Source organism: Balaenoptera borealis (genome assembly GCF_965194805.1).
Source record: "Balaenoptera borealis genome assembly, chromosome: 1".
Classification (NCBI taxonomy): domain Eukaryota; kingdom Metazoa; phylum Chordata; class Mammalia; order Artiodactyla; family Balaenopteridae; genus Balaenoptera; species Balaenoptera borealis.
The window spans coordinates 20,543,940-20,616,028 of record NC_138860.1 but is presented as its reverse complement, the minus strand read 5'-3'; the positions used below and the strand labels follow the sequence as shown (position 1 = coordinate 20,616,028).

Below are 72,089 nucleotides of genomic sequence, written 5' to 3'. Positions count from 1 at the left end.
GTGTATGTGTGTGTGTATGTGTGTGTGTATGTGTGTGTATGTGTGTGTGCGTATGTGTGTGTGTATGTGTGTGTGTGTGTGTGTGTGTGTGTGTGTGTGTGTGTGTGTGAAGTACATCTCTCAGAGAGCGCCTCTCCTCCTCCACCCATTCACTGTCACAGTGATGGTGACATTTGTGCTCTCTGGGGTTGTGTTACATACAGAGGGTAAAAAACCTCCAGGTGAGGTAGGGGGGCAGGTGTAGGAACCAAAGAGGTCACGGGTGTTTAGAATAGGATTAAGGACCAGCTCTTCCGTTACCAAGACAAGAGCAAGACCTCCAAAACGGTTTTGGTTTCTCCTTCCCTCTCTCTCTGTCTCTCTCACTTCTGTGCTAATGGGTAGAATCAGAATGATACAGAAAATTATTAAAGGCAGACCTTCTAGCTAACAGCTCCTGAGTGTACAAGACTATGTGATAGGAACTATGCCAAGCGCTTTATGTGCATTCTTTCATTAAAACTTTTCTTTGACAACCACCTGAGTTAGAGGCTATTATGATCCCATTGTAAAGAGGAGAAAACTGAAGCTACATATATTGGTTGCCCAAAGCCAAGTTGTAAAGCTGAAATTTGAACCCAGCTTGGACCTAAAGAGAGCACAGCTGCTTTTGACTAGGATGATATAATGACAGAGTTCATAATTTTCAGAGGATTTTCTAATGCATGTCTTTTTGGGTTTTGTAGCAGAAAGAATAGGTTTTACTCTTATTGATGAAAGGAAGATGATGGGAAGAAGGAAAAGAAGCCAGTACTTACTTAGCCTGGTGTCAGAGACTTTCACTTATGTCCAGTCATTTAATTAATGCAGTGATCCTCTAACTTGGGTAGTATTATCTCTACTTTTACAAAAGATGATATAGAATCTCAGGGGAGACAGACTTAGGCTAAGTTTTCAGGACATACCTGTGCCTGAGTTGACACTGAAACCCTGATCTGTTTCATGCCAATACCCCACAGCAGTTCAGTTTCGTGTATAAGTGATTTTTATGTAAGAACCTGACATTCGTCATTTATGGCTTTGATGTGACATCTCCTGTGGTGTCAGAGGATCCCAGCTGCTTCTATGGGATTCTATATGACATTAATTCCAAGGCCAGGGGAACTGAAATATACGCCCTTGTCAAAGTGAATGAAGTAGTATATTTTATTCTTGTTTTAAAGTGTAAGGAATCAGCCATATAGCCACCTGAAATACTACCTTCGACCTCAGCAGAGGACCAGAGGATGGCTTAGGAGTCAGATTTTACTAATAGCTCTTTTCTATAAAGATAGGAAGGAAAGCCAAATCTGAGCATTCAGCCTCATTTGATGTGTTTTTTTCATCTCCAACGATTTTAAATTAAAGAGTGTCAAATTCCTTAATTTAGAATGATATGACAATGAGCATGTACATGCACACACACACACACACACACACACACCCTACACACAGGGACCTATAAAGCAAGGTCAGCCTCAGTGCAAATCCACAGCAGCTTCCGAGACCCAGTGTGACAGATGTCACGGGTGATTCATAGCCATGAATCACTTAGCTCTTTGAGGAATGGCATGACGCAGCCCACATGGCAGAACACATTTGTCCTTTTTGGTAAATCCCTAAAATTCCGAGCAGCTGTTTGTTCCTTACACGTTCCATCTTGATAACGGGGGAAGAAAGGGTGGCTGGTGTGTATTTTGGCTGTGGTTGAATAGTACAATGGAGTTTCCTTCACGGTACAGGGTGGTCCTATTTGCCCTCAGCCCATGACGAGAACTTGACTTGCTTTGTTGGGTTCAGTGCTTGTTCCTTCTCAGTGCCTGTCTTTCCCTGGGCAACATCAATGTCCGTGCATATAACCCATCCAAGACTGGCCTTCACAGTGATTTAATTCCTCAGCTCCAAAGTTCTTCCGCTCTGCTTAAGCCAGATGAGCAAACCCATGGCCACACTCTAACAGTTGTCATGGTACAGAATGGCTTCCCTTCTGAAGGCTTAAAGTCTCTGATGATATTCTGTCCATACAGCTCTTGTATCCCCTGATTCCCTATAATTATTTTTTGATTGTATTGAAATGTCCCCCTTCTCACAGTCTACCAGCCCTTTTCTGGTTTCTCCCTCCATGTTAGATGCTATGCCCTATTATTCCACAAAAACTGCTCTTGTCAAGGCATCTATGACCCCCATGTAACGAAGTCAGTTCTCAGTCATGACCTTACTGGAACTTTTACCATTTGTCACCATGATCACTCTTTTTTTAAAATAATTTATTTATTTATTTATTTATTTATTTTTGGCTGTGTTGGGTCTTCGTTTCTGTGCGAGGGCTTTCTCCAATTGCGGCGAGTGGGGACCACTCTTCATCGCGGTGCGCGGGCCTCTCACTGTTGCGGCCTCTCCCGTTGCGGAGCACAGGCTCCAGACGCGCAGGCTCAGTAGTTGTGGCTCACGGGCTTAGTTGCTCCGCGGCATGTGGGATCTTCCCAGACCAGGGCTCGAACCCGTGTCCCCTGCATTGGCAGGCAGATTCTCAACCACTGTGCCACCAGGGAAGCCCCGATCACTCTTTTGTGGAAATATTTTCTGTATCTCACTTTTAAGACACCACACTTTCTTGATTTTTGTCTTAGTGTCACTTATTCTCAGTCTTCAGTCTCCTTTGCTGGATTTTCTTCTCCTGACCTCTTAATATTGGAGTGTTCTAGAGCTCAGAGCTGGTCCTTCTTGTCATTAACTATACCCACTCCCTAGGTAACAGCATCTAATCTGACGGCTTTAGATGCAAACTATTATGTATAGAATGGATAAACAACAAGGTCCTACTGTATAGCACAGGGAACTATATTCAATATCTTGTGATAAACCATAATGGAAAAGAATATGAAAAAGAATATCTATATATCTATATATCTATATCTGACTCACTTTGCTGTACACCAGAAATTAATACAATGTTGTAAAACAGCTATACTTGAATAAAATAAATTAAAAAAATAATAATCTCATGGCTTTAATCATCATCCACATTCTGAGAAACCCTCATGCATAGCTCTAGCCTGGATCTCAGTACTGAACTCCAGGCTGTTAACACACAACTGCCTATTCCACATTTCCAGTTGGGTGTCTAATAAACACCTCTAACGTAATACATCCAGAATCTAACTCTTGATTCCTTTCCACCTCCACCCACCAATCTTTCTCAGCACAATTAAATAGCAATTTATCCTTCCAGTTGCTGCACAGGTCAGAAAATTGTCATCATTTTTGATTCTTCTCTTTCTCTCATACCCGCATCCTGTATGTCATCAGGAATCTTATCTTTCAAACTATAGCCCAGATTCAACCACTTTTCACCAAATCTCCCACTAACAATAAATTTGTTGGTCAAAGCCAACAAATTTCTCACCTGGATGATTGCAGGAATCTTGTAACTGATCACTCTGCTGCTATCATTGCCCCTTACAGCATGCAAGCAACTTGTTGAGTGTTTCTTTTAAAATGCAAATCAGTTCATGTCACTTTCTTACTTAAAAGTCTCCAATACATAGACCTGAACACTGAACGTTAAAACTAAAACAACATTGCCTCTAGAATAAAATATAGGAAAATATCTTTATGACGTTGGTATAGGCAAACATTATTTAGAGACAACACCAAAGGCACTAACCAACAAAGAGAAAATAATTATAAATAGTATTTTATCAAAATTAAAAACTTCTGCTCATCAAAACACTTAAAAAATAGGCAAGCTACAGAATTAGAAAATATATTCATAACACATGTATCTGACAAAGGATGTGAATTCAGAATATATAAAGAATTCTTACAGCTCAGTAACAAAAAGACAAAGAATCCAATTAAAAAACTTGAACAGACACTCGCAGAAGGAAAAATATAAATGATTCATAAGTACATGGGCAGTAAGCTACATCTTCAACAATCACGGAAATTCAAATATTTCCCGCAGTGGGTGGGTTGTCTCTTCATTCTTTCAATAGGTTCTTAAACAGAGAAAAAGTTTTGAATTTTGATGAAGTCATGTTTATTTACTTATTTACTTAATTATTTACTTTCCTACTTATTTATTTTGGTTAGTACTTTTTGTGTCCACTATTATAACCAAGAACCCACTTGTAGACTTTTTGCTTCTCGTCCTGACAACCTTGCGTTCTGCTGGTTTGGAGGTCTCAGTGCTCGGAGAAGAAATGCTTCCACCAGGGGGTAAAACAGGAGCTCCACTGAACTGAAGGTGAGGCTGTCACCTGGCTGTTTGGATCTCTTTATACCACTGAACCAACAGGCAGAGAGAGGGGTTACTTTATGGGCTGGAGTGAACGATCCTGATTCCAAGAGGGAAACTGGGTTACTGCTCACAATGGGGGCAAGAAGGTTTAGGTCTGGAACCCAGGGGCTTCCCTTGGGCATCTCTTAGTACTATTTCCAATAGTAAAGTTTAATGGAAAGCTACAGGATCTTTAAAAAAAAAAAGCAGGGTAGAGGGGCAGGACAATTGAAGACTCAGACTTTTGAGAATGAAGATTTGGGTCCCTCTTGCAGGTAAATCATCCTAAACAGCTGAAGTTCTGGCTGGCTGAAGGAAGGGGAAACATGGAAAGGATTGTGGAAGAAGAAAGTCATAGATATCAATCATTTATGGATGGTATTGTGACCAATTATAGAAATGAGGACTGTGGTAACTTTACATATTTCTCTTGTTGTACATATATTTATATAAGCTAATCATTTTCTTTTCATTTTTGTTTTATATACAAGTTGTTAGAAGTTAATTTTATAATTTTAACTTGAGGTAGAGACTATGACAGAATTTGAGAAATTTGTAATGTAGCCGGTGACGGATACAATGACAATTGGAATTATGCATCTCCTCCTTGTGGGGAGAAGTTGGGAACTTTACTTGTTAGGATAGCTGCATCTTATTTGATGAAATATGTAGGTTTTTTCCCAGCTTTATTGAGATATAATCGACATATAGCATTGTGTAAGTTTAAAATTACAGGGTATTGATTTGATACACTTGTATATTGTGAAATGATTACCAGTATGGGGTTAGTTAACACCCCCAGCACTTCACATAATTATCATTTCTTCTGTGGTGAGAACATTGAAGATCTACTCTCTCAGCAAATTTCAAGTAAATAATACAGTCATGTTAACTATAATCACATTAGACCCCTAGACGTACTCAGCTTATATCAAAGTTTGTATTCTCTGACCAACATCTCCCCATGTACCCCACCCTTCAGCCCCTGGAAACCACCATTCTACTCTCTTTTCTATGAGTTTGGCTCTTTTAGATTCCATGTAAAAGTGAGATGATACAGTATTTATCTTTTTCTGACTTATTTCACTTAGCATAATGCCCTAAATGTTCATCCACATTGTCACAAATGGCAGGATTTCCTTCTTTCTCATGGCCGAATAATATTTTGTTATGAGGAAGAAGATTATTCTGCATATATAATCTCATATATATTATATATGTATATATATTATATAGTACATAGATAATGCACACACACACACATACACACACATATATACATCACATCTTCTTTATTCATTCATCGGTTGACAGCCACTTAGATTGTTAGATTGTTTCTATATCTTAGCTAATAAGAATAATGCTGCATTAAGCATGGGAATGCAGATATCTCCTCCATATCTTGTTTTCATTTCCTTTGGATATATACCTGGAAGTGACATTACTGGATCATCTGGTAGTTCCATATAGTAGTTCTATTTTTAATTTTTTGAAGAACCTCCATACTGTTTTCCACAGTGGCTGCACCAATTTACATTCCCACCAACAGGGCACAAGTGTTCCCTTTTCTCCACATCCTTTCTAGCACTTGATATCCCTTGTCCTTTGACATTAGCCATTCTAACAGGTGTGAGATTATAGCTAGCGTGGTTCTGTTTTGCATTTCCCTGATGATTAGTGCTATTGAGCACTTTTTCATGTACTAGTTGGCCATTTGTATGTCTTCTTTAGAAAAATGTTTATTTAGTTTCTCTGCTCACTTTTAATTGAATTATCTGGGCTTTGTTATTATTGAGTTGTATGGGCTCCTTATATTTTTTGATATTAATCTCTTGTCAGGTATATGATTTGCAAATATTTTCTCCCATTTAGTAGGTTGCCTTTTCATTGTGTTAGTTGTTTCTTTGCCTGTGCAGAAGCTTGTTAGTTTTGCTTGTGTTGCTTATGCTTTTGGTGTTGTATGCAAAAAAGTAGTATTGCCAAGACCAGTATCAAGGAAGTTTTCCCCTATGTTTTCTTCTAGGAGTTTTATGGTTTCAGGTATTAGGTCTAAGTCTTTAGTCAATTTTGAGTTAATTGTTGTGGGTAGTGTAAGATAGGGGCCTGATTTCATTCTTTTGCATGTGATTATCCAGTTTTCTCAGCACCATTTATTGAAGATACTATCCTTTCCCTACTGTGTGTTCTTGACTCCTTTGTCATAAGTTAATTTACCATATATGTGTAGGTTTATTTCTGGGCCTATGATTCTGTTCTATTGGTCTATGTGTCTGTTTATATGCTAGTAGCATTCTGTTTTGATTACTATAGCCTTGTAATAGAGTTTGAAATCAGAAGGTGTGATGTCTCTGGCTTTGTTTTTCTTTCTCATTATTTCTTTGGCTATTTAGAGTCTTTTGTGGTCCATACACATTTTAGGACTGCTTTTTCTACTTTTGTGAAAAAATGTCATTGGAATTTTTATAGAGGTTATTTCAAATCTGTAGATGATTCTCTGTAGTATAGACATTTTAACAATATTAATTCTTCTGATTCACGAACAAGGAATCTTCCAATTTGTATCTTCTTTAATTTCTTTCATCAATGTCTTCCAGTTTTTAGTACACAGTTTTTCACTTTCTTGATTAAATTTAATCCTAAGTGCTGCTGTTGCATGGAATGTTGTGTATATGTCTGTTAGGTTCAAGTCAAATATTTCATTATTGATTTTCTGTCTGAATGATCCATCCATTGTTGAAAGTGGAGTATGAATCCCACACTATTATTACATTGTTGCCTATTTCTCTCTTCAAATCTTCTAGTACTTCCTTAATATATTTAGGTGTTCTGATGTTGGGTGCATATATATTTATGATTGTTAGATTCTCTTGATTATTTGACCCCTTTATCATTATATAATGACATTCCTTGTCTCCTGTTACAGTTTTTGGCTTTAAGTATGTTTTTTCTGATATAAGTGTAGTTTACCTCTGCTCTATTTTCATTTCCACTTGCATGAAGTATCTTTTTCCATCCCTTCACTTTGAGGTTCTATGTGTCATTAAAGCTGAAATGAGTCTTTTGTAGGCAACTTATTATTGGGTCTTTTTTAAAATCCATTCAGCCACTCTGTGCCTTTTGTTTGGAGAATTAAATCCATTTATCGTTAGGTTAATTACTGATGGGTAAGGACTTACTCATGCCATCTTATTAATGTTTTATGGCTATTTTGTAGTTCCCTTGATCCTTTCTCCCTTCTTTGCTACTTTCCTTTGTGAATTGATGATTTTCCATAGTGGTAGGCTTTGATTCCTTCTCTTTATCTTTTGTGAATCTACTGTAGGTTTTTGCCTTGTGGTTGCCATGAAGCTTACATAAAATATCTTATAGATATAACAGTCTATTTTACACTGATAAAAACTCAACTCTGATCTCATACAGAAACTCTACCCTTTTATTCCTGCTTCTATGTTTTTGATGTCACAGTTTACCTCTTTCTATATTGTGTATTTATTAAACAATTATTGTGGCTATAGTTATTTTTAATATTCTTGTGTCCTTTAACATTTTATACTGGAGTTAAGTGGTTACCACACCACCATATTACAGAGTTAGAATATTCTGAATTCGACTATATACTTACTTTTACCACGGTGTTTTATGTTTCAACATGCTTTTGTTACTAATTGGTGTCCTTTCATTTCAGCTTGAAAAACCTCTTTTAACATTTCTTGTAAGGCAGCTCTAATGGTAATGAACCCCCTCAGCTTTTGTTTGTTTAGGAAAGTCTTTATTTTTCCTTTATTTCTGAAGGATGGCTTTGCTGGATAGAGTATTCTCGGCTGGTATTTTTTCTCCAGAACTTTGAATATATCAATCCACTCTCTCCTGGTCCATAAGATATCTGCTGAGAAACCCTATCCTGATAGCCTTATTGGGGTTCCCTTGTGACTTACAAGCTTTGTTTCTCTTGCTGCTTCTAAGATTCTCTTTTTGCCTTTGATTTTTAACAGTTTTATTTTTATGTGTCTTAGAGAGAATCTCTTTAAGTTGAGTTTGTTGGCTGACCTACAAACTTTGTGAACTTGAAAATCTAAATCTCTCCCAGATTTGGGAAGTTCTCCACCATCATTTCTTCAATAAGCTTTCTGCCTTCTGGAAATCTTTTGATAGTATCCCATAGATCATGTAGTCTTTCTTCACTCCTTATCATTCTTTTTGCTTTGTTGTCCTCTGACTGGATAATTTCAAAGTTTCTGTCCTCTAACTCACTGATTCTTTCTTCTGCGTTATCCATGTTACTGTTGATGTTCTATATTGTGCTTTTCATTTCATATTTTATTCATAGTATTCTTCAGTCCAGAATTTTTGTTTGCTTCCTTTTTATGATTTATGATTTCTCTTTGTTAAAATTTTCATTTTGTTCATGTATCATTTTCCTGATCTTATTTTTCCTGTTTTTCCACCACCCAGTCATGCAGCTCATGATTCTGTGTTTTCTTGTAGGTCATTGAACTTCCTTAAAACAGTCATTTTGAATTCTTTATCAGGAAAAACACAGACCTCCATGTCTTTGGTATTGGTTACTGGAGGATTATTGTGATACTTTGGTGGTGTCATGTTTTCTTGGATTTTCATATTTCTTGGAATTTTGCATTGCTGTCTTTGCATTTGAAATCATCTTCACCAGTCTTCACTAACTGCCTTCAGGAGAGAAATACCTTCCATCAACCCTGCTAGGAATTCTGAGACCTTTTATGAATACACCTGCTCCGTGCTTTTGCTCCCTCTTGTGGTAGAATTCTTAAGCTTACATGTTTTCTCTCAGTTCTGCAATGCACCTGGTTGGTTGCTGACAGCCTCCCTGTTACTTTATGAAGAGTGGTGCTAAAATTCAAGTTTGTTGTCCTTCCCTGGCCCACAGATTCTGGCTGGCTTTCTGTGTGTGCTTGCTAGCTGTCTGTCAAAGTTCACTCTCACTTCTGCTTTCAGGAACATACACAGGGAGCTGGGTGGGGGTGTGTTGGGGTGACATGGGTCATTTGGCAGGATACATGGGCAGTGCATCCCCCGTGGCTTGTGGGTGAGCTTCTTGACCGAGTTTGTGATACAGTTAGTAGGGTCTGCATCCCTTTAATGCCCTCTGGGAGTTCTAGCTGCCACTCTCTCAGGTTTTTTCCACCATCCGGTCATGCAGTTCATGATTCAGTAATCTGGGTAGAGTGAGAGAAATATGCTTCTTTTGCAGTGCCTCACACAGCTGGAGAAGCTGGGTGCTCATTCACCTGCTCTCCGTTTCTCCTATGAGAGAAATGATGTGCTGAGAAGACCTTTCTTATCCCTGAGCTGTGCCTCCTTGGTAGGGGATGTGGTGTGGGTAAAGTCAAACTGTTCCTCTTACCCTCTCCATTGTACCCAAACATATTTTTTGCTCCAGTGGTGTGCTGGTACATCTCCACTGGAAACTTGATTTCCACAAAGGCTTTCTCTTCCATGGGTGGTTGTCTAAGATGGTGTTTTTCAGGGACCCCTAGACTACAGCCATGAAGGGCTGGGACTGGTTCACAAACCCTTGCAGGGTTCATAGGCACGACTATGGTCTTTCTGGGTTCCTTTGTGTATGGTGCTAGATCCCACAGCTCCCACAAAGGCAGTTTTGTCTGTGGATGGATGCCAAGTTTTTGTTGGGGGGGAGGGGAATGATGAGGGTTGTCTTATTCACGAGGGTGTGTCTTATTCAGCCATGTTGCTGACTTCTCTCTCTTCCTCTTTCTCTGTCTAGCTATCTTGTTGTTTTCTTGCTGTACAGAAGTTCAAATGTGTATAGAAAGGTGCATGTAGAAACTGTGCAGCCAAAGGAGTTAACTATGCCAATTCTCAACTTATTGCCTCTCAGCACCAAGTCTGTCCTTCATTCCCTGCTCTGCAATAATGAAGATGAGCCCTGTAACTATTTTTTCTCCTGTGTCAACTGACATGATGTTAAGCTTTGTCAGTAGAAGGAACTGGAAAAATACTTCAGGAAGAAGGGGTTTCTCCTTCTGTTTCCAGTGTGTTTGTTTCATCAGCCTCCTTCAGCACACATGTTTTCTCTAGTGCCCAGCTCTTGCAGCCCAGGAAGGTTTCCTAGCAGCTAGCTTCCATTGCACATGGTGACCCACGATAATTAGCAGCCAGCAGTTTTTCCTGGTACCTCCTTAGGCCGCTTTGCAGTAGAGTACCACCAGTGAGATACCTCTCTATAAACAGTTTCCCGTGTTTAGAATTCCCTATTCTTTACTTCCAGAAATACAAATTCTTGAAGTCCCAATGCAAAAGTTGCCTCCACAAAGTCTTCCCTCATCCTTCTAGTCAAAATGGATTATCTTTTTTTTTTTTTTCCAAATGGTCACTTTATGGCACTTTTATGTATGTTCCCTTTCTATTTTATGTTGTACTTATTTGTGTATTTATCTACCAGAGTACAATATAAACCGAGAGCTTAGGAGAAGGATTTGAAAATGGCAGGCACCCAGGAAATATGAATGAATCAATTAATATGGCATAATGCTATATTATACAATAATGAAATAGTCCTAGATACAGTGGGATTTTGTGGAATATTGAGATGTATGTAGACTGTAATAATCCAAGAAGCTTTCATGGGGAAGAAATAGCTGTTTCTTGAAAGATGTGTGGGACTAAAGAGAGGCAGAAGGGTGGAAGGTAGGACTGGGAGAGACTCCATGGTGTGGAAAGCAGCATGATCAAGTGCTCTGTGTTATCATTTGTCTGAAGGACAAGGAGAAGACTGACCTACCTGGAGTGGAGGACCTTTGTTGGGAACAGTGAAAGCTTGCATATGGAGGCAAGTATGGGCCTTGGAAGGTGTTACAAAATGTTCTATAAGCTGAATCATACAAACCTTTCCTACACACTCACATATTTTAAATGAATTGTGCATTTTTTACATCATTCACAAATAAGGGGAAAGGAAAAATAAGGGGCTAGCACTACTTTGCCCACCATTCTCCCACTGTTGCAGAGTAGGAAAATCTCATTAAATAGATAATCCAGATTTTTCCAGATAGATGTGGTTGAAGGTGGATGCTGTGTTTATGGCTCCCCCTGGACCATGATGTAAATGCTTCGGACCCTTTCACAAAGATCTTTATTCGGGGAGAAAAATGAAGTAGATTGATTGAGGTCTTCATGCAAACAATGTGACTGGAAGGCCATCCAAAGAAGTGACCAAGGTTACTCCATCCTTAGTGGGCATCACATCTTCTCCTGTGCACCCATCCAGAGCTGAATTGAGACTAACCCACCTCCTTTAAGGTTGTGACATCGGGAGAATGGGGTCAGCAGTTACCTAATTTACCCCATGATCAGCAGATGAATGAGACATGGGATGTGATAACTATTGTCTAAACTGCTTTATCTTATTTGCAATACAAATTCACTAAATCAGTACAGACTTCTCCCAGGATCTTGCTAGCCAAAATCTCTTCTAATTCTTTATACATCTTTTAGAAAATCATATTCAATATATAATCCTGAACATAAAGTCTGCGACTTTGGAGGGGGGGGGGTCTAAGTTAAGTTTCTGTACCAAGAAGATAGAAAGTTACAATAATTTTAATACAACAGAATTTTGTTCCTGTCCCACTTAATAGTCCAAAGGGGGGTTGTCCTGAGCTGGTATGATATTTCTTTGCCACAAAGTTATTGAAAGACTCAGTATGAAATGTAGTTCTGGGTCCAAATTGGCTGCTACATGTGTTATCATTTCTATACCAGCAAGAAAGGTGAAAAAGGAAAGGATAAGAATTTATCCTTTTAAAGACAGTCTAGAAGTTGTAAACATCATTTCCACTTATATTCAACTGACCAGAATGGTATCATGTGACCACTCCTAGTTGCAAGGGAAGCTAGGAAACATAGTATCTATTTGGACAGACTTGTACCCTGCTAAAATTCAGGTGGTTCTATTAAGAGGAAGAAACTTTGAACAGATCCTGGGAGATAATTAGCAATTTTTTGTACCTAATGCCTTTTATTTTTGTTTTTTATTTGTATTTATTTTTATTGAGGTATAATTGACACACAACATATTAGTTTCAGGTATATAATACAATGATTTGTATATATTGCAAAATGATCACCACAATAAGTCTAGTTAACATCTGTTACCATGCATAGTTACAGAATTTTTTTTCCTGTAATGAAGACTTTTAAGATTAATCTCTTAGCAACGTTCAAATATGCAATACAGTATTATTAACTGTAGTTGCCATGCTATACATTGTATCCCCATAACATTTATTTTGTAACTGTAAGTTTGTTCCTTTTGGCTACCTTCACCCATTTTGCCCACCACAGCCCCGCCTCTGGTAACCACCAATCTGTTCTTCTCTGTATCTGTGAGTTTGCTTTTCTTTTCTTTCGAGATTTAATGTACAAGCGAGATCACATGATATTTGTCTTTCTCTGTCTGACTTATTTAACACAATACCCTCAAGGTCCATCCATGTTGCTGCAAATGGCAAGATTTCATTCTTTTTTATGACTGAATAATATTTCATTATCTATGTATTCACATCTACTTTATCTATTCATTCATCCACAGACATATATTGTTTCCATATTTTGGCTATTATAAATAATGTTGCAATGAACATGAGGGTGCATATATCTTTTCCAGTTAATGTTTTTGTTTTTCTTCAAATAAATTCCCAGAAGTGGAATTGATGGGTCATATGGTAGTTCTATTTTTAACTTTTTGATGAACATAAATTCTGTTTTCCATAGTGGCTGCACCAGTTTACATCCTTGCCAACAGTGCACAAAAGTTTCCTTTTCTCCACATCCTTGCCAACACTTAGTATTTCTTGTCTTTTTGATACTAGTCATTCTAACAGGTGTGAGGTGATGACTCATTATGGTTTTGATCTGCATTTCTCTGATGACGAGTGATATTGAGCATCTTTTCACATACCTGTTGGCCATCTGTATACCTTTGTTGGAAAAATGTCTGTTCAGGCTCTCTGCCCATCTTTTAAGTAGAAGTGTTTGTTTTTTTGCTATTGAGTTGAATGAGTTCTTATGTATTTTGGATATTAATCCTTTATCAGATATATTTTTAAATGTATTTTTCTATTTAGTAAATCTTTTAATTTTGTTGATGGCTTCTTTTGCTGTACAGTAGCTTTCTAGTTTGATGTAATGCCACTTGCTTATTTTTGCTTTTGTTGCCTCTGCTTTTGGTGTCAAATCCAAAAAATCATCACCAAGACTGATGTTAAGGAGCTTACCACCTATGTTTTATGTTAGGAGTCTTATGGTTCAGGTCTTACGTTCAAGTTTTTAATCCATCTTGAGATAATTTTTGTGTGTGGTGTAAGATAGTGTTCCAATTTCTGTCCAGTTTTCCCAACATCATCTATTAAAGAGCCTGTCTATTAAATATCCCCACTGTATGTTTTTTTGCTGCCTTTTCATAAATTAATTGGCCATATATGCATGGGTTTATTTCTGGGCTGTCTATTCTGTTCTATTGATCTATGTGTTTGTTTTTTTGCCAATACCATACAGTTTTGATTCAACTATTCCTTATTTCCCAAAGGAAGATCCTTAAAGGAAAATTCTGTGGAAAATTCTCTCCCAGCAGGAGCTAACACCTGCTTCCCCTTTCCCTCAACCTCCCACAGTGAGATAATTATAAACGTCTTTAGGCATCTCTTTAAAGAGGCTCTTTTTATGAGTTGAGGTGTCCAGAATCAATTATTGGGTCATTGATTTTCAAATTTGTCAGGTGACAGTGTTGGGGCTCAGGGAAAGCCACCCCAAAATATGCCACAATGGAATATTGATTATTTTGCAGTGAAGTTACTTGAGAAACAGCCAGTGCAAGAAGGGTACTCTGAGTTTCCCCTCTGTCTCCCTAAAAACAGGAAATAAATCTATGTGAAAGCTACCCTTCTAGTACAAGGAGGAAGGGGGACATCCTTAAACCACCAGAGATAGGAAACTCAGAGCCCAAAAGGCTGTATGAACAACTCTTTACCCTTTTTACTTCTTTACTAAATTACTACCCTAAGCCCAAACTCTGTTTAGAGTCTTCACTAATTAAGCACCCAAGCCTAAGTTTCTTTGTCTTGTCAGTTCTTCACAGATTTATTATTTCTTTGTCTAAAAAGTATAAGAGCTTCCTGCCTTGGCCACCTCTTAGGTCCTACTTCTATGAGACTTTGGTACATACAAATTAATTTTTTTCTCCTGTTAATATGTCTTGAGTTAATTTAATTATTAGACCAGCCAAAAGAACTCAAGAGGGTAGGAAGGAAATTTCCTCCCCCTCAACAACAGAGAAATGGAAAATCATGTAAGTGATGGAAATTACAAATGTAGATGCATTTAACTCCCCTATAAAGTGTAAGAATTTTATCAGTCCCCAAAATGGTTATACTATGACTATACCATGTTTTTCTAGTAGGAAACTACACACGTATACTTATTAATAAAACAAGTAGCTACATTGAAAATGATGAAAAACCTGAGCTGCCCAAATAAGTATGGTTCATGATTTCTGAGCTTTTCTATTAATTTTAATTGTGTATTATTTTTTCATTGTTCGGTCATCTGTCAGGACCTGCCACCAGTCAAACAGTGGCAAGTGTAGAAGACTATATAATACAAATAGGAGAAAAGTCTAAAATTGCAAAGAAAGTCTTAGTTATCAACTTAACTTTTCTGTGATTTGAAAAAAGACCGGCATTATTTAATTTTATCAACAAAGTACTTCTGCCAAATGGGGAAAAAACACATTCCATGGGAGACAAATTCCAAGAACCTCTGGAGTGAGCGGTAGACAGTAATTACTAATACTTGATCAAATTAATTATAAAATAAATGTGATGTTTTAAAGGTGGATTAATATGGCAACAATGCTGAAGATGGATAGGAGTAGATGAAGAAAAATAAGGCATGGTGTGCAGAAACTGCTGCATTGCCTCAGGGTGGCAGGTTCCTGATGAGGGGAGTGATGGAAGAAGTGGACGGAGATGTGTGAGAGTAAGAGTCATCACAAAGAAAGGAATGTGAGGACTTGAAGAGTCATTCACGATAGTAAATGATAAAGATGACACTTCTAGTTTCGGTAAATGAGAAATTCACTAAAAATAGGAAATTTGGAAAAGAAAGTTTGAGGAATAAAAATGAATGTGTTTTTATACATTTTATTGGAAATGATGGTATAAAACTTAATAGAAATGAGAATATAAAAAAAGATGGTAATGGCCGACAACCATATGAAATGATGCTCAACATCACTAATCATTAGGGGAATCACAAATCAAAACCACAGTGAGATATCACCTCACACCAATTAGGATGGCTACTCTCCAAAAAACAGAAACTAACAAGAACTGGTGAGGATGTGGACAAATCGGAACCCTGGCACGCAATTGGTGAGAATGGAAAGGGTGCAGCCACTATGGAAAACAGTATGACAGTTCCTCGAAAAATTAAAAATAAAATTACCATAGAATTTAGCAATACCACTTCTGGGTATATACTCAAAATTGAAAGCAGAGTCTCAAAGATATATTTGTGCACACATGTACATAGCAGCATTATTCTCAATATCTGGGAGACGTAAGCCGCCCAAATATCCATCAGTGAATGAATGGATAAACAAAATGTGGTATATACTACAATGGATTATCATTCAGCCTTTACAAGGAAGGAAATTCTGACACATACTCCAACCTGGACAAACCTAAGGGACATTATGCTAAGTGACATAAGCTAGTCACAAAAAGACAAAATACTGTATCATTTGACTTATGAGGTATATAGGGTAGTCAAATTCAGAGAGAAAGGGAATAGAATGGTGGTTACTGGGGGCTAAGGGAGCTGTGAAATGAGGATTTGTTTAATAAGTACACAGTTTCTGTTTTACAAGATGAAAAGTGTTCTGGAGATTAGTCGCCCAACAATGTGAGTATACTTAACACTACCAAAAATGTACACTTAAAAATGATTAAGATGGAAGTTTCATTTTATGTGCATTTTGCCACAATAAAAATAAAAATATGGTACTGCAGTGTGGTGACAAGTGGAGGACATAAAAAAAAATATTTGAAGTTAGCAGAGTTTTTGATGAAGTAATAGAATGTTCTGTTTTGTGATGTACCCACACAGTGGTGGGCATTTTAGAAGCCATCTTTCTATGTAATCGTTATTAATGTTTTATAAAATTGACATTATTTTACCCATTTTTAAAGATGAGACTAGTAAGATTTAGAGAGATTAAGTAACCTGGACCGGCCCCCCAGCTGGCCTGTGGTAATGCCAGGCTTTGGGCTCTCCAAGGTAGGCTGTTTCAAGATGCCATGTCATCTCTGTTGCAGAAGGAAGGAGCTGAAGCCAGAGCTCAGGGAGAACCACAGATTGGTCCAGGAGGGAAGAGGGAAGTCAGGAAAGATTCGGCAGAAGTGCAGTTAGAGAGGGAGAGATACCTAGGATCAGAAAATTGCAGTGTCGTGGGAGTCCAAGGGAGAATTCCAAGGAGGCAATGAAAGGTCCAGAAGTGTTTCTGCCTATTTTTGTGTAACTGCTTATCACACTACCTTTGTACTTAATTACCTCAATTTTGTGCAGAAAAGAAAGCTAGATGGGTCTCATTTGCTTTAATTCTGCTTCTATTATGTTTACTCTTGTAAAGTTCCATTTAAAAAAGTCACTCTGTGCTGCTATTTAATTTTTTATTATATTGTTTGATCCTACTGAAAACACTCACTATTGGTGTCGCTTAAAATATGTTTTCACTTAATTATCTGATGCATTACCCTGGGAAAACAGATTTACCCAAGTTGGATTCCCATACCTCTCTTCCCTATTACTGCCCCTTCCATCACCCCCTACACACACACACACACACACACACAACACACACACACACACACACACACACACCATGATGTACTAGCTGTCTCCAGGATGTCTCATTACTCCTTAAGACTAAAAACAGGAATGTTTTTGAAGGGTAGCAGAATATGCTACCCAAAATACGTCCTTGAGCATAAGGATTATTTTAAGAAACTGTAGATCCAGGAATGTTCTGAAAACAGCGTAAAAGTTGCCCTTTTGTAAGAGAAATTTACATCTATAAAGGAAATCCCCATTTGTAAGGGCTTCTCCCTTTCTGTACCAGTAAGAGAAGGAGGACTTTAAATCACAAGAAACTCACATTAACAGAGAAGCCTCAGAATTAAATCTGCATAACAAACCTTGTCCTGTTTTTTACTGTGCTTCTCCTGGTTCCCTCCTCTAACTAGCCTTTCCCTACCCTACATCTTTGTTTTGTCCTTAGATGAAGATGTGTATAAGGTGGTAGCTTGGGCCATCTCAGGGAGTTTCTGAGGTGTACTTATTAATAAACATCTGTTGGTTTTCTCTCGTTAATCTATCTTTTATTACAGGGGGTCTCAGCCAAGCACTTAGAAGGGTAGAGGGGAAATTACTTTTCCTCTCCTACGCTTTCAAACCCTTGCCATGTCTAATTGTCTAAAATAGGAAAAACTCTGCTCTGTGTTCATGGATTATTAGACTTTAAAAAAAAATTGGCTATGGCAGAAGCAGTGTGCCTGTACTACCGTGCTCTCTTACAGAGGATGATCCTTGTTAGGAAACCCCACGCATCCCTTGAGTTTCTAGAATAACTCCCTATATCCACATGGTCTTGCTTATTTTGAGCCACTGCAATTCAGCTCATTTTCCACCCATTTTTAGTGCTTCCTCCACCTACTCTGGCTCCTGCCAACTTCCCGCCTCCCTCCAAATCAGGCTGCAAAATAGTCACTTGCACCCTGTTCCCATCAGTGTCCAGGGACAAGCCCTCAGACCATTATTATGCTAAAAGCTGCTCTGCAAATCACCTTAGGAAGCAAAGCCAGGAGTACAGAACATGGCCTTCTTGGATTCTTATCCTGTACTTGTGTTCCTGGGATTGATGATTTCACTCCAGGACAGATTAAATATGTCAACTCCAGTCAAATCACCCCACACTATTCCCACCATATGACAGAGTGGAACGGGGGAAGGAAAGAGCACTGGGGCAGGAGTCAGGATGTTAGGTTTAGGTTCTTATGAGGTCATTAAGTAGCTGTGTGGTCCAAGCTCGTACTTTTCTCCTGGCTGAGTGAGTCTCAGGTTTCTCATCTTAAAAAATGAGTTAATTCAGCAAATACTCTCCTGTGTGCAAAATATAAGGGTATTGGGTGAAATAGAATATATTTAATTCAATGAAAACGTATTGAGTGGTTACTGTGTGCAAGGCACATTTCAAATAATATTAATTGAGTACCTACTATGGGCCAGGTACCGTTCTAAATGATATGGGAAGCAAAGGATACAAAGATAGAAAAGGTTAAATAGCAAATCAGAGCAAAAGCTAATGAACTGACACATGGAAAGGAATAATTAATAACAAATTAATGGTTAAATAATAAAGAGATTCAGGACATAGGGAGAGAAGGAGATACACTAATGACCAATGGAGCTATCACCTAAAAAGACAAAATGAATAGAAGAGTGCTGTGGAAGGTATAAAATGCTATAAAATCTCAAGAATAGTATTATTACTTTAGGCGCTCAAAGTCTGCAATTCTTAATGCTGAAATAAAACCACACTAAATGTTCATCCCAATAAAATGCTCTCTAAGATGATCACACTGATGGAATGCAGTGCATACATTGGTTGCGTGTGGATTTTGACATTGGGCAGATCTGGGTTCAAAATCCCTCCTAATAATTCTGCCATTTGGGGGCCATCACTTATATTCTTTACCTCAGTTTCCTCATCTCTAAAATCAGTTTAACGATATTATCAACGTCCTCAGCTTGTTGAGGATCAAATGAGATAATGCTTACCAGGTGCTGAGCTAGATGGCTGAAAGCATGTTGGTTATTTTTCATAGCATATATCTTTGTCACATTCTTAATGCCATTTTCAAAATTTTCAATATTGCTGGCTTTTACACAAGATACTCTGTTAGGTAACGTGGGGACTCAATAAAGAAAATAGAGCGCCGGTCACTGACATGCACCTGAAGAGGGATTCAGGACACGAGGAAGCCTTTGATAACTAGTAGCACAAAGTGTTGGGGAAAAAGACAGTTTCCCCTACCCTTCTAGGCTCTTCTCACTGGTCTAAGAATTAAATTGACATGAGACAGATTCACAGGAGAAAATAAAACAAAATTTAATAACATGTATATATGGCAGAGACCCAGGAAAACCGAGTAACTCACCAATGGGCCAAACCCTCACTTTCAAATACCATCTTTAGCTGAAGACAAGAAGAGGCTGTTGAGGGTAGTGGTTTGGAGCTTCAAAGGGGAGGAAGGCAATTCATGTGCAGATGGGAAAGCAAACGTTTGGTAAACAAATGTGCAGAGGTAGTGGGACACAGAGAGGAATTTTAACACACAGACTTTTTAGGTTCCTCCCTGTCTACACACCTAGTTCAGACTGTAGTGGTCTAGCGGGATAGCTCCTTCCTGGAACAGGTTCTCTACCTACATTTTTTTAGGCAGTTAGGGGGAGGTCAAGGTTTCTTCCTGAATCTTTCAGGCCTTGATTGTTCTCAGCTCGAAATAATCCTCATGCCAAAGAGACATTTTGGGGTGGCAAATTTTATTCCCCTACAAAAGCAACTAAGTGACTGCAGAATGTCACCCTATCCCTGCCTGCACAGTAAAGCCAATCTACTGACACCGGGCTGTGGTGAAGGAAAGTGCAACATTTATTGTAAGGAGCCATACAAGGAACCCAGAACAGTTGGTGCTGAAAAAGCCTGAATGGCCCGATGGGTTTCAGCACAGCATTTTTAAGGGCCAGGTAAGGGAGGGGGGGCGGGTCGCAGGATATGTGATCAGTTCACGCACAGTTCTCTGATTGGATGATTGCGAGGTAACAGGGCAGTGTCACAGGGGTTAACGTTATGATTCCTTAGGCTCTAGTAGGCATGGGGGCTACGTGTTCAAGGTCATCAAGTAGTTAACATCTTCCCTTTGGTGGGGGGTTTAGCATCTGTAAAACAACTCCGGAAATGTGCATCAGATACTATTATCTGGGTACTTCAGAGAGGAGCTAAAGCAGAGAATATGGGGGAAGGGTCTGCCCCAGAAGGCCTCATAGGGTCTTGCCTGGTGACAGTAGTAAATATTTGGGAAAAGAAGTCATCGCGGTGGACTGGTCAGCAGATACAGGGTGGAGAGGGCTGGGAGCTGGGCAGGAGCTCAGGGTTGGGTCTGGCCAACAGCAGAGGTGAAGAGTCTGATGGGACAAACTAGCTCTCCGAGTAGTTGATGTCAATAGTGACCGGCAGCCCGTGCTGCCAGGTGACGCAGAACCAGGAACCCCAGCAGGTGAGTGGAGCTACTAATGAGAACGCAGGTAGGAGACACTGAGAAATTCAGACCGATGGGTTGGCAACATCTGGACCTGCCCTTGGGTAGCAAGGCCTGGCCACTGGGCTGAGGTGCAGAACAAGTTTCGAAGAAAGAATTAATGTCTAAAACCGGAGCACGTGGGAGCATGTTGGTTTAAGAAGCGCTATTTGCAAAGAAGTTAACCCACAGCTAGAAGCCCAGCATGGGAGCCCCGAGGCCCTGGGTCCGAGGTCCACGGTCACTCGCTTAGAGGTGAACTGCGATTGTTTCAATCCTTGGTCCTTCAGAGGGTCATTCTTGGTAACTAGGGAGGGCTTTGCTGTTGGAAGGCTGAGGAAGGCAGCTGCGGGGGAAGAGAGGTGGGGCTGTTCACCGCTAAACGGAGACTGGGATTCGTTAGCTAAAGAAAAGTTACACAGTAACTGCCACACCAGGTCTTCGTGGTTGTTGTGTTCAGATTGTTTTGGAACTAATTGGAGGCACCAAGACTTAGAGAAAGATTAAAGGAATTGTCAAGAGTGGAGCATGGTAGACTGGCTTCTATTACCAGCACCACTGATTCTCTCCAAGAGGCAGTTTCATCACCTATAAAAGTTTATCCTACTTGCTGTCCTCAATTCCACAAACGTTGGTTGTGGCTCTCCTGTGCCATATGTAGTGCTAGGGAAACTCACAGAAGAGGGACGCGTGGCCCTGTCTGGTGGTGGGTGTGGGGAGTACGGGGCACAGTCTATCAGGAAAGAGCAGGAGAGAAGGAAGAGGATGAGATGCGTAGGGTTAGTGGGTACCAACTCGGTACTTCCTACATGTGATCTCATTTAAAGAGCTCAGCAAGGTGATGGGGCAGGTGTTACTATTTGCCCTCTCGAAAATGGAGTGATGAAGGCCTGGAGGTGAGTTAGACAACCTGTTCAAGGTCATAGCACTGGTAAATGGCGAAGCCATGGTTTGAACCCAGCTCTCTCTGATCCCAAACCTATGATCTTCCCAACTTCTCATCGGGGGAGAGAGCTGGGCAAGCAACTCATCTTCAGTGCGTGTTTGAAGCCCAGCATCATCAGAGCACGGGGAGGAAGAAGGGGAAGTTTCATCTGGGTTTAAAAAAAGGTGACATATGGAGAAGCACAAAAAGGGCGTTTAGGAAAATCAGGCAGTGTGATTTGTGTGAAAGTGCATTTTTTTTAGGCTGTGGACAGAATCTGAGGGTGTGAAATTGCAAAGATAACCTTCTTTCTCTTTAGCCTTTTCCACTAAGGCATCTGGGGATGAGCAAACTATGAGCACGGGCATCATCTATCCCTCAGATGTGAGAGGGTGGCCTTAATGGGACAGGATGAAAATCAATAATGTTATCACTTTGGAGCAAGAAGGTGGTTGACGGAGCACAAAATCTCAGCAGTCTGACAAGGCAAAGGCAGCCTTGGTCCGGGGCAACTGATATTGATTATAATGATCTCAAAGCAATTAGCACATGGATCTGCCTCCCATTCATTTTGCCTTCCTTCCCAAATCTGTACATTCAGGGCCAGGAGGAACCATTGCTCCCTGGGGTGCTGGCTCTGCTATTTGGAAGGACATCAAGAGCCGCAGGGTTCTGCCATCAGCTTCTCATCACACAGGGCTCAGCAGGAGTAAGAGGGAGTTTTAGAATGTTTGGGGCACCCAGGACCACAGGCAGGATTACACAGCAGGCAAACCATATCACATTGGTGCTGCACTGAAGCTCTGGGGTCCTGAGTGCTGGTCTTAAGACAGTTGTTCATTTGCTGTGACTTTGGACAAGTCACCATCTCTCTGGGCCTCAGTTTCCTTGTCTTTAAAGGGAAGGGGTTAAGCTAGAAATGTTCTTTCTCTGCTTTGGTTTGGTGGATGTGTGTACGTGTTTGTGTGTGTGTGTATGTGTGCATGTGTGTGTATGTGTCTGCATAATGTTTATGTGTATATGTGTGTGTATGTTTGTGTATGCATGTGTGTGTGTGTGTGTGTGTTCTCTCTGAAGAACTAATAACCCTTGACTCTTGGTCCCTCATTGGTTTGTAGTTTATCTTCGGGTACTTAGCTCTTCCTCATCTTCCTCTCTGCTTTCTTACTTTGGAACATGCATACAGTTTGAGAGCTGAGAACATCTGATTTTTTTCCAATGGGCTTTATTCAACAAGAATGGACCTGGCACGAATTATATGCCAAGGAATGTGCTCAAAGCATGGGATACAATATAAATGTGACAGTTAATTTTATGTGTCAAATTGACTAAGCCACTGGGTGCCCAGACATTTGACCAAACATTATTTTGAGTGTGTCTGTGAGGGTGTTTACAGGTGAGATTAACTTTTGAATCTGTAAATTATGTAAAGCAGATTGCTCTTCCTAATATTGGTGGGTCTCATCCAATCAGTTGAAGGCCTGAACAGAACAAAAAGGCTGGCCCTCAATGAGTAAGAGGGAACTCCTCCTGCCTGACTGCCTTCAAGCTGGGACATTGTCTTTATCTGGCCTTCGGGCTAGAACTATACCAGCTGCTCTCCTGGGTCTCTAGCTTGTTGACTGCAGATCTTGGGACTTAGCCTCTGTAATCACCAAGTCCTTATGATAAATCAATCTCTATCTATCATCTATCTATCTATCTATCTATCTATCTATCTATCTATCTATCATCTACCTACCTATCTATCATCTACCTACCTATCTATCTATCATCTCTGTCTCCATTGGTCCAGTTTCTCTGGAGAGCTCTAGTGCAATGAATAAGGCATCCATGTTGAGAAGTGCTTCCCATGTCTGATTCTTGCTCTGCTGCTCTAATAACCTTCTGTGGGACAGGAGGTAGTGTTTTGCCATAAAATAGTGTCCCAAACTTTGCTACACATGAGCATCACCTAACCTGGAGAGTTTTGAACAATCTCAATACCCAGATTGCACCTCAGACCAACTCAACCAGAATGTCTGGGATGGGACCCAGGCATCAGTATAATTTAAAGATCCCCAGGTGATTCCACTATGGAGGAAAGCTTGGGAATTACTGCCTTAAAAATAAGAACTGGAGGTCTTTGCTAACTTTTGATGATTTCAGGTGTATAATTAAACTTTGACTAAAATAGCATAGAATAACTTTCTCCTTCATCATAGGGAAGTAACTTTGGATAATGATAACTACCATGGACTGAGCATCTGTTATGTGTCAGGCGTTGATGTGGGACTTTGCACACATGAGCTCTTTAGTCTCATTTTATGGATGATGTAAGTAGGACTCAGAGAGATTAAATGACTTTGCTGAATCTGCAAATGTATGCAGAATCACGATTCGAGCCAGGTCTGTCAGGACACATCCACACTCTCCACCACTGTATGCTGCCCCTCCAGGTGGCACCTGGGTGTGGTGCCCACCCAGGCTCCAGCTCATAGTTTCAGGAGTAAGAACGAGGTGTTGGGGACCCACTCAGTCCCATTCCTCCATGAAGCATTCCATGCCTTCTCTAATACTTCCAGATGTCCTCCTTCTCTTTCTGAATATACAGCTTAGATCTGATTCACATGTTTTACAATATTGGCTAATTGTGTGATGTTTTTCAGCAAGCTTAGGCATTCCTTGGGATCTCTCCTTTTTTTCTTTGTTCTTGATACCTGGAACAGTGAGCGGGAGTACATAGTAGGTGCTTACTAAGTACTTCTGAATTAATTTATGTCTAGGCACAGAGCAGGGTCTTCCCAAATGCCTGGCCGTAGAGTGCAGTAAAGCAGACTTGTAGAATCGGAAGAGGCAGTGTGTAATGCAGTTGGGAAGAACAGTAACTCTTGTGGACATGTGGGACCCCATCACTGGGTTCCATTTTGCCCTGGCCCCCCCAGGTACTACCACTTGGGCTTTTGCTATCCTAATAGGGTCTCCATCCTCATGTTCTCCTGCAACTGATGTATCTGGGTCCAGTTGATCCTTTTTAATACTTAGGGCAAATGATGTTTACGTTTGGTACCAGAAGGGTTTTCATACTTGAAGAACTGGTAAGATCTAGGAATGAGTCATTGGGATGACAGGTAGTCCACCAATTTTTCTCACACGAGTACATCTGAGTGTGTGGTGTGAATATTTGTGTGTGTGACTGACAGTGTGAGTACGTCTGTTTAGGGGAGTCTGTGTGTGTGTTGGTGACCTTGTACCAAAGCATATGCTTCTTTCCCTTTTTCTCACTTGCTTCATGCAGGATGAGTTATTTAACACGTTTGATTCTTTTACTTTGTTCCTTATGAGTTTATTGGATTACACATCAGCCCCCAGGGGTTTGGACTCCTTCGTGTGATCTAGTCATTAGCACCATTCCTGCATTTTAACTCTCTTAACTGGAATCAGCATAGTCATGACAGTCAACTTTAACTGAAGATTCCTTTCACTCTGCTTTTTGAGAGGAAAAGAGAGGTAAAGACCCATGAGAGAGAGGGTAGGATTCACTAATCCTGCCCTGCCTGTGTGCTGGAGAATATCCATCATGGTAGTAATAGTACCTGCTGTTGTATTTGTCTCAACGCTGATGGACCCCACGGAAACAGGAACTTAGTGCCATTGACTGGGTCAGGCTTAACTGGCACATGATATTCAGTAAATGTTTGCTGAATGAATGAGGTGGGGTGAAACAGAAGGCCTCCTTCAAAAAGAAGTTTTATAAGTAACATAAAAAATTGGCTTCTGGAACCAGTGTTTCATTTAATAAAAATGAAGATGTTAAAACTAAAGTATGGTCTTTGTTTTTTTTTCTGAAACTCAGTTTTCTTTATATAGTCCAAGCTTCCATAATGATAAGATAGCTTTGCAATGATATCATCATCTCATAAATAAAACATGATTTAGCAAAATGGCAGGGTTTTTTTACACTTTGAGCAAAACAAATGTCTGAACTCTCATGTGTGGGTAGCTGAGTGGGGTCCCCACTCTGGGGTAATGCTTACTTTGTGGGTTCTGGAAGCTTCGGAAGAGGTGTGCTTTGTGCATCTTTGGCTGCAGAGACTGGGTTTTATAAGCCTTACATTCTCTCAAGTCTCAGCACTAAAGAAAGGGCTCAATAAATGCTTGGGATGAGATTAGAAATAACAAGCATGCTTGAGTGAAGCAGACCTATTTGCCTAAAATCAATTCATTGGATGATTAATTTATAGAATTATTGATAATTGATTTACCAATTAATTGTTGTTTCTGTTAATTACTTAGAGTTTAAAGTAAGTTTTTTGTTTTTTTTTTTTACATCATATGGTATAATTTATGTATTCCTGTTCTTTGGGTTTATGCTTGTTGGGAATAACAGTTTCAATCCCACAGCTAACATCATACTTGATAGTGAAAAGCTGAAAGCATTCCCTCTAGGATCAGAAACAAGAGAAGGATGTCCACTCTTGCCACTTTTATTCAACATAATTTTAGGAGTCCTAGTCACAAAAATCAGAGAAGAAAAACAAATAAAAGTAATCCAAATTACAAAGGAAGAAATAAAACTGTCACTGTTTGCAGATGACGTGATACTATACACAGAAAATCCTAAAGATGCCACCAGAAAACTACTAGAGCTCATAAATGAATTTGGTGAAGTTGCAGGATACAAAATTAATATACAGAAATCTGTTGCATTTCTATAAACTAACAATGAAAGATCAGAAAGAGAAATTAAGGAAACAATCCCATTTACCATCCATCAAAAAAAAAAAAAATACTAGAAATAAACCTACCTAAGGAGGCAAAAGACCTGTACTCTGAAAACTATAAGACACTGATGAAAGAAATTGAAGATGACACAAACAGATGGAAAGATATATTGTGTTCTTGGATTGGAAAAAATAATATTGTTAAAATGACCATATTATCCAAGGCAATCTACAGATTCAATGCAATCCCTGTCAAATTACCAATGGCATTTTTCACAGAACTGGAACAAAAAATGTTTAAATTTGTATGGGCACACAAAAGGCCCTGAATAGCCAAAACGATCTTGAAAAAGAACAGAGCTGGAGGAATCACGCTCCCTGACTTCAGATTATATTACAAAGCTATAGTAATCAAAACAGCATGTCCCTTTTGCATTTTGAATTGACTTCTGTCATGGTACAACTAAGGGTTTTGCAGGTGGTAGAATAGGTTCATTTCTTCCATTGCACTTCCAACTCAACTGCCCTTTTCATTTCTCTTAATTCACAGAACTGCTTTCTTGAGTGGGAGAGAATGGGAGGGAGTCACAGCAGGTTTACAGGGAACTGTATTGGAGTTTGAGCTACATGTAGGTGCCTGTCACCAAGGCATGTGTTGTGGGTCTCTACACATCTTCACACCTCACCACACTCATGTGTGCACACAGACACAGATACTCATGTCTATTTCTACATCTGTCTTCTCCCTAGTCATATGTAAGCCCTTTCTGGAGGCACATGCTTTTTCTTGGTTAGTCCAGGAAATAAAAAAACTCAGTTTCTGGTTAATTTTCACATGTCCATGAAAACTTAAATTTCTTTAGAAATAAAGCTTGTATATCTGCTTATAAAACATTGAGATTTCAAAAAGAGCTCAGATTCTGAAATAGAAAGTATATATAAAATTGGCCTTCAACTGGGCTGGGCCGGCAAAGTATAAATTTAAAAAGGAGTGGAAAAATGAGTTAACTGGGCTGAGAATAGTAAACACACATCAGATTCTGTGTAAGAGCCCTGTGATTCTTTATATATAATACCTTCTGGATACCACCATTTCCATTCTTCTGTTTTGAGTGGATTTGCCTTATGTTGCCCCATTCTCTGCTGTGCTGCTCCTTGTCCTTCAGCCCTTAGGTTAACTACCACCTCTTCAACTTGACCTTCCTTGACCCCTTGCTCCTCACCAGCCCCTGTGCCCCAGGCAGCATTCTGCTTTCTTTTAATCATAGTACTCATCTCTGCAGAACATTAAACAGTTTTTTGTTTTTCTGTCTCCCACTCACTCATCACTGGGTCCCAAGTTCAGTGAGAGCAAGAAGCCAGTCTCCCTGCTTAGCTGTGTCCTTGGCACCTGGAAGATCTGACCCAGAGGGTCCTCGGGAAGGTTTCTTGCATGAGTTCTTGAAACCACACTTTATTCCATAGAAGCATGAACACCTTATTTTTCTCAGTATCCTGGGGTGTCATGTGTTCAATTAATTTTTTTTCTCTTTTAATATTGGGGACAGTGGGTTTTACCATATACATGTTTTGAATTCTTATGGGTTCAAATGTATCCTTTATGGTTTCTCACTTTGATGGCATAATTAGAAAATCCTTCATATAAGGATGATAAAAATATCCACCTGAATTTTCACCTGGTGTTTTTATGTGTTTGCTTTACATTTAAATATTTAATCCATCCTGAATTTATTTTGGAATAAGACACATGGTAAGAATCCAAATTAAATTTTATTCAAACTGCTAGCCAGTTGTCCCAACACTATTTATTAGAAATATTTTCATTTCTCTGCTGATTTGAAGTAACAGCTTAATAATCTGCTAAATTCCTCTACATGCTTGTGTCTTTCTCAGGACTGTATTCTGATCCATTGATCTGTCAGTCAAGCTCTGTCCTAGAACCACAACACTTTAATTATTGTAGCTTTATTATAGCATAACTTCTTACCTAGAAGGACAAGTGTCTCTTTCTCTAAACCCCACTATTATTTTCTTTTAAAATACTTTCATTTTTTTCTTAAATCAGAAGTATTTTTTCAATTTTCAAAAAAAAGTGCTAGTGGATTTATTGGGGTTGCCTTAATGGGATACATTATTGTTTTTAGGCTTGCCCATCTAAGCATTTGGTATGTTTCTTGACTTATTGTAATTTTTTATGTCCTCCAAGACTTTATTTTCACATTTTCTTTTTATACTTGATGATGTCTGGAGAATAAAACATCCTTAAAGTCTTCCACTCCATTTGTCCTTTTCCATATGTTTCCTGTGGTTTAGAGCCCCTCTCTATATGGAACCAATTTCATCTGGGTTGAGTCAGGGGGTAGTGAGAGTCACCGACAATGTTTGGAAGGACTTGAGAGACTTCCTCTCTGAAAGAATGGCTAGAGTCTTCCATGACTGTCAAAGTTTCAGAAAACAGAGAGGAGTTTGCCAGGTCCCAGCCCTTCAGGCTAAACAATAATCCACAGCAGGCCATGTGTTAATCTTCTCCAAGCAGTTGATTTGTTTGTCACCCTGACTCTGCTAAAGTAAGACAAACATCCATTTGAACTCACCTTCTGGTGATACACCAGAGGCTTGACTCTGAGGGTCATAGATGTTGACAAGTAACCACCTAAAACCTGAAAAGAGACATTATTTCAGTGTAAATGTTGCATGGGGATAAACAAAAGTGATTAAGATTAACTTCCGTTGATAAGAGTTCGGGCCCTGGACTTGAACTGTCTTGTTTCAATTCCTGGCTCCATCATTTACCAGCCTGTCTCCTGGGCTAAGTACTTCACCTTTCTGTCCCTCGGTGGCATCATCTGTCACAGGGGGAATAATAATCATCCTTCCTGCATGGTTTGCTAGGTCAATTAAATGTGATATTCCCTCTAAGTGCTTAGAACAGTGTCTCACTCAATACATGATAATGATCATTTTAATTATTCTTGTTCAGTTACTCTACTGGATTGAGAGATCCTTAAGATCAAGGAGTATCCTCCTGCATCTAGCAGAGTGCCCACCATGGAATAAGGCACTCAGGGAGTGTTTGACACATTTAATCTTCTTCTTATTATCTCAGAGTAGAATTTGCACCACAATAGACTACATTTACCCATGCATGAGCTTGTAAGTTTCTTCTGAAAATTTTTATCATCTCTCCTGGGTCTGCAGTTTCTCTCTTGACTGACTCTTTCTCTCCCACCCCTCAAATATTCTCAATAACCACTCCGTACAGTCTTGTTTCGTTACGGCCCCAGTTCCCACACATTCCTGAACTCATTTCTGTCTGCTTTTACCCCTCTATGCCACTGCACTTGCTTTTGCTGAAATCTCTAATGACCACCTGATGGCCAAACCCAGTGGACGATCTTCATGCCTTCTTAATCTTACTTGATATGTATGAATTTGCACTAGATCACAAACTTCACACGAGGAAGGACTTATTCTGTCTTAATCACTGTTAAATTCCTGGTGCTTAGAACAGTCTCTTCACCTAGTAGATACTCAATAAATATTTGCTGGATGAATAAATTTGTAAATAGCAGTCACACTGTTGTCTATTTACTCCATTTTCAAACATTCTTTCCATCTTCCTTCATAGAAACATTACCCTCTTATTTTCTTCTGGCAATTCCTTGGTGCCTTTCTTTTCTCTGTCCATTTCTCAGATGCCTTTGTTCTACAGAGTTTAGCTCTTGGCTTCCTCTCTTAAAAGCTTCCTGCATGACCTCTTATACATCTATGTTTCAAACACCATCTACACATACACTGGTTACTTCTACATCTTCATCTCTATCCAAATTCATTTTAATATCTTTAGACAACTTAGTCAATTGCCTATAGGATGCCTCAATATCTCCCTGAAATTTAAAAAAATATCTCCCAAATGGAACTTATTATTTTTGTCAGATTTGATGTTGAAAATGTAAAATACAAAGTAAGTAATTAGTTGGAAGCCAAAACATTACCATAATTGCGTACAGACCTTAGCTTGGAGAGCACTATTTTGTGTGACAAATGGTCTCACTAACTGAGCCCCAGAATTGTATAGACCTACTTACTCAGTTCTGAACTGAGCAATGTGAGTGTGGGGTGTATCTATTTACAGAGCAACCGCATTCTCTTATTTGCAGGTGTTATACAGTGCTAAGGCAATATAACTGTGCAGTTGTTGAAGGGTAAGAAACTGACTCCATCTTATGTCCTCAAGTAATCATGAACCAACTTGGACCATTTGGTGGTGGCTCACTCTTGAGTTTGGGAGCAAACCTCCTAAATCCAAGATTAGTTACTCCATCACTTTCTTCTTAAGGATACAGAATGGGGGAGCTAGTATACTTGCTAGGCCTGGCATTAATACTTTAAACCTAGAGCCTCCCTAGTTCTCTGAAATACATGCCGAACGCAACTCTTTTGAAGTTTAAAAACAGCTAGTATTGTAAATTCCCTGAAGTCTATAACAATAGCATAAGGACAGGCTCTCTTTTTCCTAATGTTGAGTCATTGCCGAAGCTGTGCTTGCTTACTAAGGACTCTATCGCCTGCCAGCATCTTCTGAGGCCCTACATGGGCCACACATGTGTACTTGGGCCCGTTGCTATCTAATTCAAGGTCAAGCTATCACTACCTGCACCCTAAAATCCCCTCCTGAGAGGTCAATCCCTTTGCTGAGAACCTCTCCACTCACACCACTGGAACAAGCCTCTGCTGATGCAGGCAGAGCTGGAGGCTGAATATTACCTTTATTAATGATAAAGACTAATTTGATGGATATGACTTATTGTGAGTGTCAAAGGAATTTATAACACAACCTCAGAACTAGGAGGGTTTACCCTCTGGATCAGGGCAGTGAGGGGCCTTGGCGGGCCTCCTTATATGGAGGGTGTCCTTGAGAAGAGAAGCAAAGCTCTGTGCTCTCTCTGGTCAGGCTAGCTCCTAAAGGAGAAGAACGGAGTTGCTGAGCTGGACATGCCCAGTTTGTTTCCCCAAAGTTACCCACAGGAAACTCTTCCACTTCTCCAGGGGAGGGGTAAGAGGTGGGGAAAGAGGCTATGCATGTTTAGGAGAAATCTCTCTGTAGTAGAATTAGGGGTATTTCCCCCTAACACTATTCCTCCTCTAAGATACAGTTAACACATGATCATCTACTCAATCACTTAAAGCAGCAACTGATAGACATTCTACATCTGGGTTGTTCAGTACAGTAGTCACTGGGTATTCAGGCTATTGAGTGCTTGAAATGTAGCTAATCCAGATTCAGATATGTAATAATTATAAAATACACACCAGGTTTTGAAGAAAAAGAATGTAAAAATGTCATCGACATTTTTATGTTGATTACATATACAGTAAGTCCCCTACATATGAACATTCAAGTTGCGAACTTTCAAAGATGCAGACGTGTGTTCCACCAACGTCAGGCATGAGTGAAATTGCAGCTTGCCCTCTGTCTCCTATTGCTGATGATTCTTCAGCTCTACAATTTCCCACCTCCTCTCTCTCCTCCAGTCAGTACCTCTTCTTGCCTGTTCCTCGATGCCAGCCCCTGCATGCCAACTGTTGCACTGTACTACTGTACTTTTCAAGGCACTGTACTATAAGATTAAAAATGTTTTCTTTATTTTTTGTGTTTGTTTGTTTTGTATGTATTATTTGTGTGAAAAGTATTATAATCCTAATACAGTACAGTACTATATAGCCGATTGTGTTAGTTGGGTACCTAGGCTAACTTTGTTGGACTTACGAACAAATTGGACTTACAAACAAATTGGACTTACGAACGTGCTCTCTGAATAGAATTTGTTCGTATGTTGGGGACTTACTGTATTGAGTTAAATAAAATATGTTATTAACATGAATTCCACTTACATACATGGCTTCATTATATTTCCATTGGACAGCATTGCCACAGACCAATGGTTCCCAAAGCATCTAAAAACGCAGACTCTGTTGCAGTTTACTACTTTTATAAAATTCAATAAAAATATCTTGCTGTGAAACTTCTTAAACTCTTACTCTTGATTCTGTACTTATTTCATTGCCAACTGGTAACAAACAGTTTGGGTCGGGCCCTGGTCTGAAGATCACATTCACAAGCACTTTCTAGGCTTCTATTCCACTGAAGCCATGAATAATTAAGTTCTACCAATTAATCTTGCTCCTACACATGCTATGGCCATCCCCTCTTGTCTATCTCCATTGCTTCTTCCTGAGTCCAGACCTTTATTTCCTGCCTGGATTATTGTAGGTGACCACTTCATGGTCTCCCTGCCAGCCCTCTTAGAAACCCAAACCCATCCATGTTTGTAATTACTTTCACAGTGACCCACATGAAAGGGAAACCTGATCCTATCACTTCCCTTCCTAAAACTCTGCATCTCCTTCTTATGCTTCCTTGTCAAAGTACAAAATTTGTGTGTCACCTGAAGCCACCCATGAGTTGGCCCTGGCTTGCCATTTCAGGTCACCTTTAGCCCATTCCCTACACCATAATGGCAGATGGTAATTCCTGGAATCAACCATGTACCAGATCCTCTACAGAAAGCACCATCTCATGGAATCCTTGTAAGAATCTGAAATATAGGCAGTATTTCCCCTACATTATAGATGTTTACAACCAAAGCTCAGATGAGTTGAGTGATTTGTCCAAGAATATTCTGGTGATAAGAAGCCGAGTCAGGGTTTGAACTTGGATCTATGCTTTTTTCTAGGTGACATGGAGCTTTTGGGGGTTCCTCCCACCCTCTCCTGCTTCTGGGTATTAGCATAGGCTGTTCCCTCAGTTCCCCATCTTCTATTCCTGATTCATTTCTACTTTTTTTTTTTTTACAATACCCAAATTAATTGTTGACTCCTACCTGATGCATTTCTTGAAACCTCCTAACTCCCCAAAGCCCAGTTTCCTCTGGAATCCTTTCATGGTTCTAGTTTAACACAAAACACATTGTGTGGTAATTTAGGGCTTACTTTGAGCTCCTGGGACAGGAACCATCCTCTGTGTTTAGCATTATGTCTGTCACGTGAGAGATACTTCATAATTCGTTCATTCATCTTTTCATATATTTAATAAATATCTATTAAATGAGAGAGAAAAGACCCTGTTTTCATGGAGCCTACCTTACTAGTTGGGGAAAATTGAAAGGATAAGCTAAAAATTACAAAATGCATGTGCATCTATTTTGCTTACCTGTTCCTCCTTTTTATGATTGAGCACCCACTGACTGTGATGATCTTTGCCAGGGGTGCGCTCACTTTGCCTGACTACAGCAGCTGCCACATTTCAGGGTAGCCATCTGTTTCATTGCACCGCCATCCCCAGGCGTGAAGCCTGTTTGACAGGGGCCGGCTGGCTGCTGTTCACCCTCATCTGTTCTGCTTCTCAGAGCTAAGTGCTCCCCTTTCCATTTGGGGAATATCCCAGGAGTGCCCAGGAAATTCCCTTCTAGTTCCTCTCCACCACTCTGTCACGTGTCATATGTTTACAGCATAAGTGTTTATGTTCACTGAGGGCAGGCTGGTCAGTGGTCCACTGAGCCTCAATCTGATCTTCTGGGTTAGCAAGATTTGAAGCAAACCATGACCTCTCTGAGCCTTAGTCTCCTCATCTGTGAAATGAGATTAGACTATTCTAAAGTTGATGTCTGGCATCCTTCCCTGTCTCCAGGAGTCTAGCGTTAAAACTATTTAACAGCTACAACAGATGTACTCATTCATTCAGCAATTATTTATTGAGTGCCTACTATGTTCCAGGTATTGTCTTAGGTGCTGGGGATAAGGCAGTCAATGAAGCAGTCTTATTGATACTTTTCATGGGGTTTATGCTCTGGCTGGAGGATCCAGGTAAGCAAGTGAATGCATGGCTATATCAGATGGTGATGAGAAGACAGAACACAACAACTGAGTGGGTGGGGAGCAGAGACCTGAAGGAAATGAGGCACTATGCAGAAACTTATCCTTCTCGACGCACCTGGCAATCCATTCCATGCTTTTCTCCCATGGCAGTCTGTTATTGCAAGCTCATATCCATGGACTTTTTCTTTCCTCAGAAAAGCTCTTAGAATGATAGAAAAGACAGTCAGATATGCTCTCCATTTGCCAGCATCGCTAACTTCACTCCAAACCTGTACAATTTCTGTGTTTCAGGCCCTAAGCAGAAGAGCAGAGAGGAGGATGTTTAGTGGCCAGCGGTCAGCAGCACCTTAACCCCAAGGCACAGCTGCTGTTCCTCACAATAGAACAGCCACGTGTATGAGCACTCTCCCTGCCCTAACACACAGCATCTCTAGACAGTTACGTATAGGAGATACACGTTGATGCAGAAGACTATAGCAAGATCTTGCCAGCGTGCTTCATGGGGTAAATGGCTACCGCTGGGCCATCTTCACCTCAGCCCTTCTCGTACCACCCCACCTGCTCCGGTGGGTGTCCACTCTGGGAAAAATCACTAAGTGATCTGTGTGTCCTTATACTGACTTTTCATTCCATGTCCCATTCCTAAGGCTGTTTATGGAGAAAGATGGTAAAGCAAAATGGAACTTCCCCTCATGGGATTTATTTTCAGTATTCCTTCTTTTTACCCTATACAGAGCTTCACTGCCATTCATAATGTTGATGGTGATTTTAACATAGCCTCTAATTTGGTGAGACCAATGGACATATTTACCTTTCAATTCCTCTTTAGTTCAATGAAAAAGGAGGAAGCTTTGAGGAGACCCACTTCTGCTTCCTCTTTGTGTCCCATACCAGGAATCCCAAATAAAAGTAAGACAAAGTTGTGTTAGGTAGAAAGAAAAAGCCCAGAGTCTTTTATTCATTGAATTAACTCTTCGGGTCAACTATCAGTAGATCAATTTATTAGCTACTAGTGGGCTGAGGGTTACACATATGCATACATGACTTATCTGCATTGACTAGAAGCCAGCTTCAGGAATATTGGTCCTCCACAGGTAAAATAAGACACCTATATATTGAATGAGATCCCTTTTTCCCTTCATTGTTCAGAGCAAATGTTATAGGTGCATTTTTTTTTTCTTGAGCAGAGCAAGCCAATGAGAGGATGGCCTTTCCACTCATGAGAGAGCCCTCATTTGGCTTTCTCCTCTAGAATTCTCTTCGGACCCCAAATGGTCCAGCAGCCTATAGGGAGTGGATATTTTATTTTCCAGTGACAACGGAGGAGAGTAGGGGGCAGTGAGGTGTAATTTAAAGGATTAGGACTAAGCCAAGACCCTTGAAAACTTTGGGAGCTAGAAATCAATTATAGGACCAAGTAAGGAATGATATGAACCAACATTTATTGTTAGCTCATTTATTGAGCTGTCATGGTAACGAGCTATGCTCACTGTGTGCATGTAATGCTGTGAGTCTTTTACATCTACTATCCATTTTGCTCTCATAACAATTCTCCGAGGTGGGGACACTGCTATCCCCGGTTTAAAGATGAGAGGACTGAGACGGAAGGATATTAACTAGCTTGCTCTGGGTCATGTGCCTAGTAAATGACGTAGCTGGGAAGGAACCTGACTGGTTCCCGAGCGCATGCCCTTAACCTCTGCGGCTGACCGCAGCTCCTCACTGAATGGTTCTCTGCGTTCTTGGGATGCCTGCTGCGAAGGAACAGCTCTCGACAACTCGATTTTTATTGCAGTCCCACAAAAGCTGTGCAAACCACAGTGTGGGAAAAAAGCAGCAAGAGGCATTGTCAGTCCACAGGTAATGCCATCTAACTGGAGTTTTTTTTTCAAAAGTTGCAGAATATTTAGTTCTATATTTCAGTGGTTTCTAGTGTCCAGGGCCCTGATTTGCACGAGATAAAATTCCCACAGGCTCGGTCTCAGTGTGAGATGTGTGACGATGCTAGATGCACAAGGCTTGCATGGATTACTCCTGTCAGAATGACCTCAGTGTATGTTTCAGAGGGAACTTGGAGTCCGGGAGGGCTATTGGAATAAGAGATGAATTTGTCTCCTTAGGTTTTATGTCTACAGAGAGACAATAAGTGTAGCTGAGGAAATAAAACAAGAAAACTTCCAGGTTTATAGATTCAACATATGGATTTTCAAAAATTCACCATAAGTTCTGACATGAGGTTGATAATATCCTGTTCCTTGTTGCTGACACCTTTTGCTCTAAAATTTCAGGTTTTACTAAGTATTGGAGAGAGATATGAAAGAAATATCTTTAATAAAGATATAATACCTTTAATAAAGAAACTGATACGGAGCTGATATTTTCTACAAGAACTGAATGGATATTTAAAAGGGTAGAGATTTGACAAGAAAGTGAGCATCTATCCTTAACTAGGTATATGTATGGGTAATGAGTGTCCTGGTTAAAAATCAAACCCAAAGACTTTTGCAGCCATTATGGGTAAGAACTTTAAAAACCTACCATTTAAACTTGCAATCTATTTTATACCTAGTTACAATGGAAAACTTTAATATTTATTTAGGGAAGTTTGTCCCTTTGTTCTTAGAAGGATCAGTTGGAATACGCCATTTGGTTACCAATTTTTAAGTAAGTTTTGAGGCAAAGTTCAAAAGTGTCATTAACCTGAATAAAAAAGTGTAAGAAATTAAGTGTCTTGCTTGGTCATGTAAATTGTGGTATGTGGCTGGTCCAGAGCTATATTCATTTTTTTTCATGTTCTAGAATTTTGCAGAGGAAAGGAAATGGGGAACGTAGATATTTGGGGCTCTGTATGGGCTTAGAGTACTCTGTGCTAAAATTTGTGGCGTGTTCTTCTGGAGTCATAGGTATTTTGGCTTGAGCAGTTACTGATAGGAGATAAGGGCTGACATGGAAGATTGCAGAAACATCTTACCAACACACCCTTCCCCTCTCAATAGTGTAGGGAAGGTCATTACAGCATCCCTTGTGGAACTTTTTGTCCTAACTGTAGGGTTATTTCAGACAGAGTGACTAAGATTTAGGAAAATGTACTGATGTTGTGATACCATATTCTGATAAGATCTGGGTCCAGAGAATGAGACCACATTTCCTGGGGGATTCCCTGGAAAGGCCAGGGGAGGGGGTATGTTTATCATCCTGCATCCTGGATGGAAGAAGATATTGGGACAGGAAATGGGAGCTTGAGTGATGGATACTACACGGCGACGTGGACATTTTTTCTGCCTGGGGTTGAGGGGTCTCATTAGGGGGTGTGGACTTTGAGACACAGGTATATTTGGTGCCCCTGCAAAAGTGGGATCATCTGGCTCTACCATTTACTCATTTGTCTTATTTTCAAAAATATATATGGAGTGATTACTATGTGCAAGTCATAGGAATATAACAGTGAAAATGCAGATACAGTCCCTGTCCTCAGAGAGTACATAGTCTAGAGGAGAAGATAAGTACTGAAGAACAGTTTTTCAAATTAATTAATTAATAGTGTGTCAAAAATACATAACAAAATTTACCATCTTAACCAGTTCTAAGTGTATAATGCAGTAGCATTAAGCACATTCGCACTGTTGTGCAATCGCCACCGTCATCCATCTCAGAAGCTTTTTGTCTTCCCAAACTGACACTCTGTACCCATTAAACAATAACTCCCCATTTCTCCCTCCCCCAGGCCCTGGAAACCACCATTCTACTTTCTGTCTCTATAAATTTGACACCTATATGTACTTGCTTATGTATAAGAACAATCACAGTATTTGTCTTTTTGTGACCGGCTTATTAAACTTCTGATATGTCCTCAAGGTTCAACTGTATTGAAGCATGTGTCAGAATTTCCTTCCTGTTGAAGGCTGCATAATATTCCACTGTATGTTTATACCACATTTGGTTTATTTGTTCATCTGTCAATGGACGCTTAGCTTACTTCCTCCTTTGGTTATTGTGAATAGGGCTGCAAAGAACACGGGTGTACAAGTATCTCTTTTAGATCCTGCTTTTAATTCTTTGGGGTAATAAATAGCTTTTAAGTATGAAAAATAAAACTATACTTATGAAATATGAAGTAAAATGACACTGAGCGGTGAACATAAAAAGGGCACCGTCGCCTTGCAGAGAGAGGCTCATCATGGCAGTTTCCTGGAAAAGATGACACTTAAGGCAAAGATTGGCTTAGAGTTTACCAGGGAAAGGAAGGGGGGTAAGAACATTCTAGGTGTCTGGGTGAGCAAGCCAGAGGCTTAAGAAAGCCTAGGTTGGAGCCCTTGAGGAATGCCATGGGTAGATTGATTGGAGGTCAGCAAGGAGGTTAAGACTTTACGGGATCTGAGCCTTTTGGCTCTCGGGAAAGTAAGATATGCTGATAATTGTAAACATTAGTTTGCCAGGCTATTTTCATTTCTTTATCTCTGGACATTTAGTAAAACCTTTTTTAAAAAGTGGACTTTGTCTCAGCTTTGCTGTGGACACCATTAAGGGAAACACTTGTTTAACGACTGAAATGGAGTGACAGGAGAGAGGCCAGCTTCTGTGGGGTCAGAGGTGATGATCAGAGGAGTGGCAGTTCCACAAGGGGCTTCAGTAATGGAGGTACAATAAGGCGGCTTGATGAGGAGGCTGACTCAGAAGCACCCTGGGGACCCTGAAGGACTCAGAATTACCTGCGTAGCCAGGGAAACATGTGCTGATTTGATGTCACAGATTGATGAGGCTGGGTAAGTTAGTACACAGGCACATGGCACCCCTTTCTCGGTTTATTCATTTATTTTATGTTGAAGCCAATTATTTGTGTGGTCAACTGACTATGGAATGGTCCACGCTCAGGAATCTATAGAACTTATGCCTAATGACAAAAATAGGTAATAATTTGCTTATCTTATTACAAATTTCAAGACTACTGGCATATTCATAATGAAGTCCAAGTATTCTAAATAGAGGAGATATTCTCTTGGTCTTTGGTCCCAACCAATAGTCTTTTGGACAAATGAATTTTGAGAATCATTGGTCTGCGGCCTTCAAACACACTGTCTTGTTAACAAAACATGTTGCCGCATCTGGCCTTGGCCACCAGGAAACAAAGTGTCAAATTCAGGGATTCGTTGCAGGAATCAGCTCCTCTCAGGAACTGCTTCCTCTGTTTCCTTTGGGTTTCAGGTCTGACTCAGTATTAACGATTCTGATTTACATACACCGCAAACATTCCAAGTATTGTGCAAACAGGATCAAATAGAAAATGAATTCTTATCATCTGTACTAGTAGAAAATTGCAGCTCCTGGCATTCACCGGACAGCACTAGTATTTTCTTTTAAGAGTTCAAATTCTTTCCTTTGATTAGAAGCAAGAAATCTTAGTTGAGCCCAGGATGCCTGCGGTGTGTAAGTATGGCTCTTTGAGAATTGATATGTGACAGATTATAAACAAAGAAGGAGAGAGAATGTTTCCAAAGTATCTCAAGAATCACGAAGGCCAAGTAAGTAGCACATCACATTATTGATGGGAAAGTCTGTATCATATTTAAGTTTGAGACAGTTAGAGGAATCAAATATAGTGGTGAATTTATGGCTATTGCCGTTGGGCAGATATGTACATTCATGGGGCTGATAAGCTCAAATCTTTGCCATTTGGTGTGTGGATGCTTGTGTTACGAACATACAACGCCTCCCACACACACAGTATGTCTTTCTTTAAAAAATTAATTAATTAATTAATTAATTTCTGGCTGTGTTGGGTCTTCGTTTCTGTGCTAGGGCTTTCTCCAGTTGCGGCAAGCGGGGGCCACTCTTCATCGCGGTGCGCGGGCCTCTCACTATCGTGGCCTCTCTTGTTGCGGAGCACAGGCTCCAGACGCGCAGGCTCAGTAATTGTGGCTCACGGGCTTAGTTGCTCCACGGCATGTGGGATCTTTCCAGACCAGGGCTCGAACCCGTGTCCCCTGCATTGGCAGGCAGACTCCCAACCACTGTGCCACCAGGGAAGCCCCAGTATGTCTTCTTAATCAATTAACTGCTGGGGTAAGATAGTCACACTGAAAGCATGATAAGCTGAAAGCAGCAGTGGTAGTTTGGATCTGTGTCCTTCCTCGGGGAAAGGAACTTACAGCCCATAGTGGCACATTAAAATAATCAGAAACCATTTGTTTGAATAGAGGACTTTGTGATAGAGTTATAAAGGAAAGGGAACCAACACTAAAAAGGTTTTAAAAGTATCTATTTGCAGGTCTTCCCTCTTTTTTAAGCCCCTACCTGATAAAATTCCCATCTTTGCTGACACTGTTTATCAGACCATGTACCCTATAAAAATAAAACTCTCCCCTTGGCTGGTGAAAATATATTCTGTTAGTAATTCTGATACGTTTATGTAAGTGGGCGCCTAAAATGTGTTCTGCGTACTACAAATGATTTGAATGCATATAGGATGGGGCAAAGAGAGGTTTTGTCTTCCTGGTTAACATGCTGTTGGGGATCCTGGGGTGGAGAGAAATGAGGTAAATTATTACAATGATGAATCAGAGACAGGTCATGTCATATCAAAAGAGTGAAACATCTCATTTATTCAGCAGTATTGAGTTATGAACTGTTTCCATATAGCAATCTTCCATGTAACTGTAGGTTGCCTCTATTAACGCTAAAATGTTCACGTTTCTTACCCTTTCTGGTATAATTTCTAAAGTGCATTGCACATCTCCTTGTCTTCTTAAATGTTGGTAGATTTTTGTGACATTTAAAACACATATTATACTTGTTTGAAGTAAATGTCCGCTGATATCACTTTTCTCCAGGGAGTCCCTGTACCCTAGCAGCAGTGGAAGGGGTGTGAACCTGGGCTGCCATATTTGTCCGAGGGCTGCTATCCCCTCCGGTCACAAATGATGGAACTAGGGATGTGCTCTCCACTCAGTCTAGTTCATTGTGAGAGCTTCGTTGTGAGAATTTAGATTTGGGACACGAGGACCCTGAAACAGATAGGTGAGGAGAGACAAGCTGAGTGGTGCATTCACTCCGTCAGGGCTGGAATCCTACCTACCAGGGCCAGACATGCCACCTGCAAGCTGAAGAGATGCGTGAAGGAGCAGGTATGAAGGCAGGAGCCTGGGTCCAAACAATGAAGACACCTCCAGGCAGGGTCACAGGGTCCCAGGACACAGAGCAGAACAGCTTCTGCATAAAGGCTGCCCACAGATCTTTTTTTTTTTACACCATCAAAGAGAATTGATGAAATGATCTGAAACCTCCTGATACCCAGCTCATCTACTACTTTTCTTCCCCTATACTCTGTATGCTGTTCCTGACATATTCCGCGTGCTCCCTAACTTGGTCTTTACATATGTTATTCCTTCTGCCTGAATTTTATTTTGTTCTCTTAACTTCTTCCATGTGTGTAATTCCACTAATGCTTCAAGACCCAGATCAAAGAACATTTTCTTCAAGGAGATTCCTTAGATCATCAAGCCAAGGGGACCTCACAGCATCCCATGTCTTTGCCGATGGCTGCCTGGTTTCAGAGCTACCTACACACATCCAATGATTCTCCATTGGATCTCTAAGGTACCTGGCACAGAACACAGTACAAAGTAGCTGTTCATTAAATCTATTTAAATGAATGAAAGAATGAAGGTCTAATCAGCCACAAGATCTCAGCATCAATATTTTCGGTTTATACTAAATCTCACCAGAATTGTATAAAATCACGTGCTCAGGCAAGCTTCTCTTCTCCACTGCCACCCATCTTTAAAATAAACTGTATGTGGTTGTCCAACCACAATGGGTAAACATTTTCCTTTTAATCTTAAAATTAAAAAAATTTTTAAAAGTCCTAACATTGCCTGAATTTTGAGCTGGAGCTATATTCCTGTTTCCAGAGCAATCAAGCAGGTCCCAGAGGAGACTAGCACATATGCTTAAGAAACTCTGGTGCCGGGACCGGGGCTGGACGGAGGAATATGGTAATGATGCAAATCTGTGTGTGATGACTCAGCTGTTATTTCCCATTGATCACTCAGGGCTCTGTTGATAAAAGCAACCAGATCAAGCACTTTCAAAGTGGCAGCATTGCAGAGAGGGTGTGAGGACAGAAGAACTTTGATTCACTTCCCCTCTTATTTGATTTTAAAAGCAGGAAAAAGAAAAAAAAAAAGCTCCCAAGCTGCTGAGCTACCGACGTCCTTTCTCTCCCAGTGTATTAAGCACAGGCCAAGTGCGCAGTGAATGCGTAAGAAGGGATATTTAATATGCGTGATACAATTATGTGGTGTTGGTTCACTGATTTCCTAGTGTTATTCTGCACGTCTCCCTCAAAGGAGCTATCCTGGTGAAATGAGATTTTAATAAAAGGAATCCGTATGGTATATTGTTGAACATTCAGGACACCGTCTACCTTCCCCTGTGATGCTGGGCTGAGAACACAATCCTATTTGAAGATGCGATGTTTAGATATAAATGTAATTTGCCAGAGCAAAATCATTTGTCCCCAGGATCAGCTGAACACATGCATTTTATTAAGCAGTCCTTTTGCCAGACTTTTTTATTTTTATGGGAGCCCTGTTCATCTGATTGTATTTTTTTTTCCAGATGTTGCCGATGAGCTTTGTGTAATTACCTTGTGCACCAAAGGTGAATTTTTTTTGAAAATTCAGCAGTCGATAATTTCGCTGGGTTCAGGACAGGTCACTGCCACTTCCTCTCTGAGGCTCACGAATCCCCTGGGATGCAGTAGCATTCACAGTTTTGACACATCAGCTGCTGTTAAAACCATTCTTGTTCATTTGACATCAGAATGGACTCAGAGTGAGGTGGACATTAGGGGGATTTCTGATTTCTGCTCTCCTTCTTTTCTGACTACAGGCCAAGATGAGAAATCCTTTGGCCATAAAGGTGTAAGCTGTTGCTAGTCTCCTTGTTAGAGTAATGCTGACCTTTGACTAGCTCAGCAGTCCTTGTAGACATTAGTTAAAGGAATGCTCACACCCAGTTTTTGGAGAAGAGTACAAGAAGTCGAATATCTCCCTATTCAGCAAAAGTGCATCTATATCTACACTTCCAGCAGCCTCATCAAGAGATAGAGATGTCTGAGGAATCCTCTCCCACACCCCAGCCCTCCCCACCTCCCCTTCCCCAACCGAGTTAAGGGATTCTGTGTGTGTCTGTGTGTGTGTGTGTGTGTGTGAGAGAGAGAGAGAGAGAGAGAGAGAGAGAGACCCAGGTACAGAGGATAAAGTGGGAGAGAGTGAAGAAAGAAGGGACTGATGTTTTTGTGTAAGAACTCCAAAATAAGGAGGTTACGTCATAGTAAGTTCCTAGAAATCCTAGGAAATTTGGTCTAGTACAAAGAGGAAAGAGCAGAACAGCTCAGGCCTGGAGAGCTGAACGTTAGTCTTTCTGTCTCCAATCCATTCTATAATCATCAGAATGCTCCTTCACCTCTTCCTGTCTTTTTTCTTTCTGGAGCACATGTCTTTCATCATTTATGAACATGCTGGGTAGAGGCAGGAAGACCTGGTTGTGGGAGAAAGAATAACTTCAGAGGGATCTGAGCTGAGAGGCTGGAAGCTTGGAAAGTCAGAGAGGGAACACGAGTGATGCAGAAAGTGGTGTTAGAGACACAGGAGAAGAAAGAAGCCAAAGGAACTCAGACGTGAAAGCAAACAGAAGTCCAAGGTGATGCCAAGTGATGAAGAACATGGCCCACCTTGCCTAGTAGATTCCAGAATAGAATCATAGGTCCTTCCTGGTTTATTGATTCCTTCTGAACAATCTTATACTGGAAAAGCTCCCATCACAAAGACCTAAGGCCTGACAAGATCTAGGGCCTGACCGAAGATGGAGCGGAGAGGCCAGCTTGGCATTCTGGGCACAGTGGAGCTGTACCAACTCACAATCAAGGACAGGGCTGATGGGGGAGAGCGATGGGGCATCTGAGCACAAGTCGCAAGATGTCTAACTGAGCGCACCTGAGGGGGATTCCACATAATGGATTCAGGGGTAGGTGTTGGCTCTCAGGAGCGGGCAAGGGTGATGGTGACCAAGACGAGGCAGGCGGTGTTTGGAGGGCTGTGGGATTCGAGGTGATTTACTAGAGGTGAGTGTTAGAAACCAAGATGGAGGCAGAGATGCAGTCCTAGAGATGGAGCCCCAGAGGGGTTAGAAGGTATGATGTGGGGAGTGACAGCAGGCGAGTCTATTTAAATAATTTAGTTTTAAATTTTGTTTATTGTGTAAGTCTCCCCATTAGAACGTAAGCACCAAGAAGGCAAGGGTTTTCGCATTGTCAGTTGCTGTATTTCACTCCCTAGCATAATGCCTGGTACCTACAAAGTCCTCTGCAAGTATTTGTTGAGTGACTGACTCCAGAAGACCTGGAGGGTGTGCGTGTGCGTGTGCGTGTGCGTGCGTGTGTGTGCGTGTGTGTGTGTGGTTGGCGGGGGAGGTAGGGGAGTGGTCTGCTTCTTTTTGTAAAGACCCATTGTTCCCTCTGAGGAGCGGGTCCTTCCATAACTGGCAAACCAAATTGGGGCAGACATCCAATCTTTTCTGCTGCAGGGTTTGCCCTTCTGTAAGTTGATTTTACCCATCAGTTTGAGAGTGGATACATGGTCACTATGGCTTTTGAATCAGCAACTGTTGAATAAAAGCAGCCAATGTTCAGATGAGCCTACAAAGGGTAAATTTGGGATAGCAAAATGATTTTCACTTTCGTTTGCCTCCAGTTTTCTATCAGTGAATAACATGATAGCTTAATGTCAATAACCAGGAGAGAGAGGGGAGAGACAGACTACAGCCCAGTGAATTCCAAACTGGGTCATCTTCAGCCACTTAAATAGACCAAGAGAAGAATGTCACACTCAGTCCAGGTGTGTGTCTGTCTCTCCTTGAGAGAACTCCTGTTGGTGAAGGGTGAGGAGTGCTCCAGTGTCATAGGGCTGTCACACTGTGAGGACAGCTCTGAGCCTAATAAACCTTCTAGGTTCCAAAACCTTCAGAACTAAGAAGACCTTGGAGGACACTTGAGTAGAGGATGGTGGCAAGAGCCCTAGACCTAGGCACTGTCCTGACTCTGTCTAATTTGTTACCTGTCCTAGGGGACATCACCTAACCTCTCCAGGTCTCCATTTTTTTAATCTTTAGGATGGAGATATCTTTCTTATCTTCAGCTGGTTTCCCTCACAACATCATTGTAAGGCTCAGAGGGGCAAACTCTGGAAGCCTTATAAGATTGTAAAGAATCACCAAGACAGGGAAGCAACCTAAATGTCCATCAACAGAGGAATGGATAAAGAAGTTGTGGTATATATATACAATGGAATATTACTCAGCCATAAAAAAGAATGGAATATAGCAACGACATGCATGGACCTCGAGTTTATCACACTCAGTGAAGTAAGCCAGACAGAGAAAGACAAATATCATATGATATCGCTTATATGGGGAAATCTAAAAAAATGATACAAATGAACTTATATACAAAATAGAAATAGACTCACAGACATAGAAAACAAACTTATGGTTACCAAAGGGGAAAGTGGAGGAGAGAGATAAATTAGGAGTTTGGGATTAACATATACACACTACTATATATAAAATAGGTAACAAACAAGGACCTATTGTATAGCACAGGGACCTCTACTCAATATTTTGTAATAACCTATAAGGGAAAAGAATGTGAATAAAGAATATGTATGTATAACTGAATCACTTTGCTGTATACCTGAAACTAGCACAACACTGTAAATCAACTATACTTCAATAAATATATCAATACTTATGCATCCCAAGTCTAATGACTGGCAAATATATTTGAATGAATATTTTTCTGGGTTTAGTGTTGGGACTATGTATGCAAGTGATACAGCTGAAGGAAACCCCCAACACTGTCACCTGAAACATGAAGGTGATGGAAGTCAACTTGCGTTATTAGCATTATTACTTGGTGGAGGAGGGAGAGGGGAAGGTGGTTTCCTGGAATGTAGCCGCAGCCTGAGTATTTTGAGGGAGTATTATGGATCCTGAGGGAATCGTTCCTGGTGGTAACCACCATTCAGCTCATTGTGAACTTGACAGAGTTGGAGGCATTGGGTAAATCTGCGGTCTCCTCACCCCCCAGGCAACCCTGCCACAGACTTCGGTCATGAGCAGTATGTCACAGTATGAAAGGCACTTTGTTTTTGGAAGCTAAACTTCAGCCTGAAGTTACTCTGCTAGACTCCCCAAGGAGGGCTTTTCTCCCTACTTTGTGCCACCTGCCTCCAAAAGAGCCACAGAGCTCCCACTTAATAGAAATCCACTTAACAGAAGCCCGAGGTGATCAATTTCTGCATGACCAACTCACTCCCAGAAATGGCCCTCTGCACATCCACAGTTCGGGCAGCTCCCTGTTCCCAGCTGTTCTGCTATCCCTCTGAGCTGGAGTTCCTCTTCATGTGTCACTCTATTTTTAAAGGTGTTACTATTTTGGATGTGACTGTTGCTATTTTCTTAGAAAGTTACCATTTTTACTTGGCAGTATACATCATTTCTTTCCTTAAATGTTATCTCCTTACAGCCAGGGTCCAGAACTTTTCCCAGTCTAACTTCTCCCTGAGACTTACAAAGGAAACCAGTGGGAAAACCAGATTTGCTTCTCAACTGTTTTGTTTTGTTTTTTCTCTCCCTCCAGAAGGTGGATTCTTGCATCTTTTTAAATCTGTGTCCTGCAGCAAATATTTAAATGCTGGGTTTTCCCGCCTGCTTTCCTATCACACACAAACACAGAGGAGCTCGTGGTAAGTTTCAGAGACAGGACCTTTTTACAAATGAGGGAATCAAATCTGTATATACTGAGTGAATATTCAATACAGCTGGTAAGCAGAGTGAGGTATTGAACCTCAGGTGTTTTGATGGGGTGATGGGGGTTGTGTGTGTTTAACTGCACCACAAGTCATCATGTCATAAATCAGAAGGTGACATAGCCAAGCAGTTAGAACTGCAGGTCTCTGGAGACTGCCCAGCTGTGACTTGGGGCGTGTCATACATCTCTCTCTGCCTCAGGTTCCTCATCGATAAAAGAGGATAATAATAGTACCCATCTCATACTTACATGTAAAATGCCTAAAACAGGGCATAGCACGTATTAAGCACTTAGTAATTCATTGGTAACATTTTAATGTTTTATTAATCAAACTTCCCCCATTTGAATTTCTTTATGTTTTGACTTTATTATATCTTATTTCATCTATTTATCTCTATTAAAAATTTGATTTTGGCATTTTGAATTGTAATGATCTCATATAGATCAAAAATTCAGATTATCAAAATGTATATTCTTAAAATTTTTCCTTTCACTCCTGTTTCCTATCCTTCCCAGTGTCAATTCCTATCCTCAAAACAGCAGCAACTGTTACTGATTTATTTTTGTGTATCTGCCCAGGGTTTTTCTTGGCATATACAGGGCAATATGAATATTTATTCCTCTGACCCATAAGCTTTTTTACATGGACATTAACTTACTCTGTATGTTGTTCTTTCTTTCTTGAAGTTATTTCTGTACCTACGTACAGAGAATTTTCTTATATTTTTTCTTTTCTTTATATTGAATTTTACAACTGCATTGTATTCCATTGCACGAATGTACCCTCCTGATGAACAGGTAGGCTATTTCCAATCTTTTGCTACTACAATTGTGATGGAATGAATGACTTTGCACTTATGTTATTTTGCATGAGTATATATGTAAGATGAATTAAATAGCTGTCATTATTCAAGGAGTGCGTTTACTTCCAATTTTGATAGATACCATTAACCAAATTGCCTTCTATAAGGTTATACTAATTTAAATTCCTGCCAGCAATGTGTAAGAGTATAAGAGTGCCTGCTTCCCGATAACTTTAGCAGCACAGGGAAAATTACATTAAAGTTTTAAATTGACTTAGGGAAATTGATATATTTTTGATGATGAGTTCTCTTAAAAACATAGTTTGGATAGCCACTTGTTTTAGTCTTCATTTCTGTCAGTAGAGAACATTTTAAAGTGCTTTCTATATAGCCCTTGCACATTTCTCAATGATATTTATTTCTAAATGATATTTATTTCTAGAAATTTATCACTTTTTTAATAGTATAAATGGGATCTTCCATTGTCTCCTCTAATTTGCTGGTGTTTCCATATATGAAAGTCATTCATTTCCACGTATTAATTTTGTCCTCCATAATCTCTCTGAATCCTCTCATGTATAAAATGCTTTTTCAGTTGATTCTCTTGGAATTTTTAGATATACCATCATAGCTACAAAGACTGATAATTTTACTTTTCTCTTTCCATTTTTTACACTTATCTTGTCACTTCCATTGTCTAGTAATTTATTAAGATGTTAAACAATAGTGGTGAAATGGTACCCCTTTTATTCTTGGCATTAGAGGAAATACTTGTAGTGTTTTCCCATTAGGTATGGTGTTGGCTATTGGGCTTATTTTACAGATCTGTATTAGTTAGGGTTCTCCATAGATTTATTATGAGGAATTGGCTTATGCAATTATGGCATCTAAGCCTCACAACCTGCCATCTGAAAGGTGGAGACTTAGGAAAGCCACTGGTGAAATTCAGTCTACATCTGAGGGCTTGAGAACCAGGGGAGACAATGATGTAAATCTTAGCCCATATATATGCATTTTTTTCCTGACAAATGCACGCACGTATATATGGTATCTATCTTTTTCTCTTCCTATTTTGAGGGTCTTTTATCAATTCAATAATTTGAATAATGTCAAATATCTTTTCAACATCTGAGATGATCATTGACTTTTCTCTTTAAATCTATGATTAAGATACATTTCCTTAATAAATTTCTTAATATTAAAATATGATGGAATAGTTTAACTTTCTGGAATAAATCCCACTTGGTTATGGCTTATGATAGTGTGCCACTAATTTTTTTGTTGTTGCTAATATTTTATTTAGGATATTTGCATCTAAATTAATAAGTATCACTCATATATGGTTATCTTTTTTTGGTGTACTGTTGGTTTTTGTTATCAATGTTATGTTCAATTCTGATAATGAGCTAGAAGGTTTCAAACTTATTTTATATTTATTTACATGGAACTAGCCAAAAATGTCTTTTGTGACTCTTTTATTTTCTTCAGTTCCTGTAATTATTTCTGACACACTAGTTTTATTTATTTTTTTATGACTTCTCCATTTTTTTTTTCTTGATTAGGCAATCTGGTAATTGATCTAGTTTTTGCTCTTGCTTTTTGGTTTTTTGTTTATTTTTTCTAAGATCCAGCTTTGGGATCTGTTTGTTGGTCGTACAGTTTTTCTGTTTTTTGTTTTTGCCTAACTCATGAATTTCTGCTTTTATCTTTACCAATTCCTTTCTTCTGTTTCCCTTCAGGGTATTTGGTTTGTCCTTTTTCTAACTTCTTGAGTTGGATACTTAACTCATTTATTTTAATTCGTTCTTGCTTTCTGATATATGTACTCAAAGTTATCAATTTATAAGAATTTAAGGGTATAAAATACACACTTTGAAGGCATAACATGTACGGACCAACACATGTCTGTCCCCTGCCCTTTCTCCTTCATGTCTTCTGCAGTGCCTTTCACAGTAGTAGGCATGTACTGTCTTCTCAACAATTATTTGACTCAACAAGTGCAAAGTAAACAGATATATGGCAGGGGAAAATGCCCCCTTCCCTTGCCCTTCTGCTCTGCAATACAAGTTTCGTTTCATCATATTTATTAGTATGCCCATGGGCTTTTGCTTCAGAAGAAGCACTACCCTGCTTTAGCCGAAATGATTCCCTTGCCAGCCAAGAGTCCTGAAGATTGGCTGCTTGATTTCTCAACAGAAAAATATTTTGGTAAACTATTTGTGTTGGCGCCAGTGCTTCCATAGTTCTTGCCCAAGAGTACAAGATTTAGGTCCATTTGCAGATCTGCACAATAATGACAGCTTATATTTATACAGGACCTATTTTAGAAGAGTCTGATGTTCCTTAAACTATGTCTTTCACCCTTTTACCATCCCAGGGGCAGCACAATATGGAAGAACAATATGAACACAGGGAGAGACTTGAATCCAGTGCCTCTTGACAAAGGTTTTTATGTCCTGTCAGTGACGGAGAGGACCAAGCTGTGTGTGGTCTATAATCCCTTCCACATGAATATGGTCATTTCAAATAATATACATTATTTATTATTACTTATTTTATATATTATTTATTATTTTATATGTTGCATGTATATTTTACATGCATATATATTAAGCATGTTTAATATCTAAAATCAGCTTTGAGGCATAATCTACATACAATTCACCAATTTTCAATAAGATTTAACAAATGTACACAATTATGCAAGCACCATGAGAATCCATTTCCATCATCCTCAAGATATTCCCCATATCTTAAAGAGATCTGTAGTGCCCCTTTGCAGTCAGTACAATTCCCCATATTCCTGGCAACTACTGAAACACCTCCTTCCTCTCACTACAGTTTTACTTTTTTTAGAATTTCGTATAAATTGAATCATATAGTATGTAAGCTTTTGCATCTGCCTTCTTTCACTTAGCATAATTCTTTAAAGATTCATCCATGTTATTGTATCATTGGTAGTTTGTTACACTCTAATGCTGAGAAGTATTCCACTGTATGGATATACCAGTTTGTATAAACATTGATGGATGTATCCCTATCCAGTTGATGGATATTTGGATTCTTCACAGTTCTGGGTATTTAAAGTAAAGCTACCATGTACATTCATATAAGAATCTCTTTGTGAACATGTGTTTTCATTATTCTTGGCTAAATGCCTAGGAATAGAATTGTGAGTCATATGGTATGTGCATACTGAACTTTATAAGAAACAAATTATTTCCCAATGTGGCTATACCATTTTTGCATTCCGGCCAGCAAAGAGAGTTCAAGTTCTTCCACATTCTCAGCAACACTTAATTTTAGCTTTTCTAATGGGAATGTAGTGGTTTCTCATTGTGGATTTAATTTACATTTCCTTCATATATTATGATGATGTGAATTATTTTTACATGCTTTGCCATTTGTATATCTTTGGTGAAGTGTCTGTTCAAATCTTTTGCCAATTTTTAAATTGAGTTTTTTGTCATTTTATTACCGAATTGTAAGTGTTTGTTATATATTTTGGATACTGTATTTTAATTAGATGCAAATATTTTTCTCAGTATGTGGCTTGCCTTTTCATTTTATTAACAATGTTTTTCAAATGCAAAAGTGTTTGACTTTGATACAGTTCAATGTTTTATAGTATATACTTTATATATCTTATTTAATAAATTTTTGACTAAATCAAGTACACAAAGATTTTCACCTCTAATGTCTTCTAGAAGTTTTATAACTTCAATTTATGTTTAAGTCTGTGATCCATTTTGAGTTAATTTTTATATATTATTGAGGTAAAGGCCAAGGTTCATTTTTTGAAAATATGTGGATATTCAATTGTTCCAGCATCATTTGTTATAAAAATTACCCATTTCCACCTATTTTGAAAATCAAAGATGATATATGTTTGATTCTTTGTGATTATCTATATAGATGATTGTGTTGTCTACAATCAAGCAAATTTTCTTCTTCTTCATTTCCAACTGTATGCTCTTATTTATTTGTCTTCCCTTATTAAACTGGCTAGGACCTCCAGTACAAAGTTGAATAGAAATGACAAGAGTAAACATTTTTCTCTTCTCCCCAAATTTAAGGAGAAACATTCAGTTCCTCATCACCAAGAGGAATCTGTTGCCACAGAAGGACTTGAAGGATATTTAGGGCAAGATGTTTCTGAGGAAGTCCAAACTTGCCTATACTGAGAAAAAACACAGGACAAAAATCTATTTGCCATTTATAAGAAGAAATTCTCTGACACTTTCATGTCCCTCTTGCTACCAGATTTATGACAATCTTGTCCTTACTCCTTTCCTAAGCTAAGATTCATTCAGAAGCTAGTTTATTATCCCAAGGTCACATGTAATACAGTGGTGGAATGAGGAACAGATCCCAGACTTAGAATTTCAGGCTCTTAAACTTTGGGGCTGGGTTGGGTCATCGTGACAGCCTGTGAGTCCGTGTGGGAGAGCCTCCTCTCTAGGAAGGTCCAGCCCTGCAACCTGGGAGAATGTTAGGTATGTTTATCTTCCATCACCCCTGCTCTTCCTCCAAGGCCCTTATCGTGATACTGGTACCTCTCCCTGCCATTGGTAGAGGTGGCTTCAAGGCTAAAACAGCTTTTTCCAAACCATGCCCCAGCCTTGGATTTCCATTTAGAAAACTGAGAAATAGGTCCTGAGGCTGAAATCTTTGTCCTAGAGGGTTTTTTGTTTGTTTGTTGTTTGTTCCTTATTTGTTTGTTTTGATACTTTGTCAACCAAAGCTTCCTCACACCTGGAATATATGCTGCCCCAAATGACTACCTTCTGGGGCCATTCAGATAATAAAGAAATAATTCCACAGAGGGTGCTAACATGGAGGTCTTCATACTGAAACAGAAAAAGGTCACACGACCTAAATTATGTAGCCCATTCCCAGAGGCTTGGATGTTATTTGGGACAATCTCTAAGCTTAACCACTAGGCCATTAGCATGTGCAAAAGAAATACCTTCTAGCTCAATAGGAGGAAAGGGATCTTGTTGGATTTCAGAGGCATTTGGTTCTTTGTTACTAGGAGCTTTCCCAAGCAGGCAGAGGAATGGTTCACTAGGAAGCCAGAGGTCAGGAGCTGGTTTATTGGAGCAGCAGCTGCTAAATGACAGATTTATTGTTCATCAGGAATCCTGAGGTGGTATCTTGGTATTTAGCTTCTCCTTCTATAGATGAACTGAGACTGAGATTTGGGGATCTTGCACCATCTTTTTGGGGATCTTGTTCAATGTATAACGGTGGTGTAGTGGTTTAAGGTGGGAGGAGTTCTGTTCCCTGGGCCTCATATTCTTGAAGCCCTATGATTATCCAACTTTCTCTCTGCTGGCAAGGCCAAGAGAGATAAGAGAAAGCTGATGAAAATATCACAGTTCTGTTTCAATTAGTAAGTCAGCCTGGTCAACAAGAAAGATGCCTACAGATTTTAATTGGTCTCAGGGGAGGAGAACTGAATGTTCTAAGATGTCCTAGCTCACCCTGATATTGCATTATCTGGGCCACAGGGCAGCTGCAATCTTTCCCCAGGGCTCAGGATGTCTGCCTGGAAATAAAATTCAAATTCAGTGTTAACCTTTTTACCACCATGTTGCTTCAAAACAGATAATCTTCAATGGACTTAACTTTAGAGACGCAAAGTCTGCCCCATTTCTAAATAGGTCAGTCTTATTCCTAGAATACTAATCTCAGAGGACACAAATGTTAGGGGAGGGGAAATTCCATCCAGGAAGAGTGATAAGAAATAGCTGAGATGAAATTTAGGTCTGTGTTCCGATGCTACTCTCACTCATAATTCGAGAAGCCAATCCCTTCACTTCTCTATGCCTTGGATTCTCCATCCATATAATGGGGGTGGTTGTGTCCCCATTTTGATTTGAAATCCTCAAGTCCATGGCACAAATCCTGACTTGTCCTAGGGTAAGAAAAGGTTTCACTATCAAATGGTGCTATCATGTTTCATGAGCTTTTCTCCTACCTACATTTTCAACTTGTGAAACTCACATCTGTTAGTCAGGGTAAGCTAAGTTTTGCTGTGGCACCAAACCTCCAAATCCCCAAGGCTTATTTCTCACTTTCATAACAGTCTGATACAGGTCAGCCTGCTTTCCTTGGTGGCCACCTTTCAACAGTGCTGAGAATTTGAGTTGCTTCCATCTTGCAACTTTGCCGTCTCAGTGTTCCTTGTTTCCAGCCGTTCCAGCAGGAGAGAGAGCATGCGTAGAGTTTCCATCCCCCTTTGACTGCCTCAGACAGCAAATACCATGCCTTACTTCACTCCCACTTATGCCCATGAGCCAGAGTTAGTCTCATGACCCCATCATAAATGCAAGGGAGACTGGGAAATATGCAAGAGCTTGTGGAATATTCGGGGAGCGCTAGTGTTTATGTCACATACCCCATGAATGTTATTGGTTCTGTTTATGGCCAACCTAGGCAGGAATTCAAAATGAGAAAAAATTCATTCAACAAACTTGCCAGGTGCTACCAGCTAGAGATGCAAAGATACATAAGACCCAGGTGTAGCCTGAGGAATTCATAATTGGGAGATGGGGGTGGGGAAAGATGCAAACAAGTAAATTATTGGGGTATACATAATTTCTTGGAGGGATGAATGAAGTGTGTGGAAGACAGAGGCAGGAGTGATCAACTCTGTAACAGGTAAGGCTCTGTTGGACATGAAAGGGGTCCTTTGGTTCTTGAAGGAGGATCAGGACTTCACCGGGTGGTGCTGGGCTGAGTGGATCCCATAGTAGAGAGAAAGGAGCTGAGAGTCAGACTTCCTTTCCTTTAGGGCCAAAGTCAACAGGGGACACTCTTTCAGTCCACCTGTATAGGCTTGCACTTCTTAAAAAAATGAGTTAGTAAATGCTGAGGCCTCCATTTCACAACACCCTGAATGGATGATAAAAATGAAAAGTCTTGAAGGAGAGAAAGTAGATGGCATAAAGGCTTTGAAGATAGAACAGAGGTGAGGCCCTCCCAAATTACTCCCTGCCAGGCTCACTCAATAACATTTCTGGTGGTACCAGTGGGCCCGTGTGCTGTGGTATTCAATTATTTTGCAGAAAAGCCCTGAGGGTCATGATAGCTGCCTCTGTCAGAGGGTCCCTCCCTCTCACTCATTATTTACATCCCTGTCACCCTGGAAGACTGACATGGTGGCCTAAGAAATTAGCATCCAAGTCCCAAAGCATTATTTCCAGAAAACAACAGGACATATAGCAGAACCCTCTGGATGGTACTATGTCTTCAGAGGCTTGGGCAGCTGCTTTTCATGTGGGTCCTTTCAGAAAAGTCACCGGTCAGAATACCTTGCATTTGTATAGCATGTAATTATTTACAAAGCACTTTTACATATCCATTAAGTGAGCCAGTTAAAAAAGAAAAAGAACAATGTCCAGGAGGGTGTGTGAAATGGTCTCTTTGCATTATTACAAGAAAATGTAAACTGCTGCAGCGTTTTTGGAGGGCAGTTTGACAGTGTCTGCTTTTCAACCTAGTAATCACACTTCTAGAAATCTATCCTTTAACAGTGTTTGCTCAAAAGCTAAAGATAAACATAAAAGTGAGTTTATCATACAGTTATTTGAAATAGAAAAAAGTTAGGGAAAACCTTACTATCAATTGCGGAATATCAAAATAATCCATTATGTACAGGAAAAATGAAACTCTGCATCTATTAAAAATGAGATAAACCTGATGTCCTGATATGGAAGGATGGCCACGATAAAGTTATTAGTGTAAGTCCCAAGTGCATGTGTGTGTGTGCATGTGTGTATGGTATGTGTGTGCATGTGTTATATGTGTGCGTGTGTGTATGGTATGTGTGTGCATGTGTTATATGTGTGCGTGTGTGCAGGGGTGTGTGTGTGCCTGTGTGTAGTGCGTATAAGCATATACATTACATCTATAATATCAGGGGTCACCTCTTGGGAGTGGGTTTGAGGTTGAAAGGGACATTAAATAGGTACTTCACCTATTTCCTTACAAAGAAAGCAAAACTGACCTCTTGCCCTGCTTTATAAGTGTGTATATCACCCCCATACAGGCAGAAGTAAAGCAAACAACAGTGAGCACACTCAGGGTCACCTGTCCCCATCTAGTCCCCAACTAAATGAGATCTTAAGCCAGTTGCTGTAAGTTCCTAATTCCTTACAAAACAGCTTTATCTGGACCTTAACAATGGTTGATATAGGTCTATAACTTTGCACATATTCTATTCATTTGTGAAAACTGCTCTTTTCCCGGCATGAATGAATAGCTTGTCATCTGTGTCTTTTCTTTTCATACCTGTGGTATAAGTAATTTCTTTTTTTAATTTGGTGAGCTATCCTTCCAGAATTCTAGCTCCCAATCATGCCTTGTACATTGAAATCATGTGAGGAATTTCAAAAACTATTCGTTTGTGGATTCTACCCCTCTGAAATCTTGGTTTAATTGGTCAAGTTAGGCAGGGCAACAAGATTTTTAAAAAATTCCCAAGAAATTCTAATATATAACCAAGGTTGAGGGCCACTGTTGTAAAATTTAGACTCACTTGTAAAATTTTTTGCAAGAAATGACTTTTATTTTTAAATGCTTTTGTCTCTAAATCTTTTCATTACTTTTTTTGGCAAATTATTTATAGCAATCATGTATTATTCTATAATTACAGGAAAGAATTAAAAAAATATTCTCTATGTAAAATATAATCATATCGTTAACTTGATTTTAAAAAGTTTAGATTTTTTCAACAGTGTGAAATAGGTGACAATGAATGCATCATCTCCATTTATCAACGAGGAACTTGGGACCCAGAGAGGATGATTGATTTCCACAAGCTCTGCAGCTCCTAAATGTCAGTGCTAGATTCAAACCCGTGTCACCTCACCTTAGATCCTAGTATCTTTGCACTTTATGTCACTGCCAGCACCACAGGGCTAGGATCTGGCCATGAATGAGATTCCTTGCTAACCAGCTGCAGGAAGTTGGGAAAAGTGGAAAATCCAGTGGAAATAGCTCCTGGTTAAGAATGACAAAATTCAGGCTTGAAGCCTTGCTCAGCCCTCAGCCACTAGCCACCTGTGTCTAGTATGACTGAAGAAGTGAATTTTTAATTTGATTTAAATTTAAATTACTTTAGATTAAAACGTACATAGCCACATATGGCTAGTGGACCTACATTGGCAATGCAGGCCGGAGTGATTCTTACAGGACATCCCACCCACCCTGAGAATTGCTCCATAACGGAAAAGATGTATTTGATGACACTGTGCTTATAAATAGTGTAAAAAGTAAGTCAGACGGAGAAAAACAAATATCATATGATATCACTTAGATGTGGAATCTGAAAAAAATGATACAAATGAACTTATTTACAAAACAGAAATAGACTCAAAGACATAGAAAACAAACCTATGGTTACCAAAGGGGAAATGGGGGGAGGGATAAATTAGGAGTTTGGGATTAACAGATACACACTACTGTACATAGAATAGATAAACAACAAGGACCTACTGTAAAGCACAGGGAACTATATTCAATATCTTTTAATAACCTATAATGGAAAAGATCTGAAAATGAATATATATATATATATATGTATAACTGAATCACTTTGCTGTACACCTGAAACTAATAGTACATTGTAAATCAACTGTACTGCAATTAAAAAAAATTGCTTGAGAACTATTACATACAGCACAAAGTCAAAACCGTTCAGCAAGGCATTTCCAATCTAGCTGCTGGATCTCTGCACTTACATACCAGTAGTACCAACGTAGTCATCAGGCTCCAAAAGACCATCATTTGTCTCATTCTGTTCCCCCTGCATTGAACGTTGGCCATCGTTTTCTTTACCTCGATTCTACCCATCCTTCAAGGCACAGCTGAATGTCCCTCGACTGAGAAGCCCTCTGACTCTTCCACCGCTCACTCCTCAGCTCCCCAGTGAAATGAATCACTTCCTTCAGCGCTTCCAACATCCGTCTTATTACATGATGGTTAGTGATTCGGGTCTAATAGGGAGACAGTCAGTGACGGTTCGGTGCAGTTTGGTCAGTGCTCTGATGGAGAGACATCCAGGGTGCTCTAGGCACCCAGAGAAGGGAGCACTGTAGCCAAGCTGGAGAGACTGGGTCCTCTGAGAAGCACATGTGAAAACAGGATAAGTGAGCAAGAACATTTATCAGGGGCAATGCCTGTGAGAGAAAACAGGATGAGGAGCTGGAAGTGGCTGAAAGGACGGTCAGACCACACCACAGACATGCCATGGATTTCAGTGCAGCATCTGGCCCTGAGCCAAGTATGCTCCCGTAGTTGAAGGCAGCAGGGTGCATTTACACTGACCATAGAGTGTGCTGCACTAGGTAAAAATACCCGTGAAGTTACTTTATAAGTGATTAAGCACGGTACGAGTAACAGTTGTTTTTATTGTAAATCTCCAGGAACCATTATCATGGTAACATCAGGAGAACATCTCAGAGTTAACAAGGAGGCCAGCAGATGAAAATTAACCAATTAAACTACAGATGTTGTTTTTGAAATTGAATAAGAGATGGCGTGCGAAATGAAGGCTTTCGTTTTGCTATCAAAAGCTCTCTCTAAGTGAATTTAGATCTTGGATTTGGTAACTGGCGAGGCTGTGAAACTCCTTCCCCCTTGGGTCTTTAAGACTGTGAACAACCACGCAACAAGAGTTAAGCGTCCACCAAGCGCTTATCAGTGTGCTGGTGCTGTGGAAGAGCACGTTGAGGAGGGGAAACCATATTCGTAAATGACAGAAAGATCAGTGAACAGGACTAGATAGGTACAAACCTGTAATGTGGAGAGACAAAACATCACCCCAGACAAGGGACATTCCTTGACCAGGAAATCAGGCAGAACCCACCCTAAGACTGTGCTATGTCACTCCTCTAGTTAGGGATAAGTAATTGACAGACCGTAGAAATGACAAAAACAAAATAAAGATGGGATTGAAATCAGTGAGATGGAATGCATGCAAGTCTGAAATGAAAATGTTATCATTAGGTGGCTGGGTAGGAAGATCTCCCTTGGGGTTTTGGACACCAAGTCCCACCAGTCAGCCAAGCTTCTGGAATAAAGTCATGTTTCATTCTGAGTTTCTGAGCCACTGACCTGAGCTTTACTCACCTTTCATGCTTCCCAGGTGAGGGGTAGTTTCTGTGCTCTCGCAGCCATAGACGGGTCTAATCGACACTCCCACCCCCAGCCCTGGCTTCAGATTACCTTTTAAGGGAGAGGGAGGCTCCAGCTGTGTCAGCCGAGTGATAAATGCTGTGGTCACTCCACTCTAGGGAGGTGTCCCCAGCTGCCCCTGCTGGAGGGCAGCTAAGTGAGTAACCCTGCCCGTGTCACGTGGTCCTGGAATGGAGCTGGCTTCTGCCCGTGCCAGGTCCGTGCAATGAGCAAGTCTGCTTATGACACACACACACACACAGACCCTGATGGCTCCCTTCAGGGGACTAGAGTTTTGTTTGGGGGTCTTGTAGACTTAACAATTGAACTTGCAGATAGATGGAAGGCTCATGAGCCAGTGGACAGGCAACTGAAGCTGACATAAGCAAGTTCTTAGAGAAGAAAGTTTGTGGAGGAATGTTGCCCGGGAATCTCTGGGTGGAGCTCTCTGGGAATAATCTGCCCCTTTCTTACACATTCCCTCACCCTCCTCAACACAGCCTTTGTAGCTGACACAAAAACACCAGCAGCTTGCTTGCCCAGGGAAGAGAGGGATAGAAATCATCTCCAAGGGTCAGGATGATGGAAAGGCTAAAAGCCACCAACAGAATCTGAGTCTGGAACTCACGTGATCCAAACTCCTCCCCTTGGAGTTGGTCACAGTGGCTGGAGTTTTGGGGAGATTCACAGCAGATCCAGCAAAATGCTTTGTGCAGTCTCACCCCAAGGGGTTTTATTCCAGGCTCTTTGTATTACTCAGGGTGAGGTTTGAATATTTGCTCTGGGCTTTAGAATGGCTTTCAACTTGATCTTCCGTGTCATTCATTTGGGTCTCAACTGCGAACTCGAATTCTCTAAATTCTTATATTCTCTTTTTTCCTCCCCCTTCTGTTCTCCTCTTCCTCCGCCTCCTCCTTCACATCTTTCTGCCTCTTTCTGTCTCTCCCTCCCCGTCTCCTTCTCTCTCTCCTTCTCCCAGATTGACATCTGTCCTCTTTAAGCACTTTGTTTCATTAGAGTCATTATTTTCAGTAGTCAGCTTGTCCTTTCTCTCTGTGTCTGCATCCCCTCCATTGTGTATTCAGAGCTCAGACCCAGGGCCTGGGGTACCTGCGGTGGCAGCCCATCAGCAGGTTGTAGAAGATGCAGCGGCTCCCTGCCCTGGGGGCTTGTCATGCAACAGCCTGTAGGTTGTCATTTCTAATAGGAAACCATTCTGTATTCTGGTGTCAGCTGTAAAGACCAGTGCTCCCCAGACTCAGAGTAGGGAGGACAGCATCAGTGGCTTCTGAATCTGAGAATGGTGATAAATTGGAATAACCTGTGTGTGTGTGTGTGTGTGTGTGTGTGTGTGTGTGTGTGTGTGTGTGACTTTCTAAACTCCTTCCCTTCTTCAACCAATACTTGTTTTAAACATTTTTGTGGGCAAGACATTCTGATCTACTTTGAGTAATAGCCAGGAACATCAGACAATGTGGAGAAGACTCTGCTCAGCTCATTGATGGGCACATTGAACTTGAACTTGAGACAATTAATTGAGAGTCTCCCAGGTTCTTGGTGGTAAAATATGGTCTGAGGTTAGCTCTGATCCCCCACCACCAGGGCAACGTCTTCTAGAACAGGTAAGATGTAGCAAGGTTTACACATGTCAGGATTAAATTGGTACAGATAGAGGGCTCTGGGTTAGGAGCTAGGAAACCTGGGTTCCAGATGCAGCTCAGCCCTTGCCGGCTCTGTGATGTAACAAATTAACTCCCTTCTCTGAACTTCAGCTTCAAAAATCATAAAGTCATGAGCTTAGATGATTTCCAAAGTGTCTCCAAATACTGCCATTCCAAAAGTCTGGATCCCTAGAACTAAGGGAATGGTTTCAAAATGAAGAAGATTCTGGCTCTTTCCATCTGGCCCAGCTACAGCGTGCCCTTGCAGCACTCAGCTCCCACATGCAGCGCCACTGGTGAAGCAGCAAGGATACTGTCCAGGTTGATCTCTCTGTGCAGATACAACAGAAAGCAGCCTAATGTGTCCTGATTCGGTATGGCCAGGGACCCCCAAATAGTACCTTTTCACTGGACTATGTAAGGAGATCTCCCAGAGTAAAGATGGCTTTGGCATTGACCTTGATTTTTTTTTTTTTTTTTTTTTTTTTACTATCTGGGATGTTCATTTACTAGAGTTCCTCTACCTGATGTACACCTATCTGGGCAGGTCACCTATTAGTACTGATTAAAACATTGGTACAGATGAATTAAACAAATTAGCTCTTTGCCACCTACTTAAGTGAATAATTACGCAGAGAAAATGGCACTCAGTGGGGTAGAGAGGCAAAAGGCTAAAATAAAGGCAGTGTCTAGGGAGATTCAGACAAGCTCACAGTGGCGATGGGGTTGGCTCACCGGGCTTGTGGACCAGTACAGAGCAAAGGAGGCACTGCTGATAATAAACATGATCACTGTGCCCAAGAGGTTGCAAAGTTTGGGTTGTTTCAAAGAGAAAGAGGGCTAGCATCAGCAGAGGCTAAAATCTTGGACCTGGAGGAGATTCCTGGAGATTACTTAGCCCAGTGCCCTGGTGCCAGACAAGAAATTACCTGTGTCATCTAGAAGAGAAAATGATATTCTTTACCATTTATTTAGTTCCCACTATGTACCAGGTATTATTTCTAAACCTTACACCGTCCCTGAAAAATAGGCATAATGGTCTCTATTTTATGTGGGAACCTGTGGCTTAGAGAGGTAATTTGCCCAAAGCCAGCTAGTGGGGCTCAGGCTTCTTTAACCACATGATTGGCATCTTCTACCATAAGGTGTATCCATGCCGAGTTTACAGACTTCTAAGGAAGAGTTCTTAAGAACGTTTTCCATGGACTCTGCTGATAGCCAATAGTCCTGATACCAAGGAAGATCCTTTTATTGGATAGAAAGCTCCCCCATATCCAGACCAAGTCTCCTTTCTTTCACTGTGTCTTCATGGATGATACAACTTTCTTTCTATGCTTCCCCTCTGTAAAGATAACATTCCTGGTCTTGGTTTTAGGGAAATAAACTTTTGGCTTTAATTGATGGTAATTATGTTCCTGGTGCTGTGATTCGAACTGTGGGTTCTTGGGTGGATCTAGACAAGGACGGTGAGCAGCCTCTCTTGGTCAAAGCCCGGCCTACCCAGGGAGGCCTGTAACAGCAGCACCTCGGCAATGTCCCCCAATCCCTCCTGCCTCTCATACTGCTTTTAACATGTATGTACCTTTATTATGACACTTGCATTACTTTATGTTATACTGTAGTAATTTATCTACTAGACTAATTGCCTCTATTAAGTAGAGGCTGAGTATTCTTAATGTAGCAAGAGAATCTGCAGTAAGATAAATTTCTTTTTTTAATTAATTATTTTACTTTGTTAAGAAATAGTTTTATAGTAGTTTACGTCCTTTTTTCTAAAGGATAGATGGTAGATGATGTGTGTATATATAATGTTTAAAATATTGATACATAGGACAGCAAGTGGTGGAAGGTAATATTTAAAGATTTTTATAACCCTTGACTTTTTTTTTTTTACATTTTTTCAGGTCTTTTATTAATGAACCCAAATATTAATGGAAGGTAATATTTAAAGATTTTTATAAACCTTGACTTTTTTTTTTTACATTTTTTCACGTCTTTTATTAATGAACCCAAATATTAATGGAAGGTAATATTTAAAGATTTTTATAACCCTTGACTTTTTTTTTTTACATTTTTTCAGGTCTTTTATTAATGAACCCAGATATTAATAGAAGGTAATATTTAAAGATTTTTATAACCCTTGACTTTTTTTTTTTTACATTTTTTCACGTCTTTTATTAATGAACCCAAATATTAATGGAAGGTAATATTTAAAGATTTTTATAACCCTTGACTTTTTTTTTTTACATTTTTTCAGGTCTTTTATTAATGAACCCAAATATTAATGGAAGGTAATATTTAAAGATTTTTATAAACCTTGACTTTTTTTTCTTTTTTTTTACATTTTTTCAGGTCTTTCATTAATGAACCCAAATATTAATGGAAGGTAATATTTAAAGATTTTTATGAACCTTGACTTTTTTTTTTTTTTTTACATTTTTTCAGGTCTTTTATTAATGAATCCTATTCTTTTTCAGTCAGCACTTGCATTAATGACACAATGACAGCAACATCGTCAGAGGCTCTACTGCTATTTTTTTTTTTAATTTTTATTTTATATTGGAGTGTAGTTGATTAACAATGTTGTGATAGTTTCAGGTGTACAGCAAAGTGAATCAGTTATACATAGACATGTATCTATATAGTAAGATAAATTTCTGTGTTGCTTTTGCTGATGTAAATTTTTCCCCCTTTAACTCCTAGGAAGGTACCCAAAGCTTTCCATTATCTTGATTGAAATAGTTGTTAGTGACTTTTATGTTACAGGGCCCAAGGCAGGTGTTACCACACCTCCAGGAGGTTATCTCCAAGGTGGGTTATGTGACTGAAAACCTCAGGTCTGTAAGTTAGGGGTACGTTTTCCAGGGTAGAGGATATCTGAGGACTGGTGAATAGAATGTGCTAGACTGGGTCGGGGGAGGGCTTTTCTTGAGAGAAGGGAGGGTTCTGCAAGTTCTGTGAGGCCAACCTCCTGGCTCCCATGGGAGACCCTGAGGCGAGGGCAGGCTTTCAATGGGAGTGATTTTGTGGTCACTTCAAGAGGTTGGACACTAGTTGAGCAGATATTCCTGTGTTCAGGTTTGGCAGAGGACAGCAGAGCTGCCTACCTTCAAAGGACAATGAGCAGGGCTTCAATCACCCATGTGGACTGAAGGTCAAAGGCCCTTTCCAGAACACTGGACTGGGTTAAACCCCCAAGATTCTTGTATGATGCTAAGATGGAAAAACAGCCTCCCCAAAGCATGGCACGATAGAGATTCGATTTTGCATTTATCTTGACCAGAGACGGTTTTGAGCAGATTGAATTTGAGTTAAAACAAATAAACAAATTTTACATTTATCTGAGGAGAGGATAATACAGTAAAACGTCATACTTAATAGCCTCATCTTTGCTCACCCTGTCTTAATTGTCACACTGCTTCTCTGTTTTATGATGCCACTCAGTATACCTTTTGGGTTACTGTTTCAGCATCCCATGACCAACTCAAGTTTGGTGATTTGCTATATGGCCTCACTTACACTTATAGCTAGGGTTTATTACAGCAAAGATTCATTGCAAAACAGCAAGAAATGTATATACATTGGGTAGGGTACAGAGAGGTCAATTTTAAGCTTCTGAGCCCTTCCCCCATCTAGGACCACACAGCATACATTTTTTCTCTAAAAATAAACTACAGAGACATGATAGAATGTCTCTGCCCAGGGAAACCCATTCCAGTCTCAGGGTTTGAAGCATTACTACAGGGCTGGTAACATAAGCTCATACTTCTATGTGACTAGCCATAGTAACCAAAACCTAGGACCCCAGGAAAACCAGATACATCAAGACTCTTCCTGAATAATCCTGAGAAGTCTTTTTATTTATTTATTTATTTTGAATTTTTGAATTTTATTTTATTTATTTTTTATACAGCAGGTTCTTATTAGTTATCTATTTTATTTTTTAAATTTTTTAAATTAATTTATTTTTTAACATCTTTATTAGAGTATAATTGCTTTACAATGGTGTGTTTGTTTCTGCTTTATAAGAGAGTGAATCAGCTATACATAGTTATCTATTTTATACATATTAGTGTATATATGTTAATTTCAATCTCCCAGTTCATCCCACCCCCACCCCCCTGTTTCCCCCCTTGGTGTCCATATGTTTGTTCTCTACATCTGTGTCTCTATTTCTGCCTTGCAAACCGGTTCATCTGTACCATTTTTCTAGATTCCACATATATGCGTTGTATACGATATTTGTTTTCTGTTGGTGGGCATGTAAATTGATAGAGCCACTATGGAGAACAGTATGGAGGTTCCTTAAAAAACTAAAAATAGAATTACCATATGACCCAGCAATCCCACTACTGAGCATATACCCAGAGAAAACCATATTTCAAAAAGACACATGCACCCCAATGTTCATTGTAGCTCTATTTACAATAGCCAGGTCATGGAAGCAACCTAAATGCTCATCGACAGATGAATGGATAAAAAAGATGTGGTACATATATACAATGGAATATTACTCAGCCATAAAAAGGAACAAAACTGGGTCGTTTGTAGAGACATAGATGGACCTAGAGACTGGACTACAGAGTGAAATAAGTCAGAAAGAGAAAAACAAGTCTTGAGAAGTAGCTGCTATGCCCCCTTTATCCAGGCATACACAACATCATCAGTCAGCGACATAAAGAAGACCAGGAGTTGCCCAAGTGTCAATCATGGTTCCAGGTTCCCTAGAGAAACACAGTGACTGAGCAACCAGGCCCGCTGTGCTAATTCTTTCTTCATAGTTGCTAATGAGAGTAAACACTTGACATTCATAAAGATATAAAAAGAGAACTACTAGAACCACCACATATTTCAATACCACCACATCACAAGCTGTTGTTCTGTTCAGGATAATTTCTTACATACATAAACACGCACAGATTTTTTAAATTATTTCAGTGCATACGTGTTAATCATAGAGAACAACGAAGCTTCATTGAGGTGGATGTCTGGCATCAAACATGTCACCTCACTCTCCAGGGAACTCTCATGGCTGGGTTGGCGCCCCTCTGAAGTGTGTGCCCAGAAATTTATACCACTCACATCTCCCTTCTCATCAGTTTGCATGATCAGTGCTCACTTATGGATGGTTCTCCCTCTCTTGAAAGTGAGCACCTCAAGTACCTAGACTACGTCTCCTTTGTAGACATAACTTCAGTGCCTGACATAGACCTGAGACCTAGTTGATGGTCAATTAATACTTTTCAAATGAATGAATCAATGAGTGAATGGATGAATTTTTCTTATCTGCCAGCCTCAAACCCTCAATTAAGAGTCTTTCCTCAATAAAGAAAATGTGGTACATATATACAATGGAATACTATTTAGCCATAAAAAAGAATGAAATAATGCCATTTGCAGTAACATGGATGGACCTAGAGATTATCATACTAAGTGAAAGAAGTCAGAAAAAGAAAGACAAATACCATATGATATCACTTATATGTAGAATCTAAAATATGACATAAATGGACTTATTTATGAAGCAGAAACAGACTCACAGGCATAGAGAACAGACTTGTGGTTGCTAAGGGGGAAGGTGGATGGGGTAGGGATGGAGTGGGAGTTTGGGATTAGCAGATGCAAACTGTTATATACAAAATGGATAAACAACAAGGCCCTACTGTATAGCACAGGGAACTATATTCAATATCCTGTGATAAGCCATAAAGGAAAAGAATATAAAAAGAATGTATATATAATACTCATATAACTAAATCACTTTGCTGTACAGCAGAAATTAACACAACATTGCAAATCAACTATACTCCAATAAAAAACGTACAAATAAAAAAAAGATTTTTTAACCTATCTGTCCAAAATAATACAAGTTTAAATAAATAAAAATAAAAAAAGAGTCTTTCCTCAGCAAAATGTCTTCTACATATTATATTTTTTTGTTTTGGGACAGTGGTCTAAACTGTGAACGTTACATATAAAATCACCAGGCTCTACTGTACTGTGATGTTGAGACCTTCTTCTCAGGCATGTTTTATGGTTCATAGGAAAAATGCTAGAACTTCCTATAGCTTTAACACTGGAAGGTTTAACCTCAACCACCTTTTCCCATGTCCAGAACATGATAAATCCATGGGACATTCAGAAATCCCCCAATTCAAGCTAAGATCCCCAGGCACCCTATTCCTCCCACTTCAGAGTACAGGTGATGTCAGTAGCTTTTGTTACCTTCTTTTCATGCCCTTTCCATTTCCTTTGATTTGAACTTTTTAAAACTTTGATTTTTTCTAAAAATTCTAGTTTTTTGCAATTTAACAGATATTTATTGAACAAAATTTACACACAGCATATAGTACTGTCTATAAAAGTTGAGAACTTTCCATAAATATATTTCTTGTTTAAAGTAGTCTTCCACCTCTATAGTAGAAGATAGCATTAATTTATGGTCACTCTTGTTAAATACTGCAGTTACTTGTAGGTTAGCACTTTAGAAGGCAAATGTAAGAAGGTAGGTAGGTAGATTGTTTTGTTTTGTTTTGTTTAGTTTTGTGACAAACTGATGAATTCTTATTTCCAGTTTTTAACAAAATGTGGGAATATAAATATGCCTTCATCCATGCTGAAGTTAAAGATGGTCTGTCATAAGCTCCACTATTAACTTCAAATGTGACTTAAACCCAACAAATATCGTATTGAATGTAAATGACAAACACTACAATTATAAGGCAGGGATTGTCAGACTATATAAAAAGGCATATCCCAACTTTATGCTGCTTAAAAGAAATGTACTTTATTTTTAAAAATTTATCCCTCCCTTGCCCCTTTTCCCCTTTGGTAGCCATAAGTTTGTTTTCTATGTATGTGAGTCTATTTCTGTTTTATAAATACATTCATTTGTAATATTTTTTTAGATTCCACATGTAAGTGATATCGTATGATATTTGTCCTTCTCTGCCTGACTTACTTCACTTAGTATGATAATCTGTAGGTACATCCATGTTGCTGCAAATGGCATTATTTCATTCTTTTTTTATGGCTGAGTAATATTCCCTTGTATATATGTACCACATCTTCTTTATCCATTCATCTGTTGACAGACATTTAGGTTACTTCTGTGTCTTGGCTAAGAAAAATTCTTTCTCCTGTTTCCTCCTATAATTATCTTTTGTAAATGAGGAACCCATAGATTGCCCTTCACTCTAGGGATTTACAACATTGTGCTAGACATGGCTACTGACCACAAAGAGGCTATCATGTAGGAGATCCCCATGATCCTTGAAAGTGGGCCAGATACCAGCACCAGAAACTTTGAAAACCTAAAGCCAAAAACAATGCTTTGGAATTTTCTTGCCTCCCCTCCCCCCAAAATTCTTCTTAAGTGGTAAGAGCTCTCTAAAAAGGACTTCAAAAATAATTTAAAAATCACTGCTTGCAAGATTTGAAATCTAGTCAACTAAATGAATCCAAAATATAAAGCTAAAAAAAAAGTTTCTTTTCTGTTCAGTCAGCATGAGGGGGAGATAAGGCAATGTACTTAGAGAATCAGTGCATGAACTTGGCCCTATTTCATAGGTCCCATCTAAAATGTATTCAAAATATGCTTGCAATTTGCCCCTAAAGTTCAAGGCAGAATAGAAAAATCTTCGGTCCTATTTTGATTTCTTTTTCTGGAAAAAAATAAAAATAAAAGAAGACAGAGAACAGATAATAGAATCCATATTAACTTAAAGAGGATATTCTGCAAATATATCTCCCTACTATTATCACTCACCCCACTGCATTCCAAGACATATTCCAACATATTGCACATGAGTCTCTACCTTTTTAAACCAACACTACATGGAGCTCTTTTACTTGCGTGAACATATTTTTTATTTTAGTCAACTTATAACCTTTCCTAAGTGAGGAAAGTTTATACACAGTGATACATTTTTTTTCTATCTAAATCCTGGACTTCCAAGAAATAAAATTACAAAAGTTCCTTTTGCCCATTGTAACCTGGTCAAATAATCAGTATTCAGCAGAGCAGGCCACAGTAAGCTTTCTTGCAATAAAACTGCCTACATAATCATCGTTCAATTACTTATAGAAAACTTACTTTGCATCCAGACAACATAACAGAGTAGATGGATGAGCTTTGGATCCCACAGATCTGGGTTTGGGTTCCAGCTGTGCAATTTACTAGCAGTCTTACATTGGCCAAGGTTACTTAGCTTCTATGAGCTTAAGTTTCTTCCTTTGTAAAATAGATATATTAATAACTATTTCATCACTCATGGTAAAGATTCATTTAAATAAGTGAATATATGTAAAGCTCTTAGCCAAAGGCCTGGCACATAAAAAGTGGTCAGTAATTGTCAGCTATTATTGTGATAAGGATGGAATGGGGTTCAAGGGATGAGAAAATACCTTCCTACCTTTAAGGTACCTCTCATATGTTCAAGAGTCAAAACCAGCATCATAAAGCATGATGAACACTGAAGGGTAATATTGAAACAAATGCTAAATTATTTGATTCAGTCTGTATGGGTTATGGAATTTGTCAATGACATTTGTGTATCTATGCATACCAATGCAAGTTACAATATGGCATCTTTTGTGGATATTAAATATAAAATTAAATGAATTACATTTATTACGAATTAAATTTATTACAAATTAAATTTAAAAATACTCCATGTATTTTTCATTTTGATTCAAGTATTTCCAAATACTTGGACATCTAACAAAAGGAAAGAGGGCTCTTCTTTCCTGCGTAATTTGAGGATACATATTGGTTTCATGTTCGAGGGCATTTCCAAGTTGATGAACTAAAAGTATCTCCTTTGCACAGTTTTCGTGTGGGCCTGAAGTTATTGTTATGCTCTTGGTCACAGCTCCCAAGAATGGGTCACAGATAAGAGGCAAAACTGTAAGCCAGGCCACAACCCATAATTGAGCACACATTCCTAAATTTAGACTTTCTTTCCTAAGTGAGTTTTTGTTGGGTGAGGGTTCAGGGAACATATCCATCAAATGTTGTTCCAAGCACAATGTCACCCTCCCCATAATTTCAGAGTAAACAAACCTCAATGAATGGCAGGCATAAAATATTGTAGACAGGGTCAAGACCATTAAAAGTCTCTTGCAGAACCCTCGTGTATTCACCAGGGAAAGAGAAGTCATGGCAGGGCCCTACTTGACAAGGAGGTCACTGCTTTGAGTCATGGGACCAAAGTGCAGGACAAAACATAGTGGCTCCTGCATGGTCAGGCATTTGAGCCCTGCCCCCTGTGAGGCTTTGACATTGGACTTTTCCACAAGGGCTGCAGCTGCCCTCCATCCCCCCACCCTCTCATCTGGCTCTGAATTAGGACATAGGAATATTCAACATTGTCTCCAGGAAGAAATTTAGAATCAGAGACTCTTGGAGTTACAGTGAACCTTAAAGATTATCCAATTCAAGGACCTTTCTGAAACTTGAGTCGCTTCTGCTCCGTCTTCCCAAGTACCTGATCAGCTGTTGTATAATAACAGCTGCTGATGGGGAATTGTCCCCTTATAGTTGCAGATTTCTCACTAAGGACTATTCTTGAAAATATTGATCCACTTCTAGATTGGGAAGCCCTTAAGTAGTGACTGTACCCGATTTACCTTTGTAACCACAACACCTGGTACAAAATCTAGCACATAGCAAGTGCATGTTGAATAATAATAATAATAATAATAATAATAATAATAATAATAATAATAATAATAATAATAATAAAAAATAGGTAACTGCTATTGAGCACTTAGTATAAGCCAGATCTTTTTTTTTTTAACATCTTTATTGGAGTATAATTGCTTTACAATGGTGTGTTAGTTTCTGCTTTATAACAAAGTGAATCAGTTATACATATACATATGTTCCCATATCTCTTCCCTCTTGCATCTCCCTCCCTCCCACCCTCCCTATCCCACCCCTCTAGGTGGTCACAAAGCACCAAGTTGATCTCCCTGTGCTATGCGGCTGCTTCCCACTAGCTAGCTATTTTATATTTGGTAGTGTATATATGTCCATGCCACTCTCTCACCCTGTCACATCTTACCCCTCCCCCTCCCCATATCCTCAAGTCCATTCTCTAGTAGGTCTGTGTCTTTACTCCCGTCTTGCCACTAGATTCTTCATGACCTTTTTTTTTTTTTTTTTACTTAGATTCCATATATATGTGTTAGCATACTGTATTTGTTTTTCTCTTTCTGACTTACTTCACTCTGTATGACAGACTCTAGGTCCATCCACCTCACTCCAAATAACTCAATTTAGTTTCTTTTTATGGCTGAGTAATATTCCATTGTATATATGTGCCACATCTTCTTTATCCATTCATCCAATGATGGACACTTAGATTGCTTCCATGTCCTGGCTATTGTAAATAGAGCTGCAATGAACATTTTGGTACATGACTCTTTTTGAATTATGGTTTTCTCAGGGTATATGCCCAGTAGTGGGATTGCTGGGTCGTATGGTAGTTCTATTTTTAGTTTTTTAAGGAACCTCCATACTGTTCTCCATAGTGGCTGTATCAATTTACATTCCCACCAACAGTGCAAGAGAGTTAAATCATTTCCCCTGCTTTGCCTCATTTAATCCTCAAAACAGCCTTTTATGATAGGTATTCTTTTTATCTTTATTTTTGCAGAATAAAAAAATGAAACTCAGAGAGTCTAAGTAAATTGCCTAAGGTCTCACAGCTAGTTAATGACAAAGTGAGGATTTAATACAAGTGTGTAGTTCTTAATTGTGATTTTGGATCAACGAAAAAATAAACAAATGAGAATAAAATCGGTATATTTGTAACTTCTTCCATTGATCTTAAACCTCCATTTGTGGCTGGTCGAATTCCTCTTCCATATGGTATGAGCCATGTTTAAAGACAGCTTCGTGTTGCCTTATCTCTTCTTCTTCCTCTGTCTTTGTCTTTTTCAGGCTGTATATCATTATTTATATGTTCCTCATATGAATGGTTTCAAGTCCCTTCATCCTCTAAATATCTTCTATGGACTCATCTAATGAATTTCTTTTATTTTTTTAACACTGTTTATTTATTTTTGGCTGTGTTGGGGCTTCATTGCTGCGTGCAGGCTTTCTCTAGTTGCGGTGAGCGGGGGCTGCTCTTCCTTGGAGTGAGAGGGCTTCTCACTGTGGTGGCTTCTCTTGTTGTGGAACATGGGCTCTAGGTTCGCAGGCTTCAGTAGTTGCAGCACTTGGGCTCAGTAGTTGTGGTGCATGGGCTCTAGGGGACACAAGCTTCAGTAGTTGTGGTGAGGGCTCAGTAGTTGTGGCTCGCAGGCTCTAGAGCGCAGACTCAGTAGCTGTGGCACACGGGCTTTGTT

General features: G+C 39.7%; 1 long non-coding RNA gene across 2 annotated transcripts; it reads right to left on the bottom strand.

The window, feature by feature from the left end:
- Positions 1-24,891: 24,891 nt before the first annotated feature.
- On the bottom strand, positions 24,892-58,602 carry LOC309605692. Of its 2 annotated transcripts, none has more exons than XR_014231505.1 (2): positions 57,643-58,602; positions 24,892-34,512 (listed from the first exon to the last, which is right to left on the bottom strand). It is a non-coding gene; the product is annotated as an uncharacterized lncRNA (long non-coding RNA). The 2 variants fall into 2 exon arrangements; XR_014231506.1 differs by having other exon boundaries at positions 57,736-58,602.
- Between the last annotated feature and the right edge of the window lie 13,487 nt (positions 58,603-72,089).